We start from the raw sequence: 72,089 nt of genomic DNA, 5'->3' as shown, positions 1-72,089 counted from the left end.
ACTTCAAATTGATATTCAGATTGAATTTTAATTGTGAATTCAAATTATTAATACATTTCTAATAATAAATTGTTCTTTTAAATATTAAATCACCTAAAATCTCAGATCAGGGAGAACAGAAGCAACTTGTAGTGTCATTTTTTTAGACATAGCTATATGTAAATAACATTAAAGGACATAAATAATGGTGAGGCCTTTTATAATGCAGCAAAATCTAAAAATAGGGTTTTTACAGTTAACTCCATTGCCAAATAATTTGGTTTTGTCAATAATTATTGCCTTCTTAAACCCTAACACAGCAGGAACCATCACCATTCTCCATTTCCCCCAGTCCTGGAACCTCTAGGGGGGGCCTCACTTTCCTGCATGCTTCTCTCAATTCATACCAATTGATACTGCATCTGATGATCCCAATCTAATTAATAAAACCAGTACCACATAGGCATGTTTCACCTCAGACTGTGTCCAGGGACATCAGTTGTGAATTGTCAACCCTTCAGCCTCATTACTCTGGTGAGACCTTTCCTAGTTCATAGGACTTCTTAATTCCATTGTGGGAGGTGCACTTCCTAACAAAACCTCAAAACCTAGATATAGACCAGGGCCCATGATATAAGGCATATGTACACATGTATCTATAAGTTAGAGGAAAATGCCCACCTCCATTGAATCAGGGCTGCCCTGCCTCTGCTTTCTGCCTTTCTCTTCAGGTCGGTCACTGAAACTTAAATTGAAACTTAGATGCTCCCTAGATCTGAGCTGACAATCCACATTCCAGAGCACAGGAGGCCATCCATATATGAATCACTTTCAAGGCACACAAAGTCCTATAAGGGACAGAGTTCTCTAGAGAATGTGGGGCGTCACATGGTGCAGAGGGGTGATGGAGAAAGGCTGATGTTGCAACTGAGGAAGCGGGAATGAGAAGATTCTAATTCCTCCTAGCCTGGGGGTTGGGAATTGGACATTCAGCCCCATCCTCCAAATCTTAACACAGGAAGAAGTGAATTGCATAGGGACTTATAAGTGACTTACAGTGTACACATAGAAGAGCCTGGAAACCTTTTCAAAAGAGGTGAGTAGATAGAGGAGTAGTTCTATCTTCGGTGTGCAATGCCTGTTTTTTATCTTTGTTTTATTTTCTTAGCATGAATGAGGCTTTGGGATGTGACATTCTGTGGGTAAACAAAGCCACAAATGACAATATTTCTGACACTATTTCAGTGGTGCCCTGCAAGCTTGGATATAAAAACTTGGAAACAAGAAGGATGACAGAGGACCTAGTGGGGGTTGTATTGTTATATGGAAAACTGGGAAATGTTATGCATGTACAAACTATTGTTTTTACAGTTGAATGTAAAACATTAGTTCCTAAATAACAAAATTAAAAATAAATAAATAAATAAAAGTAAAAACTTGGAGACACCTACCATGGGGCAGGGGAAATTGTACCTATGAATCAACAGTAAAACATTAACTCCACAATAAAGTAAAGAGAAGAAAAAAAAAAACTCAAAATGTCAAAGATGGCAAAGAAGCAATGTTTATTTAGGTGGGTGAGTAAGCTGAAATAGAAATTGGTAGGGCAGCTAAAGAGAGAGAGAAGCCAGCTGCAAAAAGGCAGAGAAATTGGAGGTGTGGCTCCTCCCAGATTCTAGGTGGTTCTTGACTCAGGGTGGCTTCAGCTATAGCCTTCAGAGGACAGGTTGCCTCAAGTTACTACAGCTGGAGTCTTCAGCATCTTCTTCCACATCCTCCTCCTCTTTCTCCTTCTCTTCTACCTCCTCTACCTCTTCCTCCTCCTCCAGTGTTTCCACATCCTCCTGCACCTCCACTTCTCCTCATTAACCATTGCTTCCACAACTTTCTATAACTCAATATTCTCCTGCTCCTTCTCTTCTCCTCCTCTTCCTCTTTATCTTCTCCCACTGCACTGGTCAGGTGGAGGGCATAGTTGAGGGCATGATGGGAGGCATTGTAGAGGGTGTGGTGGGAGGGCATGAAAGGAGCTATAAAGTGCACTCTTCTAGAGGGGACTTGCAAGGAGGCTCTTTCTGGTCATAAGACATTTTCCTGGACTGGCTCTCAGGATCTGTGGGAAAGACAGACAGGAAGTGAGTCCCAGCTCCTAGAAGCCTCCTTCATCTTCCTATTTATCAAGATGATTTCTGGTCCCCCACTGAAGGTCTCAAGATCAGGCACAGAAAAATCAGTTCTGATCTTTCCATCCTTCTCATTTTTTTGCCAGGAAAATATCATGTCTAAGATCACAGAGCACTGCCAGTCAACATTATCTCTACTGTGTGCAGAAACCTGACTGTATTATAATCCGTATGTGTCAAAAAAGACCAGGAAGTGAAATGAAGTGGCCACAGACCAGCATTAAATCCACCACTTCAACAAGACTATGAAAAAGACTGGGTGGGGATCACTAAAGAGAAATGTGTCCCCAAGAGAAAAAGAGAAATAGCTGTCTCTTTGGGAGAATAAAATACATTTCTGTTTTGTGAGACATAATAAAATTCAACTAGGGAGTTAGGCAGTAGCATAGTGAGTTAAGCGCATGTGGCATGAATCACAAGGACCTGCATAAGGATCCTGGTTAGAGCCCTCGACTCCCCACCTACAGGGGAGTTGTTTCACAGGCAGTGAAGCAGGTCTGCAGGTATCTTTCTCTCTCCCCTCTCTGTCTTCCCCTCTTCTCTTCATCTCTCTCTGCCCTATCTGACAATGACGACATCAATAACAACAATAATAACTACAATAACAATAAAAAACAAGGGCACTCAGGCAAAAGTTGAAAAACAAGATCAGAAGTGAAAACACAAGTAGAACCTGAATTGGAATTGGCATATTTCACCAAAGTAAAAGACTCTGGGGTGGGTGGGGGCAGGTTGGGGGAGAATACAGATCCAAGAAGGATGACAGAGGACCTAGTGGGGGTTGTATTGTTATGTGGAAAATTGAGAAATGTTATGCATGTACAAACTATTATATTTACTGTTGAATGTGAAACATTAATTCCCCAATAAATAAATTAAAAAAAACAAAGGTAACAAAAGGAAAAAATAAATATAAAAATAAATTAAATTAAATGCAACTACAAAAACCTAGGAGTCTATTTGTACAAGTAAATAAATCTGGGAAGGAGCTGAAACCTGACATACTGTATTTGGTGGCACAGAAGGAGGTGAATTCAGGGCCTGGTGGTGGCTCACCTGGAAGAGCACACAGGGTTCCCCCTGGTCACCACTGCAGGGTGGAAATATCCTAAGAGGTGGAGCAGTGCTGCTGGAGCCTTCTCTCTCTCTCAACCCTTGTGATATGCTGGCACTCACATGATGAGAATTCCAACAATGAAGGTAAACGACCGGTTCTCTCTTGCTCATTCAAGAGATGATGTGAAATAGAGACAAGAGACACTGGGGAGTATTAAGGCACTCTCATTTAATGGCAGACAGACTTGAGTTTAGATAGGAATTCAGACAAAGAACATATTCATATTTCAAACATGTCAGAAATTACAGGTTTCTTAAAGGTCAGCTTGCCCCTAATGGTAGGAGGCTGGTATGACAAGAATTGATGCAGATACATAAAGGTCAATACAATTATTCTCCATGATGCAAGTAACTTAATTATCCAAAGGTATTTGAGAGAAACATAGGGGTTAAACCAGCAGGGTGAGATAGAGAGAAGATAAACAGAACATGGTAGTTATCAGAGCTATAAGGAAATAAAGTTTGGAGTTTCATTGACTGATGTCAGAGAGGTGTTTGATGGAGTATGCTTTCTCTAGTGATCAAAAGTGAGGTGACTGTGTGAACTCTGGGTGACTATGTGAAATATTAATGAACCTTAAGGCAGGCAGCCATGTGGCCTGCAGTTAATGGGGAGAGGTAGTGAGGTTTCTTTGGGCTTGAGAGTCTGAAAGGGAAGAACTAAGTCTGAGAGACTTTTTCCCCTTTGCTCATTTTGGTTGAGAGAGACTAACAAGGGAGTATCTTCTCAGACCTCCATCCAAGGATGGGGGGAGTTTTCCCTAACTCTATCAAGCTTACACATTGCCCCACAGTGATACACAGAGTGTCAAAAGATGAGTAAAAGCAAGGGCAGGGGGTGGGACAGGGAGATGGAGAGGGAGAGGAAGAAAAAGAGAGAAGAGCCCAGGGAAATAAAGACTGCATGACAACTGTAGTGAAAAACAAATCCACTGTGGTTTAAATTCCTGAGAGCTGGCATGCCATGGTGACTTTGCAACTCCTGACTCCCAGCCAGTGCTGTGTCACTTAGTTATCTGTCCCATCCTCTATGTGGTTCCATCTGCTCTACTATGAGCTTTTGCTCCACCCCTAACCCTGTGGGAGAGGGAGTGTATATGCATGTGTACTTTCTAGCCTTTCTGTAGTATTGTTGTATCTTTCTTCATGTCTCTACTAACATTTATGTTTTGGGCATGAGTTGTGGGTATGATAAAGAAAAGTTTGAATGATTTGTCTTGCCTAGTTTGATGTTATTGGAAATATTAAAGCTGATAAATTTGGTGTTTCTCATCTGGAGATTACCTAACCGCATATTCTATCTTGTTATCTCTCTCAGTTTTAATATTTTATGCTTATTTATTTATTGGATAGAGACTGCCAGAAATGAGGGGGAAGGGAGTGGTAGAGAGGGAGAGAGACAGAGACAACTGCAACACTGCTTTACCATTTGCAAAGCTTTCCCCCTGCAGTGGGGACTGGGGGCTTGAACCCAGGTTCTTGTACACTGTAACATGTGTGCTCAACCAGGTATACCATCACCCACCCCCCGTGTGTGTGTGCGCGTGTGTGTGCGTGTGCGTGTGTGTGTGCGTGTGTATGCGTGTGTATGCGTGTGTGTATGTGTGTGTGTGCGTGTGCGTGTGTGTGCGTGTGCGTGTGTGTGCGTGTGCGTGTGCGTGTGTGTGCGTGCGTGTGCATGTGCGTGTGCGTGTGCGTGCGCGTGTGTGCGTGTGCGTGTGCGTGCACGTGTGTGTGCGTGTGCGTGTGCGTGCGTGTGTGTCACTTTCCTTTCTCTTCTCTCCTCTCTCTGTCTTTAAATGGCCCCCATTGACCTAACTATAGAGACGCCTTATTGAGGATCATTGTCCCCACTCACTGTGGACACTACTCTGTCATTCTAGATCATGGGAAATACTAGCTCAATTCCTCAAGACTAATCCTTCGGTTGCATTATAACTCATCAGAAGGCCCTGCTCTCCAAATTTAAAAATAATAGTAATAATAACATTTCATTTTCCTTTGTAATAAAAAATCATTATCTCACTATATCTTAGGGCACAAAAAGTTGGCTCTAAAACACTTCTTTTTTAAAAAAAAATAAGTTTTTATTATCTTTATTTTTATTTACTGGATAGAAACAGCCAGAAATTGAGAGGGAAGGGGGTGATAGAGAGGGAAAAACAGAGAAACACCTTCAACACTGCTTCACCACTTGCAAAGCATTCCCTTTGCAGGTGGGAACTGGGGGCTAAAACCTGGGTCCTTGTGCACTGTAACATGTTCACTCAATCTGGTGTACCACCACCTGGCCCCCCTAAAACACTTCCATTTACCAAAGCATCATCTGTCAGTTTGCCCTCTTCTGAGCCACTGGGAAAAATGGTCCAATTTCTGTTTGTTAACATTACTGTGGGATGAATTAAGGATCAAAATCCCTACATGGGCTGTCATGCTCCTCCCACTCATGCTAGATACCCTCTGTTCATCTCCACTCTCCACTCTTGCTCATGCTGACAGCTGCTTCCTTCCCAGCCTTCTCAGCAGCAGCCTCTTCTTACAGTCTCTCAGACATCTCTCTACAATGTAGCTAATGGAGGCATGAGTACAGTCCATGTCACATCCAGGTCCTCACTAATTGTGACGTGGGCCCCAAGGGAGAAGTACCTGAAAGGAACTAATGGGGACAGAAGAAAGGAGCATTTAGCAATAGCTATCTTGGTAGCCACTGTGCCTCCATATAACTGGAGTCCCAAGGTTTACACCAAAGAGGAAAGATTCCCAGAAGCCCCCTCCCCAAGTCCTCATGTTCCTGTGGAACAAGGCTCATGTAGGTCTTTGCTAAAGGACCCACTGACTGTTTCACTGCCAACAGCCTGGATACTGTAGTTGTGACTGTCCATGGCCAATGACATCCCCTGACCCCCCTCTGTGTAAGCACCCAGGTGCTGGGAAATGATCTTCCCTTTTTTCAGAGAGAGGAGGCCTGTGCCTTCTATGAAAGGGGACACTTGAAATGCTACATATAGTCACCATCTCCAAGAGGGAATGAAAGGCTGTTATTGTTCAGGCTACTCTGTCTGATATTCCTTTTATGGGATCTAGGATTTTCTCCTCTACCATGACTCAATTTTTAGAACTAATTTCCCACTTTCCTCACAGGAGTTAATAACCAACCCACACAATCACTTGAGCACCCACTTCCATGTTCTCTCAATAAGCTAACTTCTTTTCTGGCAAGAAATCAAAAGTTCCTCCAGGTATGATTTTGAAAACTATAAAATTCTCTAACACTGTCCTTAGTTAAGCTTCCCGGTCTATTAAAACTTTAACTCCTAAATATTGGTCTTGGCACATGTGGGAAGTTTCACAAGTAGTGAAGCAGTTTCACAAGTAGTGAAGCAGTGTCTCTGCCTCATATTCTCTCTCTCTTTAATTATTATCTTTATTTACTGGATAGAGACAGCAAAAAAAAAAGAGAGAGAAATAAGGGGGGTGATAGAGATGGAGATAGACAGAGAGACACTTGCAGACCTGCTTTATCACTTGTGAGTCTTTCCCCTGGCAGGTGGGGACTGGGGGATTTAACCTGGGTCCTTGCACATAGTGACATATATGCTCAACCAGGTGCACCACTGACAATTCCTCTTTATTTTACCCTACCCTCTTAATTTCTGACTATCAAAAGTAAAATGAAGGAATAAGAGAAAACAATGAAAAAAAAAGAAATGAAAATAGGGGGGAAAGAGAGAGAGAGAGAGAGGATTGTTGGGGTGGGGAGGACAGATGGATTTATTATGCTAACACTGAGCTCCAAGGATAACCTGGGTGGCAATTAAAAAATATAAACAAAAACAAAATAAAAACCTAGCACCTCCTTCAGGGGGGTAAGAAAGGCAATAAATGCCCTGAACTCTGTTACAGGCAGTTACAATACTGTATCTGGAGTACCAAAAGTATTAAAAACAACAAGAGATTGTCTGGTATATGCAGAGATAGTAAAAAGGGGGGGGGAGTAACTTATAAGTTAGTGAGATGCAAACAGATAAAAAAAAAAAAGATAGGAAAAACCTGGCAGGTTTAGTGTTCAAAGTTACTAGGCCGCTGCCTTGACTGTTTGTTTATGGATAGAGAACATGAGAAATGAAGAGGTAAAGGGGAGATAGCAAGGACGAGAGATGGGGCATGTGCAGCAGTGTTTCACCACCACTAGAAGCTTTCCCTTGTAGGGGGGGACCAGGAGCTTAAACCAGAGTTCTTACTATTCATCATATGTGCACTGGACTGAGTACACTATAGCCCCGTCTAGCCTTGACTTTTTTTACACACTTTGTTTATATCCCTAATTTTACTTCACTTTAACCTGAGTAGATGATTAAAATGTCTTTCTGCTAACTCTGACAACATCTTCCTAGACAAAACTTTTAGCCCACCTGCATATTAGTTATTGGAATCAGGAAAAAATTATTAAATCCATGGGTCTCTTGGAAAATACCTAAAATAGTCTTCTTAGTTTCTTCTCACAGGAAGATCCTTAGTCTTATATGCTCTAATTTTACCTTTAGGTTCTTGACTATTAAATAATTTATCTTGTTTTATATCTTCCTGGTTTTCAGCCACCAAGTTGCAGATGCTATCATTATGCCATCTTGACTTCCCTGGGCAGATGACCTCACCAATATGTCCTAGAACCTCACCTCCCCAGAGCCCTACCCAACTAGGGAAAGATAGAAACAGGCTGGGCTGGGGTAAGGATCAACCTTCCAACATCTGTGTTCAGCAGAGAACCAATTATAGAAGACAGACCTTCCACCTTCTGCACCCCTAAAGAATTTCGGTCCATATACCCAGAGGGAAAAAGAATAGAGAAGAAGCTTCCAATGGAGGGGATGAAATAAGAAACTCTAGTAGTAGGAATTCTATAGAATTGTAACCCACATATCTTGTTGTCCTATTGTACCGTTCTTGTTAATCATTATTAAACACTAATTAAAAAAAAAGAAATAAAAGAAAAAAACACAAAACAACAACAATTTTTTCCCCTAAATGGATGTCAAGAACATTGAAATTCTTAAAACGGCAAAACTTGACAGGGAACAAAAGTTCTGTAAAGGAAAGGAAAAGAATCTCTGGTGGACTCAAGAGCAATGCGTCACATGTATTCTGTAAAGGTCCTCTAGAATGTATCTCCATATATTCCCTTTGAACAATGCAAACCACTCAAATTTGACTTTATTTGACACTTTCAAGTCTATGGGAAATATCAGCACTCAAAATATTTAAACACCCATATATAGAAACTTCTAATGAGTCTTTTAAGTCCATGCACTTCCTAAAAATTTAATATGATCAGTTCTAATCCTGGTTAATACTGGCCATCACAGCTTTACTTTGCAATTGTGTGACTTGCACTGTATATGTCCTTTTATTGTGTTATTTTCCTCTAAGACATCTAAGAAGAATTTTTAACCACCAAGGAGTCTTGTGGGACATGTTCTAACTGATGTTTTGCTCTATTGATGCAAGGGAATTGTTGATCCAAAGGTCTGGGAAACAGGAAGATATACAATCAAACAATAGAATGCATAATTGTTTCTTTGTCAGGGAGTGTCAGTAGTATTGAACTAAATTAGGCTTTGTTTTTGAGTGCTTAAAGGCAATGATTGTTTAAAAAAAAAAGAGGAGTGATGTAAGTTTTATGATCTTAATGAAGCATCTTAAATCATACAGAGCAAATCAGAACATTGGGAAGGAGTTATTTAGCTTTAGCACTAACTCAGATATCCCTAAATGACCAATTCACACTTATTCTGTCAGGCTAAATCCCTGCGATTCTCTCAGATGAAAGTGGGTGTCACTACTCAGGGTCAAGGGTGATCAGACTTCTATGCCTGATGTCCAGTAGAGTTGCCTCCCAAAGTGGCTTGACTTCCAGAAAGGAGGGGTGATAACTTCAAGTGAATGGAAGACACACTGAGACTGAGGTCATACTTATCACTGTGGGTCCTGTTTCTATCTCTCTGGAACTTTCCCTTCTCTCTACTCCTTTAAAAATGGCATTAGTGTTCTCAGCAAAGAACAAGGAGACTTCATTCAACATTCTCAGAGGAAAATTCCAGGGCAAGGGAGTAGCTATATTTCCTCTGCATAGGCACAGGCTGATGTGAAATGAGCTGGGGCAATTTAGAGAGAGTCCTAGGACCAAATACTTCTATTAATGTACATCTTCAGAAGATTAGGGAACTCCATGTAGAATAAAATCTGACCAATTGGAGATTACCACTATAATGAACACCCAGGTATGTGAACTGACTCTCCCAATGAAGAGCTGAATTTGTATAATATGACCACAGCATGACAAGATGTGAGCATGGTAAAGTGGAGGAACAAATGATCTGGTTGGTTTTGTGTGTTTTGTGTGGAGTTATGTATGGAATTAATTTTCTAGTTCTCAGTCTAGAAGCATTTTAATATTTTCTTTCTAGCTTCCCTACCATTCAAAATACCCAGAAGAGGCCTATGCCTGAGTGTGATGTAACATATACTACAGATATCTTCAGTGAAAGACAAAAGAGATAATTTATATAGACATTGAAAAACACTGAGAGGGAAAATTTGTGAGCTTGTAATGTGTCCTACAGAACAGAATAGTCTTAAATGGAGAGGCAGACAGGTCTGTCATGGATAGGAGAGCACTCTGGCTACTAGTAAAGAAATATTCAGTGTTGTTAAAATTCGGCGGCTCCAGCTGGCCGGGCTAGCTTCACGGACGGGTAACAGAGACGCGGAGACAACGGCTGGGCAGGGAAGCTGTATTTCTTTATTCAGGAACAAATATTCAGTGTTGTTAAAATTCGGCGGCTCCAGCTGGCCGGGCTAGCTTCACGGACGGGTAACAGAGACGCGGAGACAACGGCTGGGCAGGGAAGCTGTATTTCTTTATTCAGGAACAACGATTCATAAACTAAGACAAACTAATCACCAAACAGAACTCTGCTGTCTCTTTGCGGCGGCGCAAGCACTCTCTCTCACACTCTGCAACTCTGCAACTCTCCAACTCTGGAACTCTCGAACTCTGACCCTCCAACTGTGGAACTCTCTCTTACTCTGCAACTCTCTGGAACCCCGCGAGAGTTCCAGAGTTGGAGAGTGGCAGAGTAAGAGAGTTTCAGGGTTCCTGAGTTCCAGAGTGCCAGAGTTCCAGAGTTCCAGAGTTCGAGAGTTCGGGAGTTGGAGAGTTCCTGAGTTCGAGAGTTCCAGAGTTCCAGAGTTGGAAAGTGAGAGAGAGTGCTTGCGCCGCCGCAAAGAGACAGCAGAGTTCTGTTTGGTGATTAGTTTGTCTTAGTTTATGAATCGTTGTTCTTGAATAAAGAAATACAGCTTCCCTGCCCAGTCATTGTCTCCGCGTCTCTGTTACCTGCCGTGAAGCTAGCCCGCCCAGCTGGAGCCTCCGAATTTTAACAACAATTCAGGTAGATAGTAATCAGAAGACAGGATTGCACACTGGATATATTAACTGGAATATAGGAGTAGAGTCAGGCAGTGAAACATACTTGGTCCTTGGTTGTAGAGAACTCCTGACTGATGGTAGAGTTAGCACACCCAGAAGACGCACAAGTCAGTGTCCTGAGACTATGTAGAAAGACAGAGTAAAGAATGATGTTCCAAGAGGTTCCCTTTGATGAGGACCATCTAACCCATGCCTCCAAAGGCATGGGTTAGAAATTTCTTGGCCTAGAGACTGAAGTAGAAATATTTAGAATCATGTGAATCTCCCAAGCTAGACCAAACCTACCCACTATGATTCCTACTACAGGGTGTAAGAGAAGATGTTGAGCAACATCCTTCTTCTGCCCTCTAACTTATCTCTGTGAGGGAGAAAAGTGCATAAACAACTCATATAAAAGCAAAAATAAGCTTGAAAATATTTTTTTCTTGAGATGTATAATTTTCTAGGAACTGTGCTAGATGCCAGAGATACAGTGCAGGGCATGGCACATTTGTTTATCTAAAGTGAGAGAGATGACTATTAGAATTTTTGAGAATTACCAAAACAGTCTGTTTCTAGGCTAATCTTTTTCATGTAAAAAAAGAGTCAGAGAGCAAGAGAGAGGGAAAGTCACTATAGCATGAAGTTCCCTATAGAGTGTAGGGTTCCTGCTAAAACCTGGCATGACAATGACAATGTAAGTGCACGGTCCAGGCGAGCAAGTTGGTCAGTGCCAAAGTCTCCTTTTTTTTTTTTTACTTCTGGGTTATACAGGGGGGGGGGGAGAAGGAAAAGGAGAGGGAGAGGGAAAGGGAAGGGGAGAGAGAGAAAAGGGGGAGACTTAAGCACATACACACAAATACTCAAAGATGACATAGACAAATAAATTTTCACATCAAGTCATTACATCAAATTGTCCAGATGTACAATTAATATATACGGTGGAAAGAAGAAACAGTTGAGTGACAGGAGTTCACAAGTGTGATTAGGAAGCAGTAAAAAGATTCTTGTTCAAAAAAACATACGGTAACACAGATCTCCAGGAATGGAAATGTCTATGTCAACCCACTATACTTCTCCTTTTCTAGATTCATTTGTTACTTAGACATGGTGTGTGTGTGTGAGTGTGTGTGTGTGTGTGTGTGTGTGTGTGTGTGTGTGTGTGTGTGTGTGTGTAGGGGGTCAGAGCATCACTGTGGCATATGTGGTGGTGGAAATCAAACTTAAAACCTTGTATTTGAGACCCAACACTTCTTCCATTGAGCCAACCCTCATCACTCCCACCCTCCACTCTAACCACCACCTGCTCCCTGGGTTGCCATAGTCCATGTTTTAAGATAGCACTTCTCTAGGCAGATACAGGGGCCCTGGTCTGACACAGGAAATTGGGAGAAAATGCATACTATCACAGCTCAGAGAGAAGTGGAAACCTAGAGATAGGGCTTCACCTCCTGAATCTATCTCACACAGGAAGGCAAGTTCCAAGCAAATAATAAAAGGGTCTGAGTCCACAGTGTTACCATAAGCTCTTCTCATGAGATGTAAAAACCCATGCTGGGAAGTGTCCTGGGCTCAGAAGTAGGGTTTCCACAGATGGACCAAAAACTAAAGGAGGAGGGCAGCTGGAGAAGGACTTGAGGCTGGAGTTGTGACTAGAAAGAGAAGACCCAGGTTTTCCAAAGGAAGATGTTGGGGTGGGATAGGCATACAGATTAGGAGCTACTGGCACAATCTGGACATCTTTTTTTTCCCCCCTCAGTTTTTCATTCATTTTTACGGTTGGAGAGCTAGGTAGAAATATATTTACGGAGCTACTGTGACATCTCATTGCAGAAACATGTTACTGGTGTTGAGCCTTAAAGAAGAGAGGAACAGAGGGGCAGATGGTGGCACACCCAGTTAAGCTGTTAAGCACTCATAGTATGAAATGTAAGGACCTACTCAAGGATCTGCTTTCAAGCCTCCCCTCCCAGCTCCCCACCTGCAGGGAGAACACTTCAAGAGCAGTGAAGTAGGTCTGCAGTGTGAATTAGCTCCTTTCTCAACTGACCAATGTGCCTCGTTTAATGTAATTTAAATTAAATTATTGTCTATGTCCTAGAAGTGTTGTGTAAACATCATGGGATCTTAAAACAATCACTTCCTTAGTTGGGAATCAGTGGCTCAGATGAATTATGCTGTGAGTTTAGGAGGCTGTAGGAAGGGACTAGGAATCCACAGCTGATGTTTTAGGATCGATCTAGTAAGGAAATTGGGAGAATACTGAGTCACACACTAGGGCACCATGGCAGACACATAGAGCCAGATTGTTCTTTCATTCTTCATGCCCTTGAAATAGTTTCCACTATTAGCGATGTGCATGTGTGTCCATGCAACTCTTTTTCCCATAACAATAGAAATGGTTTCAAATCTATTTCAAGAATGAGTTTGAAACAGAGCACTAGACATATTGAGGGTAAGTTCTAAGTCACTTATCATTTTGATGAATAAGAACATAGTTAATTTTTTTGGAGTGTGAAGGTCAGGACTGAGTCACCAGTCCCCTTTGCCAGCTGGTTCCCCTAAGTCTGAATTATTACCACCTGTGTTGTTGAGCGCGGCCGCGGAGATGAGAGAGAGGAGGTCCGGAGCGAAGAGGAAACACAAATCTTTATTTGTGCTGGCACCTCAGAGTTGGGTGCTAGAGAAGCAGGTTGGGCCACGTGGAGGTAGCAAAAATGGCCGCCTCACGCAGTAACCTTTCCTGCGTTGGAGTGAAGCGCTGGCAAAAGAGAGAGCTGCAGAAGAAGAAAGGCTTTTATAGGAGTAGCTTTCTCAAGAATGGGAAGGGGGAGGAGTAACCATAGCACTCCAGGATAGGATAATAACTCTCGTGAGAATGGGAGGGGGGAGGAGTGACCAAAGCACTCCAGATATCACGGGGATATAGACAATGTCCTGAGGGCATAACATGGCTGAACAGGCACTCCGAGAATGTCCCAACTCTGCGGGAACTTTGGAGTGCCTCTTAGAGGGGACCCTGCATATCCCTCAGAAGCCTGGGTCCCAGTCACTGAATCCACTTCTGAGCTCAGGGGCCTAGTCAGAACCCAGAGAACTTTCTCAGAGGTTGAATGTCAGCCACAGGCCCCTCCTCCAAGCCTGTATGTGTCAGCATTGCCAGCATCTCTGCCTTTCCTCCACAGGTTCAGGGGAGCTGTGCTTGCAAATACTACAACCTTGACACCCACTGAATCCTTCTGCCTCCCCAGTTCCCAAGACCAAGTTCATACTTTTCTATAAAATCTCTGACTGATAAAGCACCTATCCTAATTTCTGTGCCAAGCCTTGACTGAAGAGGAAGCTATCTCTGAGGAGAAGCAGGAGTTGCATCAACAATGGCTGCAGGGCCTCAGGAGTCCTGTCACCTAAGAGTGCCTGCAGTGCCCAGGTGTCCTGAACTCAGCCTGGTTTTTCCCCCATCCTTGAGCAAAGGAAAGAGTCCAGACCATAGAGGGCACACACAGTTTTATTAATTCACTTCAGGGGTGGGGGTTGCATCCAGGGATGCCCAGCTCAGGCAGGAGACCAGGCCTGACATGGGAAAAGGATTCCAGGTGGCAGAGTCTCCAACATAGGATTTGTCTCCACTGAAGTATCTCAGAGGCAGAGGCAGGTGCAGAAAGATGTAGGTGCGCTTTGTGTGCCTCTAAGTCCTTCTTCTTGGCTGGGAGTGCCATTAGCAGCAGCCTCCAGAGGACTGGGTACTCCCCCCTCCACAGCAGCTGGAGCCCCCTGAGGAATGGCTGCAGCAGCCAGAGCTCTGCTTGTGGCGATGGGACCTGTAGAGCCTGTGGTGGCTCAGGCAGCAGCCCTCACCCCCAGAGCTGCAGCAGCCCCCACCCCCAGAGCTGCAGCAGCTCCCACCCCCAGAGCTACAGCAGCCCCCACCCCCAGAGCTGCAGCAGCCCCCACCCCCTGAGCTGCAGCAGCCCCCACCCCCAGAGCTACAGTAGCCCCCAACCCCAGAGCTACAGCAGCCCCACCCCCTGAGCTACAGCAGCCCCCACTCCCAGAGCTGCAGCAGGAGGATACAGGGGGACACTTGGGGGGACACTTTGGTGGACACTTGAGTTTCTGACACTTGGGAGGGCACTTGGGGGTGCACTTGGGAGGGGGCTGGCACTGCTGCTGGCTCTGCTGAGAGGACATGCTGGTGGGTGGCCTTCAGGATCTGAGGAGAAAAGACAGAAGTGAGACATCTAGTCTTCCCTGTACTTTTACATTTTTTCATTTTTATTTTACTTTTTTAAGATTAATATTTTTAAAATATGTATTTATTTATTCCTTTTTTGCCCTTGTTATTTTATTGTTGTAGTTATTACTGTTGTCTGTCTTCATTGTTGGATAGGACAGAGAGAAATGGAAGAGAGGAGGGGAAGACAGAGAGGGGGAGAGAAAGACAGACACCTGCAGACCTACTTCACCACTTGTGAAGCGACTCCCCTGCAGGTGGGGAGCCAGGGGCTTGAACCAGGATCCTTATGCCGTCCTTGCGCTTTGCGCCACATGTGGTTAACCTGCTGCGCTACCACCCGACTCCCCTATTTTTTCATTTTCAAATCTTTATTTATTGGATAGAGCTAGCCAGGGGTGGTAGGGAGAGAGCTAGAGAGACATCTGCAACACTGACTCACTACTTGCAAAGCTTTCCCCCAGTTGGTCATGACCAGAGGCTCAAACCTGGTCCTTGTGCTTTGTAACATGTGCTCTCAACCAGGTGCAACACCATCTGGCCCCGATTCCCTGTGCTTCACCATTTGTGAAGCTTCTTTGCTAAAGGTGGGAATCAGGGGCTTGAACCCAGGTCCTTAAGCATAGTACTATGTGCACTTCACCAGGAGCACCACCGCCAAGATTCCTCAGCATGTTTCTACAGATGGTATGAACTGTATTTCCCAAGCCATATGTCTAAGACACTCCTCACTCCAGCTCAGTCTGTGGCTCACTCTTCTACTGGTATAGTCAAAACAGCACAGCAATATTCCAGCCTTTAGGTTCATGACTAATCAACAATTTGTTTGTTAACAATCTGTATGTTAACTCTTGTTTCAGCCACCAGTTTCCAGATGCTAACATGATGCCAACTGAACTTCCCTGGACAGACAACCCCACCAATGTGTCCTGGAGCCCTGCTTCTCCAGAGCCCCGCTCCACTAGGAAAAGAGAGAGCGAGGCTGGGAGTATGGACCGACCTGTCAATGGCAATGTTCAGTGGGGAAGCTGTTACAAAAGCCAGACCTCCCACCTTCTGCACCCTATAATGACCTTAGGTCCATACCCCCAGAGGCATAAAGAATAGGAAAGCTATCAGGGGAGGCGAGGGGATACAGAGTTCTGGTGGTTGGAATTGTGTGGAGTTGTGCCCCTCTTATCTTATGGTTTTTGATGGTGTTTCCTTTTTTTTTTTTAAAGATTTTTAAAAATATTTATTTCCTTTTGTTGCTCTTGTTGTTTTATTGTAGTTAATGTTGTTTTTATTGATGCCGTTGTTGTTGGATAGGACAGAGAGAAATGGAGAGAGGAGGGGAAGACAGAGAGGAGGAGAGAAAGATAGACACCTGCAGACCTGCTTCACCGCCTGTGAAGCGACTCCCCTGCAGGTGGGGAGCCAGGGGCTCGAACTGGGATCCTTACGCCAGCCCCTGTGCTTTGCACCACTAGCGCTTAACCCACTGTGCTACCGCCCGACTCCCGGTGTTTCCTTTTTATAAATAAAAATTAAAAAACAAAATAAAACAAAAAACAGCACAGCAGCCAATGAAAAGAGTTTGGCTTCTATAACTCCTGGCCTAGAGCACTCAGACCTTCCTAGTTACTCCTGATCTTCTCTCCCATCCACCCTTGCCTTCCTTCTCCAGGTACCTTGCTCAATCCATGTCCTAGTCTGACTCTAGCCTTGAGTCCTGCCCCTCCTGCCCTCTTCTTTGGTATAGCCCCATCCCAGGGAGCTCTGCTCCTGAGCCCAGGATACTCACCAGGTACAGGGTTCCTCAGCAGCTCAGGAGAGTGGATGCGGATGTTCAGGCCATGGGCCCTTTTATACTATGCTAGGCTGTGTCCTCAGCCTGTGAGAGAGAGCCTGAGCATGAGAGCTCCTACCTCATCCTCTGCAACCCACATGGGTCCTATGACTGCTGATGACTGACAGCTCCTTGATGCTTCCCACTGAGCCATCAGGGCACCTGCTCCCAGGTGAGAACAGAATTCCTAAGAAACAAGCAGTGGGGACAGTTATTTTATGTCATCTGCTTAGTTTTCCTTAGTAAATACCAGTATGGAAGGTCTCTAGTGCCAGTGTTTGCTTTTTTGTTGTTTATCCCTCTTCTTGCTACCATAGACTCACTGGCTGTGGCAGCCTGTATTGGACTAGGATTTACAGAGTTAAAAGTGCTGTCAGACTTCTTCTCTGAGGCTGCTGTGCACCCATGGCTTCACTGTTGCTTGACATCAAAGATCAGCCCAGTATCTGTTGTATAGGGGCTGCATGTTAAGAGTGAATTTATGTGTTTCAATGTTGGGCAAGAGAAATTAAAAAGCAGGGGGTTGGCTGGTGGTGCAGCAGCTTAAGTGAACATATTATGGAGTATAAGGACCCACACTAGGATGGAGGTTTGAGCCCCAGTCTTCCCACCTTTAGGGTAGTCACTTAACAAGCTGTGAAGCAGGTCTGCAAGTGTCTGTCTTTCCCTCTCTCAGTCTTCCTCTGCCCTCTAAATTTCTCTCTGTCCTATCCAAAAAAATTTAAAAAAAAAACCTGTCAGGAGCAGTGGATTCATCAGTGATAATGCTGGGGGCAAAAAAAAAAAGAACAAGTAGAAAGAAAGAAATTCAAAAGCAGTGTGTTGTGTGACATCTTCAAATGATGTTACATTCATATTTCAGACTTTAGAAAGTTTAATTTGGATGCCAGGAATGTTCAAGCATTTGCTTTTATCTGATGTCTATGGTCAGCCCAGTTTTGGGGAGCTGGAACATTGTCCCTGGGCTAGGCAAAGGTCAATATGTTTACTCATTATCCCTTTATTAAATTATATACTGACTTTTGTTGTAGAAGCAGTATCAAACAAAATTAGAAAACAATTTTAGGAGGCCAGGTGGTGGTGCAGCTGGCTAAGTACAAATCATTATGCTGGAGGACCTAAGTTCAAGTCCTCAGACCCACTTGTAGGGAGAAAACTTCATGATCAGTAAAGAAGGGATGTATGTGTCTCTCTACTTCTCTGTCCCTCTTCTCTCTCAATTTCTCTCTGTCCTATCAAATAAAATAAATAAATAAATAAATGCAGATTAAAGAGAAAAAATTCTAGACCTGTCTTCTCATATATTTGTCATTTTGAAATTTGATTGTTAATAACTCATTTTACCATTTTCCTATTAATTTTAAAGTGTAAAGTGGTAAAAATTCAGGGCCTGGTGGTGGCACATCTGGTTGAGTGCACATACTACAGTGCACAAGGACTCAGTTTCAAGTCCCCAGTTCCCACCTACAGGAGGAAAGCTTAGTGAGTGGTGAAGCAACAAAACAAAACAAACAAACAGAGTGGAAGAATTATTGAAAAAGAAGTTTAGCTGGTGCAAAATTAAGGACTTTAGACAGTATCTTCAATAAGTGAAGTGTTTTAAGAGAACAACACTTTGGATAGGCAAAATGTCTCACCTGGATAGTGCACCTACTTTGCCTAGTTTCAGTGTTTCAAGTGCAATGGGAAAAAAAAGCTTCATTGCTGCAATTTTTCCTAGATCTCTGTCTTTTTCTCCTTCTTTCTAGCTAAAAGTTAGCATGGATCAGTGAAGCCCTAGTGACCACAAAATGAAAAGGGGGGGGATATTCCATGATAACATGGCTAATTAAGTTATCACCGATATAGAGCACATTTGATATTGAAGATGACTGGATAAAAAGTAAAAAGTTATGGGACATATACTCAGTGAAGTACTATTTAGCAATACAAAGATGATATTGTGTTTTTTGGGATAAAGTGCATGGAATTGGAGAAAATTATGCTTAGTGGAGCAAGTAAGGAGGTAAAGGACAACTAAAGAATACCTTCACTCTTATGCAGAATATAGAGAATGCGGGGTGGGGGGGTCAACCTATATCTAATACAGTAGGAGAACCATAGTGGTTATCTGTAGGGGTGGGGATGGGGATACTGACCTTTGGTGAGAGGAGAGGTGAAAAAGAAAAGACTATGCTGTAAACCATTGCTTAATAAAGGTCTAAATTAAAAGAAAAAATATGAATAAGACTACGGCCTAGTCTTGTATTAAGTAGTTTCACACACACACACACACACACACACACACACACACACACACACAAAGTTAAAATTCCCTATTTATATATTAGAACATCTTAATGAATTAATAAATTATAAGGGAAAGAGTGACGTAAGTTGATTTAGAATTGTAAGGCATAGGTAAGGGATTATGGCATGTGTATCTACATTTGCATGTGATAGAGGAAAGTAAGATGTGTATATTTATATAAACATCCACACACAGGTATTATGTAGTAATGTTGAATGTGCATTGTCTGTATGTATTTGTGTACTTGATTGATGCTTTTCTTCCTCTCACCTTTCTGGTTTCTCCTCTATCACTCCTTCATTAGAATCATCTCAAATTATTTATCTACTAGTGTTCATTATTGTGACCATTCACCCCATTTTACCAGTGACCAGCTTGGATTATTCCAATTGATTATAGCAGCACAAATAACACAAAAGTTTCTCTTCAATATCAAATGTGCTCTGTTTTGGTGATAGTTTAATCTGCCATGTTACCATGAAATATTGTCATTTTTTCTTTCATTTTTGTGGTAACTGGGGCTTTACTGCTCTATTCTGACTAATCTACAGATAGAATAAAGGAGAAAAGATAGAGAGACAGGAAAGACAGCACAGCACTGAAGCTTTCCTCCATTGCACTTGAAGCCACACTGAAACCAGGCAAAGCAGGTGCACTATCCAGGTGAGACATCTTGCCAACCCAAAGTGTTGTTCTCTTAAAGGTCTTCACTAATTGAAGATATTGTCTATAGTCCTTGATTTTGAATAAAATATGTTTTAAATTTTTTTATTTATAGAAAGGAAACATTGACTAAACCATAGGATAAGAGGGGTACAACTCCACACAATTCCCACCACCAGATCTCCACATTTCATCCTCTCCCCTGATAGCTTTCCTGTTCTTTAACCCTCTGGGAGCATGGACCCAAGGTCATTGTGGGTTGCAGAAGGTGGAAGGTCTGGCTTCTGTAATTGCTTGGCCGCTGAACATGGGCCTTGACAGGTTAATTCATACTCTCAGCCTTTCTCTCTCTTTCCATAGTGGAGAAGAGATCTGGGGAAGCAGAACTCCAGGACACACTGGTGAGGTTGTCTGTCCAGGGAAGTCCAGTTGACATTATGCTGGCATCCGGAACCTGGTGGTTGAAAAGATAATTAACATAAAAAGCCAAACAAATTGTTGACCAATCATGGACCTGAAGGCTGGAATAGTGCAGATGAAGAGTTAGGGGGTCCTCCATTTTATAGATAGCTAGTAGGCATATTTTAGTTATATTCCAAAAGGCCTGTGGCTATACTAGTTTTTCCTTTCCTTTTTCTTTTTTCTCCTGATCCTAAAATCTGATATACATGTGTATCCAAGTTATTGCCTGGGAGATGATGTCATGGAAGGACAGAAAGTTGGATCAGGGAAGAGAGTAGCTCCCTAATATAGGAAAGGGGTATAAATATTGTTGGCTGTAAACCCCATGGATATTTAGCTTAGGAGCCTATATGACCTCTGCATTCCTCTAGATCTGAGCTCACATTCTGTGGTCATGAGTAGGAACATTCAATGTTGCCCCAATATCAACCCATTTTCCTTAGGTGTAGCACAGAGTATGTTGTCCATCTTCTCTTTGGACGATGGGACATTCTCTACCATTACCTTTCATAGTATTCTCTAATTCCATTCCAGGAGGTTTACTTCCTAACATAATCCCAAAACCTAGATATAGGCCAGGTAAGATAGAGTGTATGTTCACATGTACCCATAAATTAGGGCAAAATATATACCTGAAAGCAAAAATACACGATAGTCTGTAGTTAGTCTGTATAAAGTTCATAATGAAATAGTGTCTACTTAGAATTCGATACACTCCTCACTTACTTCCTAGAACAGTTATCTCACTCACTCCAAAGCTCACCTTATCAAAACAAGGACTGCAAAAGCTGAATAAGGGCAATAGACTGGCATACTTTAATGATGATTCTTTAGTCACTATCAGGCCACTCCACCACCTGGGGCCCTAATCAGGGAGTCCTGAGATTCCCAAACAGATGTTATGGGCCTAGACCTTGAACAAATTCCTCCCTTTATTGTTGCCTCTCATTTCTATCAGGAACAACACAACAGACCCCTTTGTGGGTCCCCATAAGACCTTGCCCTCAACTTGGATCAACAAACATAGTGAATAAAATACTTTTACAGAATGATTGTCTCTGGTACTAATGCAGTCCTAGACAAGTGCCACAGTGACTCAGACACTATTACACCAATTTTAGTAAAAAATGATGATTTTTTTGCCACAATTGGAGGCAGAGCTGTTTCTCAAATGGAGCTTTTCTCTATAAAGAGAGAAAGAATCTGTCTGTAGGTACAAAGTGAGGATAACAGGAGTTAGCTCTATATTAAATTTCTTCCTGCCTGATCTTTATTTTCTTTTGTGTGACTTGTCACTAATAAGGAGGAGTAATTCTTATGAGGGGCTTCTGCCTCTGATGTCTCTGTCCCCATCAGTACCAGAGAATAGACAGCACAACAGCTGAATGTTGACAAAGAACTGATCCATGTGTCTCCAGGCCAGCACACCAGAGCCTGACACTAAGACTTGCCAATGGAAATGTGAAGTCATCTTATCCTAGAGGTCTGTCTCCACCTGACTCAAGAATGAGGTGTTCTCAGGTATCCCCCTAAGGGCTTAGATATGCAAGGAAGGTCTAGCTATTGATACCATGACTCACACAGATTAGAATATAGGGAAGCTCAGCTCACAAATTCCTACAGTCTTGGGGTTCACCTGTCCCTGGGTAGCCGTCAGCCTTCAGGTAGGGCAGAGACCACCTAGCAATGAATCTCACTTGGTCATATAGATGATTCAGCAGCATGTTTGCAATAACAGGGGAATTCATTCCTCCGTTTTGCTATTAGATGCCAATAGATTCCTGTGCTTGCAGTAGAAGTAAATGTGTAGCAAAAAAGTGCTGGTTCTCTGATGTGACCTCCTAGCAAATATATCCTTTTGCTCTGTTGTCCCACAAGCCTTATGGACTAAAGAAACTGCTAAGATCAAGGGAAGTTGTGAAATCTATGAAAGTTCCTGCTCTCTGCAGGGAGATCCCTGCTCCCAGTGTCTTATCCAGACATAGAACCTTGCATATTGTCAGTTCTTAGGTTTTTTTTTCTTTTTTAAATATATATATATATATATATATATATATATATATATATATATATACACATATATAGTGAGATAGGATAGCTGGTTTGTTTAAAAGAACACATGTAATGACATATTTATGTTAAAATTATGTTTTAAAGAAAGCTGGCAAATACACAGGAATATTTAACCTGAGTATGGGGTTGATTCTCATGGGCTGTGGGTTAATAAAAATAAAAGCCACCTTTCTGCAGCCCTTTCTACATCCTCTTGGGACTGTGGCCCTGGGAGGAAGGTCCAAGCTGAAGGGTGCTGAGATGGATCTGCTTTCTGCAGCTTCTACGAGCATTGCTTCCTTGGAGACCAGCTCCAGACTTGGGGCCTGGCGGTTTTAAACCAGGACGAGGGGCAACAACCACCCCAGGTGTATGAACACCAATGATGGTCCCAAGCAGGAATGAACCAGGTGCTCAAGAAAACAGTAGCCAACCATAAAGAGAGAACTTTATGCTCATCTTCTGGAAGGATCTCAGGTGACTGCACTCAGTTCCTTGTATATCCACCAATAGAGTTCTTTTAGGACCACAGCTCCAAGCAACTCAATAATTATACACAGGACGTTTGTGTCTTGAACTGGGCCACTGGGAACAGTGTGCGAAGCAGTGTTCGAATAGTTTAGCTCTTCTGTGTTTTACTGCTGGGCAGAAGTCCAAGGTCTCAGTAGGTGTGTATCCATTCAGACAGTCACATGGGGCTGTGGTGGGTGGTGGTGATATCTCAGGCATTGGTGGCCATGAACAGTTTGGGTATTCATGGCAAACCCTTTAGGCATTCACACTTCTTCTAACTTCACTTCTGAGAACTCATAACTGCAAGTGTCCAAAGTGGAGTAAGTAATGCTCTATATTGATCTTTCCCCAAGGATATGTCAGAATTCATAGTACCACACTGCAGATGCTGCTTTAAGGAGCACTGCTCAGGGAGTTCTGAGGGCCCAGAGCAGGTGTGGGCATTGTGACTGGCTTCCCATCCTAGCTCCCTGACCTTGCCAAAGCCATTCAACCAACAGACCCAAAGAAGGTGCCAAGCTAGGTCTCTCCTCACTGGGGAACTAGCTGTCCCTCCCTCTCATTCCTCCTGCTGGAGTCTCAGCTCACCTGGTAGAAATTCAAGATAATTCTGGATATGGTTTATCTATCACTCCCCCTGTGCTCAGAAAGCATTTGAGGTCTATATACAGAATGAACTTAAAATGTATATTTAATAAAGAATTTTCACTGTTATTTTTAAATGATTAGTTATTATGAGTGATGAGAGACAGAGATAGATGCTAGATATATGCTAGATAGATAGATGATAGATAGATAGATAGATAGATAGATAGATAGATAGATAGATAGATAGGGGTATAGACAGAGAACTGTTTTCCTGGCATAAAGTGGTGCCATATTGGGGCTATGTGTAAGCTTGATAGAGCTTAGGGAGAACTCCCCCGATCCTTGGATGGAGGTCTGAGAAGATACCCTCTTGTGAGTCTCTCTCAACTGAGGTGAGCAAAGAGGAGAAACCGTCTCCCAAACTAAGTTCTTTCCTTCTTGACTCTCAAGCCCACAGAAACCCCAATACTTCTCCCCATTAACTACAGGTCACATGAACTCAAAGTTCACCTTACCTTCTGATCACAGAGGAGAACACACCTTATCACACACTCCATCATACACCTCAGACCCCAGACAAGATAAATTCCAAACTGTATGGCCTTTTGATATCCATCTTCTCTCTGTCTCACCCTACTGGTTTAACCCCTATGCTTCTCTCAAATACCTTTGGATAATTAAGTTGCTTGTGTCAAGGAGAATAACTGTCTTGTATCTCATCAATTCCTGTCATACCAGCCGCCTACCATAGTGGCAAGCTGACCTTTAAGAAACCTGTAATTTCTGACATATTTCAATAATTCCCTTTGTTTGGTTTTCTATTTAACTCATGTCCACCTGCTAATAAAGGAGATCTGAGCACACGGCAGTCTCCCCGGTGTCTTTACTTTGTGTCATCCCTTGCGTGAGTGAGAAAGAACCAGTCCTTTACCTTTCTCCTGGAGATCACCCCGCCAGAGACCCCGACAGTGCCATGGATTAAACTTGTGACCTCTGGGGCCTCAGGCGTACAAACTTGTGTTCTAAAAGGATGAGATTTGTCTTGCCATGGAGCAGTATGCATTTTTAGAGTCAATATCCTGAGTCATTTGGTAAATTTGGTTGACAGGGAAGCATAATAAAGTCAATGGAAATAACCTAAATGCACATCAACCAATGACTAGGTCACAAAGTTTTGGGATATGTATTCAGTGGAGTAAATGTTATTCTACAATTTGAAAAGATGGTATATGCTTTGGGATAAACTGAATCGAAAAGGAAATGATTGTGCTTAGTGAAGTAAGGAAGTAAAAGGTGGTTTTGTTCAGGACTGAATCTAGGGAATTTGAAACACATGTTTTTGCAAAACAACAACAAACAAACAAACATGAAAAATAGAGTAGTCAAACTCTCTCAGAATTTGTAGAAACTATTGAACTCATTAGTGGTTGTGGGCATAGAACTTTGGTGCTGAGTGTGGATTAGAACAATAGTCAAGAATCTTTCTTTTTTCTTTTCTTTTTCCCTGCCAGCAGGGTTATTGCTGGGGAATCAGTGCCAGTACTATGAATCCACTTATCAGGCTCTCATTTTTTACCTTTCTAGTTTTTATTACATAGGACAGAGATAAATTGATACAAGAGGGGAAGATAGAGAGCGGGAGAGAAAGATAGACACCTACAGATATGCTTCACTGCTTGTAAAGTGTTCTCCCTGCATCAGAGAGGGGAGCCTTGAACCTAGATCTTGGCACTTGATAATATGTGAATTTAACTGGGTGCACCACTTCCTGGACCTCTATACTTAGTAATATTATATCAATATAAATCATCATTAAACCATTTATAAAATTATATGTAAGAATTATTGGAGAGAAGAAGAGACCACTAGGGGATTAGAAGCAGAACTGTGGTAGTAAACTGTCTGTTCCATGTGCTTCTCCTCACAGGCCACTCATCCACATAGGACCTTGTGGTGTGGAGGTTGGGATTCTGCTCCCACAGTCTCCTTTGTCATCTGCCTCTTCTAAGCTTCTGTCTACAAGGGAGTGCCAGCAAGAATCTGGAGCCTGGCAGAGGGAGGTTATACACACCCTCCTAGGCTTACTGTGGGCTTATTTCCTCCTCAGAAGTCTGGGTGCCAGTATCATGGGGTCCATTTCTGAGCTCAGGGGCCTGGGAAACACCCAGAGAACTTCCTCAGAAGTTGAATGTCAGCCACAGGCCCCTCCTCCAAGCCTGTATTTGTCAGCACTGCCAGCATCTCTGCCTTTCCTCCTCAGGTTCAGAGGAGCTGCTCTTGACACCTTGACTACAACCTTGACACCCACTGAATCCTTCTGCCTTTCCAGTTGCCAAAGCCAAGTTCACACTTCTCTATAAAATCCCTGTCTGATAAAGCAAGTATCCTAATTTCTGTCCCCAGCCTTGACTGAAAAGGGAACCATCTCTGAGGAGAAGCAGTAGCTGCATCAACAGTGGCTGCAGGGACACAGTTCTCTCACCTAAGGGTGCCTGCAGTTCCCAGGTGTCCTGAGCACAAGGAGCTGACCCAGCCCTGTTTATCCCCATCCTTGAACAAAAGAAAGAGTCCAGACTGAGGGTACACACAGTTTTATTGATTCACTTCAGGAGGACTTTGCCTCTAGGGCTGCCCATCTCAGGCAGGAGATCAGACCAGACATGGGAAGAGGATTCCAGGTGGCAGAGTCTCCAGCACAGGATGGGTCTCCATTGAAGTGTCTCAGAATAGGACTATGTGTGAGGAAATCTGGAGAAGGTGTTTCATATGTTTCAGGTACATTCCATGAAAGCAGACAAACCAATTTAGTAAGTTTCTCGTTTTGTAGGCATTGATAAAGAAACATTAAGTGGGAAAGCACTCTACCTTGTAGTCTCTTCTACAGAGCAAAATAATTTTAAGTGGAGAGGCAAAGAGATCTGTCATGAATCGGTGTACTATCTAGCTATTGATAGCAATCAGGAGACAGAATTGCTCCCTGGACATATTACAGAAAGAGAGTCAGCTAGTGAACAAGACATGATCCTGACCATAGAAAACTCCTGACTGATGTTATGTTATGGTTGGATACCCCAGAAGATGCAGATAGATGTCAGTGTCCTGAGATCATCTAAGAAAATAGGGTGATGCATGATGATCCAAGAGTTTCCCTTTGGTGAGGACCATACAACTTATGCCTTCAAATAATGAGACTTCTTGACCCGGAAGACTGAAGTAGAAATCTTAAGAGCCTAAGAATTACCCATGACCAAACCTACACATGGTATAAGAGGAGCCCTGAGCTGCATCTTTTCTCTGTCCTCTGATCTCTTTCAGGGAGAAAATTATGTCAACAACTTGCATCAAAACAAACATAATTTTGAAAACAGCTATTGAGACACATCAATTTTCTAGGAACTGTGCTGGATCTCAGAGATATAGTGCTAGGCATGGCACACTTGCTTATCTAAAGTGAGAGAGAAGACTGCTAGAATTTTTCAGAATTTCAACTATGTTGTCACAGAGTCCTATGCACTCTTCAGTAGAAGAAATTATTCAGGTTAGCTCAAAGAAAGCAACTTCATAAGCAGTGGACTAGGGCTATTCGAGCCTCTCTCTGTCTTGCCCTCCTTCTCTATGTCTTTCGAATTCTTAGCAAGTATCCAAAAAGGAAGAAAAAAAGTACCTGGGAAAACTGGACCCCCAGTGATAATTCTAAAAGGAAACAAATTCACTTGTGATTCCATTTTTTGAGTGCTAGAATACCACAGTGCCTTCCCAGATCCTGACTCCCAACCAGAGTTGTGCCACTTTGTTCTCTGGCTCCACTGTTCTGACACCTGCTGGGTCTCAGGTGTTCTCCACCCCTGTGGGGTCTGGCTTCCCATTAGGGCTCTCTAATTGAGTCTATGCAGATATGCCTATAGCTCTGCTTCTCATTGCTTTCAAGAAACACCATCACTGGTCCATGGTAGCGCAGCAGGTTAAGCACACACAGTGCAAAAAGCAATGAACCGGCGTACGGATCCCGGTTCAAGCCCCTGGCTCCCCACCTGCAGGGGATTCACCTCACAAGTGGTGAAGCAGGTTTACCTTTCTCTCCCCCCTGTGTCTCCCCGCCTCTCTAGATTTCTCTCTGTCCCATCCAGCAGCAATAACATCAATGTTAACTAACAATAATGACTACAACAAGAGCGACAAAATGGGTAAATATGGCTTCCAGGAGCGGTCGAATTGTGGTACAGGCACTGAGCCCCGGCAATAACCATGGAGCCAAAAAAGAAATATCTTCAACATATTTCTACAACTAGATGAGGTCATATTCTTAAAGTATACTATATTCATATACATATTATTTATTTTGTTCTTTCTTCAAAGCATGACTCATCTCTCGCTTATGATGCTGCCAGAGATTAAACATGAGATCTCAGAGTCTCTTGCATGAAACTCTTTTGCACAACCACTGTGATATTTCACGACTCCATTCTAGCACAATCTATGGGTCAAATTTTTAAAACTGCAATACCATATAAATAGCACAATAACTGAAAACAATTTAGTTTCTCTAAAGTTCTGGCAAAAAACAAACAAATGAACCACACACATCTTCCTGGTTGCCAGGAGTGGTGAAGATTCAGGGGCAACCGAAAGAAAAGAGGAAAAATGATTTGTCTTGGAAACCACATAAAAGCATGTGATTTTTTATATATATTGATATATTTTGATCTTTTAAATATTTTGATCTTTTAAATGTAATATATTTGATGTTTTAATATCAAAATATTTTGATCTTTTTAATGGAAATTATGATTTAATATTTTGATATTTTAAATGGAAATTATAATTTAATATCTTCTCTGTAAGATATATAATTTAATAAAGATGGCAAAAAGAAAGAAGCCTTGATAGCATGTGGCACTTGGTGGCATTCAATTAACTGGAGAGCTGTGTAGGTAAACATAGTAAACACGATAGAAGAAAGATAGAAAAAACATGGAAACAGGGTGATGGAAACAGCCTGGGTGGTGGCACACCTGGTTGAGAGTACGTTACAATGCACAAGGACCCAGGTTCGAGTCCCGGTCTCCACCTGCAGGGGGAAAGCTTCATGAGTGGTGAAGCAGTGCTACAGGTGTCTCCGCGTCTCTCTCCCTCTCTATCACCCACTTCCCTCTTGATTTCTGACTATCTCTATCCAATAAATAAATAAAGATAATAAAAAATAAAAGAAATAAAAAAGATGGAAGCTAGATAGCTAGATAGATGATAGATAAGCTTTTAAAGTGGACTGGAAAATCGTTTAAGCCACAGATGCCTTTTAAAGTAGAAGGTTCTGATTCAAACTAAATGCTGTGTTTTCCATATGTATATCTTAAAGGGTTTGACTTTTTAAAAAATATTTATTTACTTATTGGATAGACACAGCCAGAAATTGAGAGGGAAGGGGGTGATAGGCAGGGAGAGAGACAGAGAGACACCTGCAGCCCTGCTTCACCACTTGTAAAGCTTTCCCCCTGCAAGTGGGGATTGGGGACTTGAACCTGGGTACTTGTGCACTGTAACATGTGTGCTCAACCAGGTGCGCCACCACCCAGCCCCCAAAGCTTTGACTTTCTAAGGTAGATCTAGAAATAACATAGAAAGGAAACACTAACCTGTGCCACTTACAGTCTGAGAAGAATGTGCAGTCCCCTTGGTTAAATCTAAAGGAAGAAATAAAACAAAAATGGGGAAGGTGAAAAGAAAAGAGTAATCAAAGAGATGGCAAGCAACTATGACCTATAGTGGGGTAGCTAGTGTGCCTCAGAATAAATACTTTCAATATTCAGTTTGAAAACTGTCACATTGTCTCTTCTGTTTAAAAATGACCTGGCTGAAATATTGAAGACAAGTACATGGCAGCTGAGAAAAGAAATAGGTTCAGAATTAGGATAAGAGAAAAAAAATTCAGCAGATATTTATTTATATATTTTACTTCATAGCAACACAAATTTATTGTTTATCTCAAGCTACTTCTCACTTTCTCTCCCCACCCCCTTCTCTTTTCACCTCCAAATTTATGGTTGGGACTGGGTGCCTGTACAACTTCCCCATTCTTGTAAGTCTTTCTTTCTCTCTCCTTCCTTCTACTTTCCCTCCCTCTCTTTTTTGTTTCCTCTTTTTCTCTCCTTCCCTCTTTCTCTATTCTTTCTTTCTAATTAATTAATTAGAGAGAGAAAAGAGGAAGAAGTGGAGTTAGAACCAGATCATCACCCTGGGATATGTAGTATCAAGGATAGAATTTAAGACTCCATGCTTTAAAGTCTAGGTCTTATCCAATGTTGTACATCCCAGGCCACATAAAAAATGCATTTTTAAACAACGGTGAATTTCATGAAAACCATTAATCCATTGGGACAATGATCATCCCCATTGTCTGCCATGTACAAATCCCAACTCTCCTTCTAGACAGTCAGTTCACATAACTATATATATAATTTATTTATTTTTATGACAGAAATACAAAAAGAGGCTTGAGAACTGCTCATTTTGGCTGTGGTAGTGTTGGAGATTGAAACTGGGCCTCAGGCACAGGAGTCTTTTGTATAATCATTATGCTCTCTCCCCAGTACCTGGGTGTTCTTTATGGCTATGGTCTTCAGAATAATTCTATATGAAGTTCTCCAATCCTCTCTGAACAACAGCCTTTTCATCTCATTATGTGATTCTAAAGTGTTTTTATACCACTGAAGATTATTAGTAAATTCTATTGGAATATCTCTTTTAAAAAAAGAAAGAAAGAAAAATATGTTTTAACAGCTGTCGGATGGTCCTAGTACTCTATCTCTAACCAGTCGCCAGGTCATTTCACACTAGTCTGTGCCTGTGTGTAGGAATTGTATCTCCCCCATCTGGCCTGAAGGACCCTTGAGAATATCTAATGTAACCTTTTCCTTATTTGCTAAGATACTAATGCCAGGCTGAGAGATGTAGGGAGAATAAATTGCACATTAATCTGTCTTGCTAAAACTTTTGGTCTCTGGGAAGTTTTATCATTTTTTATTATTTTATTTTATTTATTTATTTAATTTTATTAATTTTCCTCACTTGTTGCCCTTGTTGTTGTTATTATTGCTGTCGTTGTTGTAGGACAGAGAGAAATCAAGAGAAGAGAGGAAGAGAGAGGGGGAGAGAAAGATAGAAACCTTGCAGACCTGCTTCACCACTTGTGAAGTGACTCCCCTGCAGGCGGGAAGCCTGGGACTCAAATCAGGATCCTGATGCTGGTCCCTGTGCTTTCCACCATGTGTACTTAACCCACTGTGCCACCCCCTGGCTCCCAGTTTTATCATTTTTAAGAGTTTCACAGTGGTTGATTTCTGTTTATCCAAAAGCTCTTTTATTTCTAGGAAAAATTTTTGTTCTTTGCTTTGTTTTGCTCATCTCCAGGGCTTCACTATTCTGGGTTGCCTTTTTTCAGATAGAAAGAATGAGGTAGAGAAGGAAAGACAACATAGTACCAAAAGTTATCCTACCGCAGTAGAAGTCAGACTTGAACCTACCTTGTACACATGGGGAAACAGAATATTATCCCAGTGAGCTGTTTTGTTGGTCTCATTTGTCCTCTTTGTACTTAGCTAAAAGAATGGTCAGATCGATGGAAATAAGCAAAGCATTTATTAAAAGAAGAAGGAGAAGGAGGAGGAGGAGGAGGAGGAGGAGGAGGAGGAGGAGGAGGAAGAGGAGAAGAAGAAGAAGAAGAAGAAGAAGAAGAAGAAGAAGAAGAAGAAGAAGAAGAAGAAGAAGAAGAAGAAGAAGAAGAAGAAGAAGAAGAAGAAGAAGAAGAAGTAGTAGTAGAAGAAGAAGAAGGAGTCAATGCAGTGGAATTTCTAAGACTGATCAGAATTTCAAAACTACTTGGTTTTTCCTCTGTATTAGCATTTCATTCACTGATAAGAGGTAGAGTTTTTAGTAGCCTTTATGGCCTCTATCTTCCAGGAAGTATTTGTGGTTTTGTAGTTTTCAATACTCTGTTTACAGGTGCTACAGGTATAGCAGAGCTCAGAGTATTCATTTCTTGTCTCCCACATTTGAGTGGGTATAGTTTTAACAGACAGTGCTGCTTAATTGTAGAGAGTGTTGGGGAATGATAGGGTTTTCAAAGTCCTACTTCGAGGAACTTCTCAATTAGAAGCTTTACCAGAAAAGAGTGAAAACTAGACCTTCCAGGGAGCATGGGAATAGGTGGGTCTAGTGACCCTGGCCTCTCAGTAGCTGTGGTTTACTGGGACTATAACGAACATTTCAAGTGTCTTCTTTGGGTAGGAGCAAATACTAGCCTTCTATCCCTGGATAGAGTGACAACCCTTTCCCTGTGCTCTGAGAGTGGACCCAGGGTTCTGTCCTTGGCCATGCACATTCACAACTGAAGTGTCCAGGCTGTCAGCAGTGAAAGCAAACAGGAGGCACTTTGTTAAAGGCTCCTGGGATTCTTTCCCCATTGACATAAGTCTTGGGGCCCAAATTATAAATCAAGAGTGGCTGTTATTATCGGGACTGTCTCTCGGTCCATTTCTCCCCCATTCAGGTCCTTCACCCTTGGGTGGCCTCCTCAAAGTTGTTGAAAAGCTGAACGTGACATGAATTGTACTGTGTTTTCATTAGAAACTTTTTGTTAAGATATCTGAGAAATTGTGGGAGGAGGTCACAGCTGAGAAGGCTGATAAGGAAGCAGCTGTCAGCATGAGCAGGAGGGGCAGAGACTTATGCACAGGGAGGTTCCAGATTGATCTAGAGGCACATGCAGCCCATGTGAGGATTTAGATCTTTCCTAATGGCCACAGAATGGTGAACATAAGGGACATCAGACCATCTTCCCAATGGCAACAAAAGAGATCCAGTTCAGAAATAGTGAACAGAGCTATTTGGGGACCCATTTCTAATTTTTCTTTTTCTTTTCTTTTCTTTTCTTTTCTTTTCTTTTCTTTTCTTTTCTTTTCTTTTCTCTTCTCTTCTCTTCTTTCCTTTCCTTTTCTTTTCTCTTCTTTTCTTTGCTTCTCTTCACTCTTCTTTTTTTATTAGTGGTTTAATAATAATCAACAAGATTTTAAGATAAAAGTGGTACAATTCCATACAGTTCCCACCACAAGAGTTCCACACCCCATCTTTTCTATTGGAAGCTTCCCTATTCCTTATCCTTCTGGGATTATGGACCAAAATTCTTTTTTGGGGGAGCAGAAGGAGGAAGAACTGGCTTCTATAATTACTTCTTTTGCTAGACGTGGATGTTGGCAGTTGGATCCATACCCCCACCATGTTTCTATCTTTTCCTAGTGGGCTAGAGATCTGAAAAGGTGAGGTTCTGGGACACATTGGTAAAGTCATATGCTCAGAGAAGGGTGTTGTTTAAATCCGGAGCTCCAGCAGGCCGGGCTAGCGTCGCGGCGGTAGACAGAGACTGGAGGACACACGGCTGGGCAGGGAAGCTGTATTTCTTTATTCAGGAACAACGATTCATAAACTAACCCAAACTAATCACCAAACAGAACTTTCCTGCCTCCTTCCCCCACGGCGGGGCCAACAACTCTCGAACTCTGGAACTCTCTCGGGGTTCCTTGGGGCAGGGACAAGCGGGCCTGCGAAAACTAGCAGGACTAAACCAATTTTCCTGGCAGGGGGAGAGCTAGAACAAACCAATGTAAAGCATACAACAGAAGGGGACCAACTTTTCTGTAGCTCCAAGACATACTAAGATCACTTTTCATTACACTTTTTTTTTCTTTTTTAAGATCCAAGTCCCTCCAGTAAGTCTTAATGTAACCCAACCTTAAAGACTGTAGCTAGTATTTCTCGTGATCTAGAATAACAAAGGGGTTCCTACAATGAGTGGGCACAATGATTTCCCATAGGGTTCTAATTATTATGAGAGAGAGAGTCACATTGCATGGAAGCATATGTCCATACCTAGAAAATGCATCTCAACACTAGGTCTTCACAGCTCTGTATCTGGACCATCACAGAACTAGGGTGTGGTCTTGCTTCTAGCATCTGGAATGAGGACTGGCCACTCCCATAGCAACTTGGGATCAGATCCTGGGTCACTCATCATCTGTGGACTTTCAGAGAGGGTCTCACAGGGTGAGTAAGGATGCCTAGAGCATCTCTTTCTGAGATTAGATAGGCAAAAAAAAAAAAGATGAAATCAGAGACCCCTGGGCAGACCCCTCTGCAGGCCATGCCAGTGAAAATCAGAGAAAATTCTCCTGTTCCAAATTCTCCTGTTTCAAAATGATTAGTGAAAGACAGATAATTCCATTTTGGTTTTGAGAAAAGAAGTTACAAAGTCAGATAGAGAGGTTCATTTTTGGCATCTGTACAAACAGGGAGTGGTGCTTACACAGTCATGCTGATATTCTATCATCTTAGCAGCATATCTGTGCAAGCCCATGTTTATGCTTACACAGAGGCCAGGCATGCTGGAATTTTGCATTCTGCCTTAATTTATTCACCCAATGTCAAAGGAGTGATCTAATACATTTTGTTAATAGCCTATAGGAGTATCACTAGTACGTGGTGCCTGCACAATGAATCCACTGCTTCTGATAGCCATTTTGGTTATTTATTTTACTCTATTTTATTATTTAATAGAACATAGAGAATTTAAGAGGAGAGAGGCTGAAAGAAGGAGGAAAGAGAGAGAGACGGGGGGGGGCTGATATACTTGCTTTACTGCAGGTAGAGAGTGAAGGCTCTAACCCAGGTCCTTGCACATGATAATGTACCACAACCTGACCCCCTCTAATACAATTTTAAGTTAACTCTCAGCAGTTCTCCTCCTGAGAGACCACCTGGTAAATGATCATTGAATATTGGGGACCCTTAAACATAGGGAGTCATAACTTCAACATCAATGTCCTAGATCCCCTATCTGTTTGGTCTCTCCATAAGTATGTTATCTGCCACCAGGACAGGTAACCTTAGCTAGACTTCCACTATCCCCATAAGACAAGAGCCCATCTGGATTGGGGAGCTCTAAGCTGACAAGTTCCCCATCTGAATCCTCAATGACCTGACCCTAGTATCTTTCTTTTCTCACTTCTCCCACTGGACATGTCTACAACAAAAACAGAATCTGAGTTTTTATTTAAGTGCTTTCTCCTACTGTCTTGTCTTGTCTTGTCTTGTCTTGTCTTGTCTTATCTTGTCTTGTCTTATCTTGTCTTGTCTTTCCTTGTTTTGTCTTGCTTTGTCTTGTCCTGTCCTGTCCTGCCCTGTCCTGTCTTGTCTTGAGAGTGAGAGAACACAGCCCCAATGTGGTGGGGTTCAGGCTTGAAGCTGGGTTGTGCACATGGCAAGGTAATGCATTATCCAAATGAGCCATCCCCAACACACACACACACACACACACACACACACACACACACACGCACCTTGCAATATCCTTGCAATACGCTTTATCTTACGGGAACTGGTCTATATCTAGGTTTTGGGTCTTTGTTAGTAAGTGAACCTCCTGGAATGGAATTAGAGAACACTATGAAAGGAAAAGTCTCATCTGAGTAATGAGGGTGAAGGGTTGGCATTCCATGCCTGCCGTCTCTGGACAGTCTGAAGTGAAGTATGCTGAGGTGGTACTCATTGCATCGATTAGGTTGGGATCGGTGGATGGAATATCATTTGGTATGACTTGAGAGAAGCATGCAGGAAAGTGAGCCCCACCCCAGAGGTTCCAGGATTGGGGTAAATATAAGCTCTATAGAGGAAGCAGGAGGTTCCTGCTGTCTTAGGGTTCAAGAAGATAATAGATAGTTATTGCTATATTCACATTGTTTGGCAATTGGGTTAACTTTGAAAAATCCCTTTGTTAGGATTTGCTGTATCATACACACCATCCCCATATTTTATGTCCTTTGACATTATTTGTATATAGCTATGTCACCAGTTGCTTCTTTTCTCCCTGGACTAAGCTTTTAAGAGGATCAACATGTCAAAGACTTAGCCTATGTATTAAAAAGACTCAGTCTGTGCTTTAAAAAGTTTGAGACATTCAGTTTTTTCCCTCTCATATTACTTAAACAGTGATTTATATCACTACAAATTAATAAGAGTGTACATAAACACCATTCCCACCACCAAAAGACTGTGTCCCATCCCATATCCCCTTCCCTCCTCTCCTCTGTGCCCCACTTTCCTTACCTTCTAAGTACACCTCTGCTTCAAACTGGATAGAAGAAAGACCCCAATGCCTCCTGCACTTGCCCTTTCTCCAGGCTGAAATGTAACATCAACACTGAAATTAAAGTTTTTCTCCCAATTTCTCATTCAATCAAATCATAGTAATTTCATTTGTGTTAATCATTATGGTGACTTATTGAAGGGACCCAGAGCAATAGCGATCTCAGCTAGCTGACTGGAGTCACAAAGGATTGGAGCCAGGTGCCAACAATCTTCCACTGTGAGCTAACCTAGTTTCTTTGAGGCTTCAGGAGGAAGGTTACACAGCTCCTGAGCTGAATTTCTTAGATTTTTTTAATTGAAGTTTTCACAATTCTAATTTCAGAATCAGTCATTCTTTCTACTTTTTTTTTGTCCTTTTTGCTATAACAAAAGGGGAAATAACTGCTTGCCAACTCACTCGGTTTTCTCTTAGGTTTACACGGGAAATAGTGATCCACTTTCCAGTTAACAAAAAGAAGAACTTGAAGTTCTTTCCCCATCTCCCTTACTATAAAGCAGGAGCTATTAGAAATCTTCTGCCAATCAACTAGTAGAAAAGTACATGGCTCTTTTTAAATCTTTATTTATTGGATAAAGACAGCACAGAATCAAGAGGGAAGGGGGCGATAGAGTGGGAGAGAGAAAAAGAGACACATGCAGCAGTGCTTCACCACTAGCAAAGTTTTCCCCCTGCAGGTGAGGACTGGGGAGTCAAACCCAGTTCTTTGTGCATTATAACATGTATGCTCAGCCAGGTGTGTTACCATCCTGCCAAGTACATGACTTTGTCCTTCCCTTCTTAACTAAGCACTGCAGATAAAAGGAAGGGACAAAATTTTGATAAGATCCCTCTGGTTAATAACTGGAAAGGAGTTGTGCTATAAAAGAGCTAAAATGATGCAGGTATTTTCCTAGTTTATATATACAGGGGAGAGTTCATCATGATTTAAAGATAACTAGAAGAGTTGGCCTCTGTTAATAAAAATGGGCAGTGGAAGCGTCCAGTAGAGTTCATATATTACCATCCATAAGGAACATGATTTGAGTCCCCAGTTCCTAATAAAAGTAAAGAAGCTTCATTGGGAATAGAGCGATACTACAGACATTTCTGCTAATCTTTACTGGTCTCACCTCCTTTTATTTTTCAACCTCTATCAGAAGAAATAAAACTTGATATTGAGGTAGCTGTGGAGTTCATATGTAGGTACTGAGTCCCAGTGATAATACTGATGTCAAAAGCAAACAAACACACAAAAATCTCTCATGTGCATAGTCCAGTGTTGCTCCAAGGGGACTTAGAAATGCAAAACCAGGGGCACCCTAAGTTCCCAGTCTCCTTCACCTGTATGTGGGAAGCTTCATGAGAGGTGAAGCTATGCTGTAGGTGTACGTCTTTGTTTGTTCTTCCCTCTTGATTCGTCTTTGTCTCTTGGTAAAGGACCAAACCCAGTGTAAGTTCTACTTTGTGTTTCCCCTATTTGTTCTTACTTCTCTGCTGTGCAGATGTCCCCTCAGGCTAGTGCTAGTTCCTGTGAGAGTTGAGACATTCTCAGAGCGCCTCTTCCACCATATTGTCCCCTCAGGCTAATGCCAGTTCCCACGAGAGTTAATACAATATTCTCGAAGTGCCCTTCCCAACCAATCCTGTCCTGGATCATCACTCCCAGTTTTTGCCCTATAAATCCCTTCTTCTTCTGCCCCTCTCTCTCTTGCCTACTTTTCACTTCGGTGATTAGATGCAGGGAAGGTTGCTGCATGAGGCAGCCATTTTTGCTACCTCCATGTGGCCCGAACCACTGTGCTCTCACCCAACTCTGAGATGCCCGCGCGAATAAAGAATTGTTTTCTCTTTCTGCTCCGGATCTCCTCTCTCTCTCTCTCTCTCTCCATGTCGCAACATGACACTTCTCAACTTCTGTCAATGCGTGATATCATCTGACATTCACCCCTCTCTTTCTGACTTACCTAATTTAACATGATTTCTTCAAGCTCTATCCAAGTTTCATGTTTTAAAGTCCCACCACTGTGAATGTTTCCATGTTCATTTACTCTATGAACGCACACTCCTCCATTCATTAATTATAATTAAAATTAAATTAGTAAATGTCCCTGAAAATAACCCTGTGGGGATATAGAAAAGGAATGTAAGCTTAGGGCTGTACCCATGGGAGGGACTTAGGATGTCAGAACATTAACGCCTTTATATGAAAAGCTGAGCTCTCCTGTTCTAGGATTCCCTCTTTTGTGGGTTCTGGGTACTTCCAATAGCCACCTACTCACCTGAAATAGCAGAGCTATATTGTCTCAGAGTCTGTTCTCCCTCCTTTCATTTCTTCTGTGAGCAGCACCCCCTTGTGATATGACCTAGAGACACAGTCCTCAAGCTCACAAGCAGCAGAGCTGGAGCATTTCCTCATTCTCTTCCATTTCTAACATCTTTACATCTTAGTGCTGAGGAATAAGGTCGTCCAGAGTAAAGGGTCTGTTTAGTCACAGACATATAGACATGCCACCCTTTTCTGAAAAAAAAAAAAAGAAAGAAAGAAAAGGGAAAAGAAAAAGAAAAATAAATGGTACATTTAAGGTTCAAGTCCCCAGTCCCTACCTGCAGGGGGAAAACTTTGTGAGTGGTGAAGCATTGCTTGCAGGTGTCTCTCTGTCTCTCTCCCTCTCTATTACCCCCTTCTCTCTCTATTTCTGGCTTTCTCTATCCAATAAATAAATAAAGACAATAAAAATTAAATTAAAAAAAGAAACGGTACACTTAAAACATCAGCACACTCATTATTTGTCAGGTTTTGAGAGATTTGTTTTACAAGTCCAGTGTATCATAATCATTGCACATTTTATATATCTTGTTTTGTGCTACCTTAAGGCTTTATTATGCATCTGTAAACAATTCTCATTATTCTCTCAATTTCAAGTTTGTGTTGGGGGGTCAGGAAGATGACACAGTCTGGAGAGTGATCAGATGTCCCACAAATAGAAGCTGACTCAGGTCAGCTCTCCCCCTCCAAGTCTCCCACACAGTCCTTCCCTTTGCAGGAGTCACAGAACAAAGGGAGACATGTATGGAATATTCAGGCTTGAATCATTTATCCCAGACTCATGGAGCAAAAGGTAGCATGAGGAAATGACACAAATAAGATAGGAGTAAACAAACTGAGAATTGAAAAACTCGAAGGTGGCACTTCCACATAGATGAAACAGAAAAAGTCAGCATAACTATTCCCTAAATCCCATTCAGAGACCACATTGCTATCTGGAAGGTAGAAATGGAAACTTTAGTTATCATTGTAGGGGGAAGAGAAAAACAAACCCTGAGTGTATGCCAAGGTGTGAAGACAAGGTAATCCTCCCCAGAGCTGCAGGAGGCCATGGCAAGAGGAGTTCTTGTCTATTCCACCACCTTGACTAAACACCCTACTTCCTAGTAGAAGCAGTTGCCCTGAGACCCATACAGGGAGGAGGCAAAGTACATCAGTCACCCCTGTCATAGGAGTAGGGGTGGCAGGGTAGAGACTGGTCACTCCTGACCAGGTCCTGGCTCACATAGGGCAGAGCCCATGGCAGCACAAAAGGGCCCATGGCTAGTGCTCTGCACCCACTCCTGCCTGAGGTGCTGAGCCCTGAGCAGCCTGTGCCCAGGTGAACATCCAGGGAGAGAGTTCAAACCAGAGGAGGAAGGCAGGCTTGGAATATCTTGGGGTGAGAGGTCAGTGGGTTTGGAGGATGGAGGGAAGGGTCTGAAGCAGAGGGGGCATGGGGAGAGAAGGCAGGTGACAGAAACACTGAGGTTAGATATTTGATGAACAGGAGAGTAGTCTCTCAGGAAAAGGGCAATGAGTCAGAGCACCCCACAGGGTAGTTTTCAAGAATGCTGGCCTGTGAAAGCACAGCCTATATCTCAATACAGAGGGGGTAGGTGCTGACAAGGGACTCCAGGCTGAGCACATTAACCTGCATTACGAATGTAGAAACTTGGGGTGGGGCATTCAGGAACATGATGACAGAGGAGGACCTAGTGGGGGATGTATGATAATGTAGAAAACTGGGAAATACAAACTATTGTATTTTACTGTCAACTGTATACTATTAATCCCCAAATAAAGAAATTGAAAAAGAAAAAAAAAGTAAGTAGAAAACCCCATATGAGTGACAATCAGTGAGCATGGGAGTCACCTGTACTCCATGGGCTGAGGAGATAAGAAAGAGTGGAAACCTGAGCTCAGGACTGAGACCAGGGACCAGAGTTCAAGTCCAAGGTCTGTAGGAAGTGAGATAGCTGCACCCTCTTGTCTAGGCAAGTGAGATCACCAGGATAGTCATTGCCTATCCTGGTGACCTCATTTGGGAGGTAGCACAGTGGGTTAAGCCCACGTGGTACAAAGCGTTAGGACCTGCATAAGGATCCCAGTTCGAGTCCCCGGCTTCCCACCTGCAGGGGAGTCACTTCACAGGTAGTGAAGCAGGTCTGCAGGTGTCTATCTTTCTCTCCCCTCTCTGTCTTCCCTTCCTCTCTCCATTTCTCTCTGTCCTATCCAACAATGATGGCATCAAGAACAACAACAATAAAACAAGGGCAACAAAAGGAAATAAATAAATAAGTAAATATTTTTTTAAAAAGAAGAAAACAAACTCTGACCCGGAGACTCCTGTGTCCCAAACAACTTCCCCAAACCCTTTGCTGACCTCCTTCTACAGATGTTCATATGCATGGCTGCCCTGAAAATCCCAAACAGACCATGTGTTGCTCATTTTCTTGCACATCCTGATTGAAGATAATAAAACTGGAAACTGCACTTTCTTTTACCTCATTTGATTCTTGTTCCCACTACACTTTTCTCCTAGACTTTCCACAAGTCCTGGCTCTCCTGAGGTCCTGGTATCTACAGACCATATTCAGATTTACCATTAGTCTTCAATAATATCCTTAAAACCTTTTTTTTTTTTTTTTTTTTTTTTGCCACCAGGGTTATCAGTGAGGCTTGGTGCTAGCACTATGAATCAGCTGCTCCTGGTGGCTGATTTTTTTTTTTTTCTAGTTTTCTTTTTGATAGGGCAGAGAGAAATTGAAAGGCGAGGGGGAGATAAAGAGCAAAAGAGAAAGATACCTGCAGACTTGCTTCACCACTAGAAAAGGATACCCTCCTACAGGTGTAGAGTGGGGACATGAAAATATGTGTGCAAAACTTCGTCTACCACCACCCGGCCTTCTCAAACAATTCTTTCTCTCCATTGGTTAATGCTGATGAAAATATTTCATTGATCATGATCCAACCCAAGGCCCAAGGGTGTGTTCACCTGCCTTGACTCTTTTGTCTCTTTCTACTGGTGACAGTCCTTCAATGTTTTTGTCTTTAATTACCTTAACACATTTTGCATTACCATTAAGCATTATATATTTACATCTTTTCTTTTAAAAATGTGTTATGTATTTACTTTATTGAAAGAGATCCACCACAGCATTGCTCAGCTCTTGCTTACAGAGTATTGAATTTGGGACCTCAGAGCCTCAGGAGTGAGAGTCTTTTGCAGAACCATTCTTCTATCTCTCCAGTGTTATATATTATTTTTAACTGCTCAGCTCTGGCTTATGGTGATTGAACCTAGGACCTCTGAGCCTTAGGTATAAACCTTTTGTGTAACCATGGTGATATCTCTCTGACCTGACCTTAATATTTTTAAGTGTTTTTGTACACTGTACCTAAGTACGGATTTATTTGATTTTTCTTCCTGACTAGATTCAGTAATACACTTTTATGTAGATATCTCAGAGTGATACCATGTCTCTCTTAGAAACTTATGTCCTAGTTTCTGATGATGTGTCCAGTTCCATTCATAGAACTTTGACTCTGGGTAGATGGTATTTTCTGGATGTCTTCTTTACATAGTTACCATATTTATTTTTTTGAATCAATAACTTCCAAGAGAAAATTTGAGAATATTTCAATATTTACAGTTTACAAAATACACACATTTTTTGTCATCAGCAGATTATTATAGAATTCAATTATCACTATGTCATTACTGACATATTGATTATAATTTGTACCCTAAATATAAACTTACATCCAGAGACTTTGATAAATTTTTTATCTAATTTCTATGGTAATATTATTTTTTATTTTTATTATTGTTATTTTCTTATTGTTTCTGTTCCCCCTGTCTAAGCTTTTAGGAGATTTAATATTTTATATTTCAAATAACCAGTCACTATTAGAAAAGCATTAACAATTTGATACTGCTGTTAAAATTCATCTGATTGCCAATTTGAAGTCTTAAGTGCTTAGATTGAAGGAACATATACTTAGAGCTATGGCATATGCATCAAAAAGTTTGAGACATTCAGTCCATTTTCCCCCTCTCATATAAATTGAATAGTGGTTTGTGAGACTATAAGTTAATAAGAATGTATATTAACACCATTCCCACCACCAAATGCCTGCCCCCCCCCCATGAAGCTGAACATCCACCCTCAACCTCCACGCAGAGATTTTTACTTTTTTTTACTACTCCAAACTCAGTCAGACTCTGCTTTGAACTTCTCTTTCTCTTCTTCTTTCTCAGCTTCTGTTTATGAGTGGGATCATCCCATACTCGTCTGTCTTTCTGACTTAGCTCATTTTAGCTCATTTAACATAATTTCTACTAGCTCTATCCAAGAAGGGTCAGAGAACTTGGGTTCATTGCTCTTAGTAGCTGCATAATATTTCATTGTGTAAATATACCACAGCTTTATCAGCCACTCATCTGTTGTTGGGCACCTAGGTTGCTTCCAGATTTTATTTATTACAAATTGTGCTGCTATGAACATGGGTGTACACATATCTTTTGGGTTGGGTGTTATGGAGTCCTTGGGGTATATCCCTAGGAGAAGAATTACTGGGTCACATGGAAGGCAGGAGGTGAGGCCTCCCATGCCCAGGCTGTGTCTCATTTAAGGGACAGAAGCCCAGGACAAAAGGGCCTCTTTATTCTGCTCCTTTATGAAACATATGTAAAATCTTCCCATGCCTATAAGTAGTTAATTCCAAACTATTGACAATCCAATTCATGGCCACATTCTGTAAGAGGAGCTTCAAAAATCCTTTTTTAAAAAAATTTTTTAAATTTAATTTATTTATTCCCTTTTTGTTGCCCTTGTTGCTTTATTGTTGTTGTTATTATTATTATTGTTGTTGTCGTTGTTGTTGGATAGGACAGAGAGAAACAGAGAGAGGAGGGGAAGACAGAGAGGGGGAGAGAAAGATAGACACCTGCAGACCTGCTTCACCGCCTGTAAAGCGACTCCCCTGCAGGTGGGGAGCCGGGGTTCGAACCGGGATCCCCATGCCAGTCCTTGTGCTTTGCGCCACCTGCGCTTAACCCACTGCGCTACAGCCCGACTCCCCAAGAGGAGCTTCAAAAATCCTACTGGAAAATATAAGCTCATGTTCTTTCTCTTTTATATTCCCATCGTCAGAAACAATCTGAAACTGATCTAGAATGTGTCTGTGCTTTGTGCCTCTGTCTGTATATGGTGAGTCCTGCTAAGACAGTGCTCTAAACACATCTTTATTTTGCTGCCAGGGGTATTTCTGGGGCTCAGTGCGCACATGAACACTCCATTGCTCCTGAAGACCATTTCCCCCTTTTCTTTTGTTTGATAGGACCACAAGAAATTGAGAGAAGAAAGGAAGATAGAAAGGGAGAATGAAAGAGACACCTGCATCACTGTTTCACCACTCATGAAACTTCACCCCTGCAAGTGGGGACTGGGGGCTTGAACTTGAACCTGGGTTTTTGCATATTATAGCATGTGTGCTGAATCGGTACACCATTGCCAAGTCCCCACCCATTTTCTCTTGTATCTTTCAAATGACATATCACACAAATTATATTATGTTTCCTTGACACTTGGACTCAGAAATTTTATTTATGTGCCTTCAGTAAATTTAGCCCCTGCAGCTATACATAGAGTGAGTAGTTAACAGTTAACGCTTTGAAAAATGTTATTACTACTATTACCATTGATGGTACAGTTTATATAAAGCTACTCATCGTGACTTAGTCATTCTTCCAGGAGGCCATACTCAGGTTCTCTGAGGTATGTGGCCACATGGTTCTGAGAGATCCACTGTTGCATCACATGGCACGACTTTTGATATCACATTCAGGCTACTAGGAAATGTAGTGTTCAGGCTCTGGATTCCTGGGCTTGCTCTGCTGGGTGGGGCTCAACTTCTGGTGCCCAGGATGACGGAACTGAGATACTATCTGGTCCCTGCATCTGCCTCCACACAGGGTGACACCCAAACTGTCATTGCCCTGACTTGTATGAATTGCTGTGTTCTGAAGACTAGTATTTAATTGCATGACTTTGCATCTATTTCAAGAAGAACTAATTTACACATTGTATTTATATAAGGTCAATATAAACATATTGATTAGAAAAAAGTCTGAGTGTTTCTTTTCATCACTGTTCTTGTTTTCTTCTTCATTTTGTCAAGCAATATGCCAGTCCCATGGAGAGCAATAATCATTTATGTCCACTGCATTCCAGTATCTGAGCTACCAAGAATATAACACATATAAGTCTCGTACGGGATAACATTATATTCACATATAGAAGAGACAGAATTTTGACAATGTACACCAGGTCTCTCCCAGTATTCAGAAGGGAGTAACTGGTTACACATACCCTTCTTACATGGCAATTAAGTACCCCTGGTCACCTCCCCCTAATAGAGCTAGCACAGTTCCCTAGGTGCCATATATTGTGTGTGCTTTAATAGAGATGAGAAAAGTCTGAAACAAGGACATTTGTTTCTACACAAGGTGGCAAAATCAGGAAGACTAGGATTCTACTCTCTCAATAAGGGTTTGTCTTCGCTCCAAGGCCCACTTTATGAAACTTGTTGGGGACTGTAAAAGACTGTATCCACAAGTCTCTGTTTCCCAACACTTTCACACTGCCAGGATTTCACCATTTCTCTAAACAGGGCATACTGCCAAGGGAATTACTAGACTGAACAACTTTTTGTTGCTTTTCAAATTCAGCATACTGAAAGGAGCATACACTATAGTCAAATGTGATTTATCCTAGGGGTGCAAGGATGGCTCAATATAGATAAATCAATTAATGTAATACATCATATCAATAGAAGTGAGGACTAATATCATAATACTGTCAACTGATGCACAGAAAGTGTTTGATAAAACACAGTGCCTGAGCCAGGTAGATAACTCACCTGGATAATAAGCCTGCACACGTATGTAACCCAGGTGATAGCCTGACCCTCATGGCACCGTAGGAGCCTTTCCTTTTCTCTCTCTCTTTTTTATTTCTTTCTGAAAAAAAAAAACAATCAAAAAGCGACTTGCAAGTGATGGGTGGTTGCACAGCCGGTTAAGCACGCATAGCATGAAGTGCAAGGAGCAGCATAAGGATCCCAGTTGGAGCCCCCGACTCCCCACCTGCAGGGTATTTGCTTCACAGGTGGTAAAGCAGGTCTGCAGCTGTTTATCTTTCTCTCCCCCTCTGTCTTCTCCACCTCTCTCAATTTCTTTCTGTCCTATCCAGTAACAACGACAGTAACAACAAGGGCAACAAAAGGGGAAAAAGTAAATAAATAAATAAAATTTTTAAAAGTGACTTGTATTGGTGAAATGCTGGTGATAATGACAAACAGAAACACACAGATAGACAAATCCAGGACCCACTTGTGATAAAACAACTTTAAAAAACTGAGACTAGAAGGATCATACCCACAGATTAAGCTGTACACTGTAAACCTACAAGTAAGTCATACACAGTGGTCAAAAATGATAACTTTCCTGAAGATTAGCAGCAAGGCAAGATTGTTCACTCACTAGTTTGTGTTAGCTCAGAATCAGAAAATTTATGAAAACGAATTAGACAACAAGAAACAAACAAATTAAATAAAGATTTGACAAGAAGTGGAATTATCATTATATACAGAAGAGATAATAATATACGAAGAAAACCCTAGACTACATTAAGAAACTATTAGTAACCACAAGTACATCAAGAATTCAATTGCTTTTATAAAAAAAAAAAAGGAATTTTACCATTTGCAACAAAATGAAAGGAACTTGAGGGTATTATGTGAAATGAAATAAGATAGAAAGAGAATGCGGGGCAGCTCACTCTGGGTTCCCCACCTTACTGGCCTTTGGGTGATGGAAGGTCAGAGAGCCCCCCCCACCCCAACTGTGGTAGGGGATAGTTCAGGCTTCAGAGGGAGAAGTAAGTATGAAGGGAGACAAACACTCAGTCAGCCCTCAGAAAAGCCTTGGAGGGCTGTTCATTTATTGAAAGGAAAAGTATATATATATATATATATATGACATATATATATGTCATAACTCGGGAGGAAGGTTTGGGGTATCCATTAACCCAAGCACAGAGCAAGATAATCCATAGTTACATTTTTACTGACAGACTATTTGATCATAAGCTTCACAATGTACATTTTTCCAGAGGTCAATTGCAGGCACTTTAGAGCAGTAAGAGGGGAAAAGCTGAGCAATGTTTGTTGGAATTTTAAAGTTAACACAGTAATCCATGACTTTTAATTAAAGAAGGAAAGGGGGGGAGGTGGCATGTGTAGAAAGGCGCCCATGTCCAAGGGTCTAATTGAATGAGTCACCAGAAATATTACCTCAGTTTATGAACCAATAACAAAATATGACCAATTTCACATTCTTAAATATTTCTCTGAATAATAACTCACTGCTAATTGCATTTCCATCATTATGATTTATTTCTTTTCTCCCTCATTTTTCATGAGAAATTTGATAGTGGTCTACAAAGTTATAAGATTTCAGGGGTACAGTTTCACAGCATACCCAAAGTTCTGTGACACCCACCCACACACACACCCCTGCTACTGTATTTTGAAAGTTCTTTTGGCATTTGCAGTTCAATGACTCAGTATATTTAAGAATCACTGAATTGGATTTTAAAACTTAGTAGACTTTATTGTTTATATATTATGCAGCAATAGGACTCATTTAAAATAAGGTTCTTTCCTATGTATGCATGTGTACAAGTCAAGTTAAACTGAAGCAAGAGTCAGATAAAGTCTGACTAGGAGGAGACTAGGGAAGGTAGAACAAGGAATGAGGAGGAGCCTTGGCAAGAAAGTGATTCTTGTTTATTTCCTGACTCTGCCTGAAGATTTGTTTTAGTACAGGAGATTAGACATGAAGGAGTAATGTGCAAAATCAATACTGACTGAAGATTTTGTTTAAAAAGGACAACAAAAAAATAAAGGAATAAGAATATATATACAAACACAAACTTTTGACTCTCAAGCCTGTTGCCACTATATTATAATTCAGTAGTCATCAACAGAGCACAGAAATAATTAGGGAGAAAAAAGCTCCAAAAATAGAAGAGTAAATCACTCTACATCAAGTTCACAAACATATCAAATATCAATATCACAAAAGAGACATAGAGGTCTGAGTTACAGGGCATACAAACCAGACACAGAAACAAGGAGGAACAATAGCTACAGTTAGAAAGAGAAGGTGAGTCTGGGCGCCAGAGCACAGTGTGCCTCTTAACACAGAAATATTAGGATCTCAAGATCCTGCCTAGACCTGATAAGCATTAGGGAGTTCAGTAAATGAGAGGCATGACTTCAGCAGCAGCCTCCAGAGAACTAAGTGCTCCCTCCTCCACAGGAGCAGGAGCCCTGAGGAATAGCTACAGCAGCCAGAGCTCTGCAGGGCCTGTGGTGGCTCAGGCAGCAGCCTCACCCCCAGAGCTGCAGCAAGACACTTGGGGGACTCTTGGGGGCCTGATGTTTGGGAGGGCACTTGGGGTGCACTTGGGAGGGGGCTGGCACTGCTGCTGGCTCTGCTGGCAGGACATGCTAGTGGGTGGTGCTCAGGAGCTGAGGAGAGAAGACAAGCATGAGAAGTTACACATGAGACCCCTGCTCTTTCATGTTCTTCAGTTAAATCTTAGAAACAGTCTCCCCTTCTTTCTCTGCTCTGACTATATTCTATCCTCTAGCAGCATCTCCCTGGAACCCGAACCTGTCCTTGTGAATCAGCAGGACTTCATTACCAAAAGTGCTAAACTAAGGCCAGACTTTTACTAAACATGTGCAAAGTCTATGGCCTTACAGGTGGAAGTGGAACTGATCTAACCAGCTCTTCACTTACAAGTGCTCCATTTACAGTTAACCTGGTGGGATATTATGTCCTGAAGTAAAGGTACACTAGTCACTCCTTCTGGCCACCAGTACCAGTCAGACTGTATTCTGTAAAGTCAGTATTGCAAAAGCTCAGGGCAATGACTGTCCAGTGAGCTCATCTGCTTAGAGAAGAAGGTGCAAGCTTTTTATTTACTGCAGACCATAGGCCACTAGAAACAAACCTAAAATAGAATTCCTAGATTATTTCCACCCTAAGATCTCTATTCTCGTGTGTTCTACTCCTATGTTTTGGTTGCTATTCACTAATCAATTTGTCCTGCTTTCTATGTTACCACCTTTCAGACACCAAGTTGCAGATGCTACTATTTTGCCATCCTGACTTACCTGGACTGACAACCTCACCAAGGTGTTCCAAAACCTCACCTTTCCAGAGCTTTACCCTACTAGGGAAACATAGAAACAGGATGGGGATATGGATCAACCTACCAATGCTCAGCCCATGTCCAGTGGAGAGCAATGACAGAATCCAGAACTCCCACCTTTTGCACTCCAAAACACACTGTGGTTCATATTCCCACTGGGGGAGAAATGATAGGGAAAGATGACCAGAGATCTCTGATCTCTAACTCCATCAGGACCCAGAGAGAGAAGAGGAATAAAGGAAGGACACAAAATGGTCAAACGTATATGAATATAGACAAATAGAGAAATAGTCAACCCGTATCTGCAACCTTGCAAGAACTACAGTAGCTTCCAAGGGAGATAGGAAATAGGGGATACAGAACTCTGGTGGTAGGACCAGTGCAGAATTATTATCTTATAATTTTGTACATCAATAGTAAGTCACTAATAAAATTAAAATAAAAAGGAAGGGAGGTGTTTAGTCATGAGGGTGAGACAAGGATTTCACTCACTATTCCCTCCTGTAGCTAGGGGTGGGGTGGAGGTGGCCTTGTCCCCACATCTCACATTCATAAAATGTCAGCTCCCAGAACTTGTTTTCCTCCTCCCCCTACAATGAAACTAAAGTCCCCATTTCTACCTCCCAGATAGTAATGTGGTCTCTGAATGGGATTATGGAAAAATTCACACAGCTTTTTCTTGTCTGTCTGTGACTAAGCAGTCCATTTACTTCTGAAGGATGACATGAAACTGTTAGAATTGGGAAGATAGAGTGAAACAGAGTCCAAAAGTGATATGCAACTTTTGTAAGGAAAAGAAAAAATAAAACTTTATTGAAAAGAAAAGGAAGAAATCATTAGCCAAAGATGGGAAAGGAGATATAATTCTCAATTCTTTTCCCTTAGTCTTTCTCCATACTTTGGGCCTGGGAAGTGTGGGGTCCCAACACACAGACTTCATGGGGCCTAGGGAGCAGAGGTGTTGCCCCAACCCCAACCCCCCAGAAAGGAATTCCCCATTCTTAGGGCCTGGAAAGCCTGAGTGCCTAGGAAGCATTTGGTCACACCTCCCTCAGAGGCATGGAGCCCCCCCCACCCCATCCCACCCCTTATGCATGTGTGGGAAGTGTGGGGTTGCCCCCTCTTCTTGGGAGCACAGGGGTCCCCTCACCCCACCCCCTTGGGCTTGGAGAGTCCATGGTACCCCATAGACCACACTACCTCCCTGCCTTGAGCTGGGAAGGGGCAAGATAGCCCAAGGACACCCCAACCAACACCCCTATTGCAGCACCTAACTATATTCTGGGTCTAGGCCAGAAGCCTACATCTAGATGTGGTGAAATATGACTTGGAGCTTTGCCTCAGCACATCCTTGGGAAAGCTTGGGGAAGAACGAGATTGTGCACTAGGATGCCCTGCCGGCACCTGTCCATGACCTTGGTTCCTGAGGGATGCGCCATCAAATTCCATCTGTACTTCCATCCTTCAAGTGGCTTCTTCTGCAAATAAGATTAAAAGAAGTCCCTGATAGGGATTCAGGTGGTAGCGGCGCAACGGGTTAAGTGCACATGGCGCAAAGCAAGGACCGGCATAAGAATCCTGGTTCTATCCCCAGGCCCCCCACCTGCAGGGGAGTCACTTCGCAAGCAGTGAAGCAGATCTGAAGGTGTCTAGCTTTCTCTCCCCCCCCTCTGTCTTCCCCTCCTCTCTCCATTTCTCTCTGTCCTATTCAACAACAATGACATAAAGAACTATAACAATAAAACAACAAGGGCAACAGAAGGGAATAAACAAACAAATAAATAAATGTTGCAAAAAAACATTAAAAAAAGAAGTTCCTGACAGACCAGGGTTGATCTTATTTGTCTAAAGCTTCATAACTTAGTGCTAGCTGTGCGTAAGGTATATATGTCAACAGTGTTAGCACTGGGGCTTGGTACCTTTTTTTCCTTTCGTTTATTTGGTAGGGAAGAGAGAAATTGAGAGAAAAGGGGAATATATACAGGGAGAGAGGAAGAGACAGACCTGCAGCACTACTTTACCACTCCTGAACCTTCACTTCTGCAGATGGGGGTCAGGGGCCTGAATCCAGGTCTTTGGTCTTCGTACTTGGTAATGTGTATATTCAACTGAGTGCTTTACCACCTGGCCCCTCCAAGGTGGACATTTAATGATTTTCCTTTTTTAAATCATTAAAATATTTAATTAATTTATTTATTAATGAGATGACAGGAGGAGAGAGAGAAAGAACATGTGCTGCCAGGGATTAAACTTTAGAACCTTATGCTTGAGAGTCCAGTGTCCTTCCACTGCACCATCTCTTGGACCATAGTAACTTTTTTCCTTCACCCTTCTCACACACTTATAAATTCTGACATAATATAAATATTTCTAGACTGGGAAGAATACTTAGCAGTATAAGTACAGGCCTTATATTTGTGAGACCCTAGGTTCCATCCAGAAAATGGTTTAAAAATAAATAAAACTAAATTGAGCATCATAAATTCCTGAAGACTTAGTTATCCTTCCAGTAGCCCATTCTCAGAGACCCAGTCCTGAGGTCTCTCTGCTCCGGTGTAACCTGGTATGACCACTGAATCTAGGCTCAAGAAGTGAGTAATGGTTATCCAGACCTGGGTTCCTGGGCTCAGTGTCAGGTCTACTTATCACTCCAGGTCCTCAGTCCCGGATGATGGAGCTGAGATGCCATATGGTTCCTGCCTCTGCCTCAGTCCACACAGACAACACCCAAACTGCCAAAATCCTGAGTTGTGTGGAGATGCTGGGTCAGCAGTGCTGCTGGTCCTGAAGACTTGGGCTTAACTAAGACTGTGAGGCCTCTGCTGATATTGTGTCTGTTTGTTTCGTTTATTTACCTGATAAGACAGAAATTGAGGGGGGAGGAGTAAAGAGAGAGAAAGATAGGCACTTGTAGCCCTGCTTCACCATTCACATGGACAGATGGTTAGTATTTCTAGAACAACCAGCAACTGGACTTAAGAAACTATAAAATTCTGGACAGCAGGAAGAGGTATTTTCTAAGACAGAGCTCAGTTCTTGCTGGAATCTCTCCATCATCAGACAGGGCCATGAAGAAGATGAAGTGCTGGACCTTTTATCTCACAAGATAGCACTCCTTTTCAGGAGTGTCCTTCAGCAGCAGCCTCCAGAGGACTGAGTGCTCCCCCCTCCACAGCTGCTAGAGCCCCCTGAGGAATGGCTGCAGCAGCCAGAGCTCTGCCTGTGGCGGTGGGACCTGCGGGGCCTGTGGTGGCTCAGGATGCAGCCTCCACCCCCAGAGCTGCAGCAGGAGAACACTGGGGGACACTTGGGGGGACACTTAGGGGAACACTTGGGTGTCTGACACTTGGCAGGGCACTTGGGGATAGACTTGGGAGGGGGCTGGCACTGTTGCTGGCTCTTCTGGCAGGATATGCTGGTGGGTGGCCTTCAGGATCTGAGGAGAGAAGACAGACTGAGACCAAGCACACGAGACCCTGCCCTTTCCTGACCTTTAGCAGCATTTTTACCCCTGAATCTTGAATGTTTTCAGATCATACAAGGAAATCATTTCTGATCTTTCAGTACTTCTCATTGGTTTTCCAGATGCAGTCCCATTCTTAACTTCATTTAAAGTTGTCAAGCAACATTATCTACCGTATGTAAAGAAAGGGTTATCATTTACATTCCCTAAATGTCAGACAGAAATTAACTCTGTGCCAAAATTCACAAGTCGAACCTGAAATGGAATTGGAGTATTACACCAAAGTAAAAGACTCTGGGGTGGGTGGGTTGGTGGGGAGAATACAGGTCCATGAAAGATGATGAATGACATAGTAGGGGGTTGTATTGTTAAATGGGAATCTGGGGAATGTTATGCATGTACAAACTATTGTATTTACTGTTGAATGTAAAGCATTAATTCCCCAATAAAGAAATAAGTTATTTTTAAAAAAGCCAAAATTCATTCTACTGTTCCATTAAGAATCTTCAGGGGCCAGGCTGTGGAGCACCTGGTTAAGCACACACATTACAGAGTATAAGGACCCAGGTTTAAGCCCCTGGTTCCCACCTGCAGGGGGAAAGCTTCACAAGTGGTGGAGCAGAGCTGCAGGTGTCACTGTCTCTCTCCCTGTCTCCCTCCCCTCTCATTTTTTCTCTGTCCCTATTCAGAAATAAATATTTCTTTTTAAAAAATAATCTTCAAAATGTCCCAGATAAGAACCACCTAAGAGATGAAAATATCTCAAAGGATAAAGCAGAATTGTTTTCTTACATGATTCTAAAACTTTTTTTCATTTTACTGGATAGGACAAAGACAAATTGAGAGAGGAGGGGGAGACAGAGAGGGAGAGAAGTAAAGAGAGACACCTGCAGACCTGCTTCACAGCTTGTGAGGCTCCTCAGCCCCCTGCAGAGAGGGAGCCTGGGGCTAGAACTAGGATCCTTCTGGGGATGCCTGTGCTTTTTTACTATGTGCACCTAACCCGGTGCACCAATGCCTGACCCCCTCTAAAACATTTTGGTGTTCAAAATATAAATACCAACTTCAATAGACCTTGGAGTCAATGTGTCCCTTCATCGCAGTATAAACCCTGCAGGGATGAATTCCTTGCATACTGGGCTTGATGACCATATCCCAGTGCACTTCCCAGCTTCCTGATAACAGCCAAAACTCTGTCCTTGTGCTCCTCTGCCTCCCGGGACTCACCCTTCAGGCTCCCAAATCTCAGGTTTTAATTTCTCCAGTGTAGCCCCAGAATGTTCACTGTAAGTCTCTTGTTGGAGTATAAGTATATCTAAGATGGCTCTGATAACCTCTTCTTTTAAGTATCAACACTCTTAGTATGTTCTTTCTACACTTGGTAAGAACTTTATTTCCCAAGTCACATCCCCATGACATTCCTCACTTCAGATCAATCTGTGGCTCACTCTATTGTTACAGGCAAAACAGCACACCAGCAACTGAAAAGACCATCTTGAACCCCTGGCATAGAGCACTCAGACCTTCCCAGTTGATCCAGGTCTCCTCCTCCCCTCCCACCCTCTTTCTCCAGGTACTTTGCTCCATCCATGTCCTAGTCTGACTCCGGCTCTGAGTCCTGCCCCTCCTGCCCTCCTGTCTGGTGTAGCCCCATCCCAGGAAGCCATGATCCTGAGCCCAGGATACTCACCAGGTACAGGTGGCACAGGGTTCCTCAGCTGCTCAGGAGAGTGGATGTGGACACTCAGGCCACAGGCCCTTTTATACAATGCTGGGCTGTAGCCTCCCCATGCCCCATGCTAAAACAACACTATGAAGACCCTATACTAATATCAAAGACGCTAAACTGGGCTGGTGACACAGGATAAACTCTCCTTTGGCCTAACAAGGTATATAAAAGGGAAAGCAAACACCTGATCAAGGACTTACAAAGTCTTTGCCTCTAGGGTTTGTGATGATAAGTCTGATGAAAGCCTGGCAGTTCTTCTTTTGTATGTGACTCTCTTCCTTCTCCTCGAAGCCTGAAATAGTTTTTCATTGTCTCTGGTCTTAGGCAAACAAAATGTGTCTTGTTGTGTGTGTAACGTTGGATTCAAATATTTAAGTATGTGTTCACCATCTTAAATTCCCACATTTTGAAAATTGTTCAGTATGGAAAATTCTGTTGTAATTTCTTTGAATATCTTCTGTAGTCCTCTCTCCTTCTCTTCGTCCTCAGGTATGCTAATAACTTTGATGTTCATCTTTCTGACTGCATCTGCTATTTCATAGTGAAGTGCTTCATTTTCTCTAAACCTTTCCTCTCCAAAAGTTTTACAGAGTGTGGTGGCTGTGTCTTCCAGTGTTATTATTTTTCCCCCTCTATTTGACTAAGCTATTGTCCAGGCCTTTTATCTCAACCTAAACTGCACCCAGAGTGTCCTTTAGGCCCTGCAGTCCTGTTTGGATTTCTTTTCCCCTGAGTTACCAGGCCACTTTAGTGTTTCTGATGTCAACATAAGGGTCTCCATGGTGCTGTTCCAAACTCTACAGGGTAACAACTTTGGAACCTTAATAGGTCACAGATGTTAATTGGTGAGTTTTAGGTGTTTTTTGTTTGTTTGTTTTTTGTTTTTTAACAGTTTCTGTTACTTTAACTTGGACCTGGAAGTAGTGCACCTCAGCTGTTAATCTCCCAATTTGGCACCAGCCATCCCTTAGTGCTGGGAATCTCCCCCTCACACTTTTTTTTCCACCTAAGAGGCACAGGTGTCAGTACTTCTCTATGGCTTAGGTGATTTTCTCTCTCTTTTCTCCTTTCTTTTCTTCCTTCCTGTCTTTCTTTCTCTCTCTCTTTCTTTCTTTTCATTATTTTTTCCTCCCTTTATTTCTTTCAATAGTTGTTGATGCTTTAACTTGAACCAGGAAGTGGTGTACCTCAGCTGCTAATCCCCCAATTTGGCTCCAGCCATACCTGAGTACAGATTTTTGTTCTGTGAATCTCTCCATCACCCCCTTTATATCCATGAGACATAATTGTCTATACTCAACTGTGGTGTGGTGAGTTTCCAAAGGAATCCTGGTTGTATTTTGTTGAGTTTCCAGGAGATTATCATTGTTTTTTCTAAGTTGATTTGGAAAAGCAAAGTGAATCTACTTAGTCCATAGCCACACCTCCAGAAGCCCAAATGCACATTTTCAGCTCTTTTTATTTGAGTCTACTCCCCCACCACCTTTATTTTAGTGAGTCAGGCCAATGGTTTGACAATTTTGTTTAGCTTTAGAAAAATCACCATTTAACTTCATTTATCTTTTGTATGGTTCTGTTATCTTTGATGTTATTTATTTCTGCTCTAAGTTTAGTTAAAGTCCTTCTGGTTGCATAGGATTCTTTTTTTCTTCTTTCTCTAAATCCTTTCTTGTTTCATAATATCTGTCTATATTGCTGTGAATTCCCCTCTTAGTACTGCCTTAGCTGTGTCCCAGATACCTTGATAGCTCATGTCTTCACCCTCATTTGACTCTAGAAACATTTTAATTTCTGCCTTACTTATCTCTGACCCAGTAGTTTATTATTATTTTTTAAATTTCTATATTGGGGAATTACTGGTTTACAGACCCAGTAGTTTTTAAGTAGTGTACTTTTGAGTTTCCATATTTTGAGACCTTTGCTAATTTTCTGTTTGTTGTTAAATGCAGGTCTGAGAAGATGCTTGTGATGATTTTAATGTTCTTAAATTTTCTAATACTCTCTATCTTTGAGAATGCCCCATGCGGACTCTAGAAGAATGGGTGTATGTTTAGGGTGGGAAATGTGATGGAGAGAGAGAGAGAATGTGTGTGTGTGTGTGTGTGCATGTACGTGTGCATGTGCATGTGTGTTTTGCAGGTTTGCAAATGTGCATTTACTATCAGGAACTATAGGTACTAACCGTAACAATCATCTCCCTTGCAAACTTTCCTTATCTTTTCTTGGGCAGGGGCCCTGGGAGGGAGAATTGAGTGGGTGGTCTACTTTCAGCAGCTTCTAAAACACATCTTCCAAGGGCCAGACAGTGACACACCTGATAGAACACACATTATCACGTGCAAAGACCAGGGCTCAAACCTCTGAACCCCATCTGCAGGAGGAAGTTTCACAGGTAGTGAAGCATTGCTGTAAGTGCCTCTCCTCTCTGTTCCTCACCCTCTATCAAAGAAAAAGAAAAATCAGATACCAGGAGCAGTGCAGTCATCTTGCAGGCACTGAGTCCCCATGATAACTCTAATGCATAAACAAACATTTTTTCCCCTGGAAACACAAGTTCCAATCACAGAAGCCGAGGTGGTAAGGGGTGACTATAAACCTGTACTGTTGGCAACAAACAGAAATTTCAGCAATGTTCATAAGTAGAGGAGGCTTGGACAAAGTGATTAGCAGATCACAGAAGTTAACTGTTCTTTACATTCTGAAAGGAGCCTCACTCAAGTGAACTGAACTCACCTCCAGGAAAACTGAACCAACAGATTCTTCTCTATAGTCCCCAGCCTCATGGGCTGAACAGTTGCACTCCTGGTAGATGGAATATGTTATCATACTCAGGGACCTGGGTTCAAGCCTGGGGATCCCACCTGCCAAGTGCTCATAGGTTCAAACTGCAGATTGCTCCCCTGAATGAACACTGCTCATAGTGTCTTGAGAAGTCATCTCTCATCATAGGGGTTATGATGCTCAGCCCTCTCACCTGTATGCATGGCTGTTTTCTATCTGGTTGACATCTACTAGATTCTTATTAATAATATTGACTGTTTTATACAGTTTGTCTTTACATTTTGTTTTAGATGTAATGAAAATTCTATTTTGAAGGCATCACTTTTTATCAAGCTTTATTCTTATTCTTTGGTTTTTACTTTCCTACTATGAGTCACACTATGTGATTCGATTTAATATTTATTTAAATTTAGCTCATTAATCAACTTGAGTATTATTTTATTATTAAATGTGATGTATTTTCTTTCAATCCTATTTCTTTAGTTGAATATTTTTCTATAGTAACCTGTGTGCTTATTTAACAATATAAATACTAAACTTTTCTTCACTAACGCCTTCATTGTGCAAACATACTGCAGTCTTTAAACACCCACTTCATCAGTCAGAAGACCATGGAGATGAATAACTTTCTAGGCTTTGGGACAGGAGGGAGACTACTCAGGGGTAGTGTCAGGGTCTAGTCATGGTCTTGCTCTGGCAGAAGCACAGAGCCAGCTTTTATTTTCCCGGTGTCAATACCACTGGCCTTGTCTGTGAGTGTGTGTGTGAGGTATAATTTCTTTATAAATATGTAGAAATGCCTTGAGGCTCATTTGCAGAATGAACTTGAAATTTTATTGATATACATCATTATGTATTTTATTGGGGGTTAGTGGCTTATTGTACACTCTATAACACATAGGTATAACCCCTCATCTTCCCGTGATAGATCTAGGTGTCTAGGAGACACTTGCTCCACCAACATAGAATAATCTCCCCCATTGCACACCAGGGCCCCAACGTCCCTTCCTCCCATCCCTTTTCCTCCTTCCCCAGAGTCCTTTGCTTTGGTTCAGTACACCACACACAGTCCAAGTTACACCATGTTTTCCCTCACTGTCCTTTTTTCTTAAGTTCCACCTATGGGCCATTTTATAATTCTGATGAGGAGGGCAGCATGTGAACAAGAAGAGAGCAAGGGTCTCAGGCAGACAGCAGTGGCAGCAGAGGCTGGTTTGGTCAGTGTCTTCTTCACGTGTTGTCACTCATCATTTGCCACACTAGCTCTGAACTCAACACCCTGTAGTGTGGAGGTTGGGGTTCTGCTACCATAGTCCCCTTGGCCAAGTGGCTCCTCAAAGCTTCTGTCAACAGGGGGCGCCACACAGAGCCTGAAGCCTGGCAGAGGAAGGGCCCACACTCCCTCCTGTGCTTTCTGTGGGCTCCTCCACCCCTTGACCTGCTCACCCAGCGGCAGTTTATTCCTCTGAGAGTTGAGCCAGCCAGGGTGCACTGTCTCTAGTAGAACTGCCTTGGAGTGCCCCCTAGAGGAAAATTTCTGCCTTGTCCTCCCTCAGAGGACTGGATGCCCACCTCATGGACCCCTTTTCTGAGCTCAGGGATCAGGGAAGGGTCAGGAAAAATTAACTCAGAGGTCGTTCAGAATGTCAATTTGCACGGCCCTCCTCCAAACCCATGTGTGTTAGTAAATCTAATATCTCTCTTTTGCTTAGACAATTTTAGGAGTGTTATTAGTTGAAGCAATTAGTTCCATGAAGCTGTGTTTAACCCACTATCCCCAAAAAGGACTGGGAAAGGCCATCACCTTAAGAAAAGCTTTGATGCAGCCATTTTTCATTTTTGCTTCCCCTCCTCTGAATTCTATATTACTCTTTCTCTATCTTGGAAAAGAATCTGTTTGTGAACTTGCAAGGTTGTACCTGAATGGAACACAGGTCTTATAAGCTTAAAGTCCTGAGTTCCACCCCTGGTATCATATTCGCCAGAGAGGTATCCATCATTCCTTCCTTCTCTATATCTCTCACTATAAAATAAATATATTTTTAAAATTGTTTATATTTATTTATTTTCCCTTTTTGTTGTTCTTGTTGTTGTAGTTATTATTGTTGGTATTGATGTCGTGGTTGTTAGGACAGAGAGAAATGGAGAGTGGAGGAGGAGAAAGAGAGGGGGAGAGAAAGACAGACACCTGCAGACCTGCTTCACCACCTGTGAAGCAACCTCTCTGCAGGGGGGGAGCTGGGGGGTTGAACCAGGATCCTTACGCTGGTCCTTGCGCGTTGCACCATGTGAGCTTAACCCACTGCACTACCACCCAACTCCCAAAACAAATCTATTTTTTAAATATTGTTTTCTGCTACAGTAAATACTACAGGTTTTGTTGCCTGGTGTTAACCTAATGAATGCAAAGTAGCTCTGAGGAAAACCGAAGTGCAATGAGTTTTGATCTTAAGTTCTCCGAATCCTGCATATAGATAGTGTCCCTTACGTGTACAAGTGTCCTGAGAGACAGAGCTAGGACAAAATCTGCCTGACCATCATGACATACCTATAAGAAATGAAAAGAATCCAAAAAGTGATGGGAATTAATTGTTTATTGATTTACTTCAGACAAGGATTTCCAGGAAATTATTTGGGAAATGGCATAACTAGCATCCCCAGGGCTGGCAGGGAGATAGAGTTAGATATCAGAAGAAAAAAATTAGTAGTGACTAGTGATTTCTGAATTACAGGTCAGAAGGAAGAAACTGAAGTCTGCATTGAAATATCCAAACAACCTATGCAGTCCCATCAAAAGAAAAAATGACGTTGTTCCTTTTGAGCTTCTAACTTTTTCTTCTTCCTTCAGGATGTCCTTCCCAGAAGCCTCCAGAAGACAGACTGCTCCCCATCTACTGTGACTGAAGTCTTCCTCCTGCTTTTCTTCCTTGTTCCTCTCTTCTTCTTCTTCCCCTTCTTCTTCTTCTTCTTCTTCTTCTTCTTCTTCTTCTTCTTCTTCTTCTTCTTCTTCTTCTTCTTCTTCTTCTTCTGGCTCCACCTTCTTTCCCACATCCTCTTTTTCCTCTACAACCTTCTCCTCCCCCTCCTCCTCCACCTCCTCCCCCTCCTCCTCCACCTCCTCCCCCTCCTCCACCTCCTCCACAGTTATTACCAGATGATGGAGGTCTGGGAGGTGAAGGAGGCCTAGGGGGTGAAGGAGGTTTAGGAGGTGAAGGCGGTTTAGGTGGTGACGGAGGTCTAGGAGGTGAAGTAGGTCGAGGAGATGGAGGATGAATTAGGGGACACACTGAGATGAAGCACCAGGACGTAGGATTGTTCTCCTTCTTGTTCTGATGGGAGGACATGTCAGTGGACAGAAGCTGAAAAGAAAACAACTGGGAGTGATACCACCACATAGAGATCTCTTGTCCTTTAGTACCATTTCTACCCCATTTGTTTTGAAAGTCTTAAGACTGAGCATAAGGGAACCATCTCTGACAGTTTCATCATAACCCTTTGAGTCCAGAGTTTACTCTCATCTCTAACCAACTGGAAGATCATCAAGTAACATTACCTCCAGTGTATGAAGAGATTTGACTGTGATTTACATTCCCTGTCAGTGAAAAACCAGGATAGAAACTGACTTCAGACATGAATTCACTTTACCACTTCAACAAGAATATTGTAAACTTAAAATATAGGGATCATCTATGAGATGAAATCCTCTCATATGTAAGAATCCATATTCATCCACACCTATGGACATCTAATCTTTGATAAGGGGGCCCAAAGGATTAAATGGAAAAAGGAGGCTCTCTTCAATAAATGGTGCTGGGAAAACTGGGTTATAACATGCAGAAGAATGAAATTGAACCACTTTATCTCACCAGAAACAAAAATCAACTCCAAATGGATCAAAGGCCTAGATGTCAGACCAGAAACAATCAAATACTTAGAGGAAAACATTGGTAAAACACTTTCCCACCTACACCTCAAGGACATCTTTGATGAATCAAACCCAATTGCAAGGAAGACTAAAGCAGAAACAAACCAATGGGACTACATCAAATTGAAAAGCTTCTGCACAGCCAAAGAAACTATTAAACAAACAGAGAGACCCCTCACAGAATGGGAGAAGATCTTCACATGCCAGACATCAGACAAGAAACTAATCACCAAAATATATAAAGAGCTCAGCAAACTTATCACCAAAAAAGCAAATGACCCCATCCAAAAATGTGCAGAGGATATGAACAAAACATTCACTACAGAGGAGATCCAAAAGGCTAACAAACATATGAAAAACTGCTCTAGGTCACTGATGGTCAGATAAATGCAAATTAAGACAACACTAAGATACCACCTCACTCCTGTAAGAATGGCATACATCAAAAAGGACAGCAGTAACAAATGCTGGAGAGGATGTGGGGACAGAGGAACCCTTTTACATTGCTTTTGGGAATGTAAATTGGTACAGCCTCTATGGAGAGCAGTCTGAAAAACTCTCAGAAGGCTAGACATGGACCTTCCATATGATCCAGTAATTCCTCTCCTGGGGTTATACCCCAAGGACTCTGTAACATCCAACCAAAAAGAGGTGTGTACTCCTATGTTCATAGCAGCACAATTCATAATAGCTAAAACCTGGAAGCAACCCAGGTGCCCAACAACAGATGAGTAACTGAGAAAGCTGTGGTATATATACACAATGGAATACTATGCAGTTATCAAGAACAATGAACCCTCCTTCTCTGACCCATCTTGGACAGAGCTAGAAGGAATTCTGTTAAGTGAGCTAAGTCAGAAAGATAAAGATGAGTATGGGATGATCCCACTCATCAACAGAAGTTGACTAAGAAGATCTGAAAGGGAAACTAAAAGCAGGACCTGACCAAATTGTAAGTAGGGCACCAAAGTAAAAGCCCTGTGGTGAGGGGTAGACATGCAGCTTCCTGGGACAGTGGGGGGTGGGAGTGGGTGGAAGGGATGGGTCACAGTCTTTCGGTGGTGGGAATGGTGTTTATGTACACTCCTAGCAAAATGTAGACATATAAATCACTGGTTAATTAATATGAGAGGGGGAAAATCAATTGTATGTCTCAAAGTTTTTCAAAACACAAACTGAATCTTTTTAATATATAGGCTGTGTATTTGATATGCGGACTCTCTCAAAAGCCTAGACCAAGTAGATTAGAAGCATCCAATAGCACAGCTATATACAAGATACTGGGTACTGTACAGCAAACCATAACAAAAGGACTTTTCAAAGTTAACCCAATTACCAAATAATGTGATGATAACATTAACTATTGATTGTCTTTTTGAACCCTAAGACAGCAGGAACCTCACATCTCCACTATAGAGCCCCTACTTCCCCCAGTCCTGGAACCCTTGGATAGGGCCCACTTTCCTGTATGCCTCTCCCAATCCATATCAAATAATATTGCATACGCCGACCACAACCTACCCAATGCAATGATTGCCACCTCAACATGCTTCACCTCAGACTGTGTCCAGAGACTTCACGTGTGGAATGACAACCCTTCAGCCTCATTACTCTGGTGAGACCTTTCCTTTTATAGTACACTCTAATTTCATCTCAGGTGGTTCACTTTCTAACAAAGTCCCCAAACCTAGATATACACCAGTTTCTGTGAGAGAGAGCTTATGTTCACACGTATCCATAAACTACTGAAAAATATATACCTGAAAGCATAAGTACACTAGAGTTTGCAGTGAGTATCCCCCTAACACTTCCTCTCCACTATTCCAAGCTTTGGGTCCATGATTGCTCAACAATTTGTTTGGCTTTGTATGTTAACTCTCTTTTCAGTCACCAGGTTCCAGATGCCATCAGGATGCTAGCCAGACTTCCCTGGATTGAAGACCCCACCAAAGTGTCCTGGAGCTCAGCTTCCCCAGAGACACACCCTACTAGGGAAAGAGAGAGGCAGACTGGGAGTATGGACCGACCAGTCAACACCCATGTTCAGTGGGGAAGCAATTACAGAAGCCAGACCTTCTACCTTCTGCAACCCTCAATGACCCTGGGTCCATGCTCCCAGAGGGATAGAGAATGGGAAAGCTATCATGGGAGGGGGTGGGTTATGGAGATTGGGTGGTGGGAATTGTGTGGAGTTGTACCCCTCCTACCCTATGGTTTTGTCAATTAATCCTTTGTTAAATAAAAAAAAATTTAAAAAAAGAAAGAAAAATATTTGTGACCATGATTAATCCCCTCCCCCAAATAAGTACTAATAAACTTTCAGAGTTATGGAAAAAAAAAAGAGTCCATATTCATGTCCTTCTGTCTCACCTGCAGAAGAAAAGCTTCCCAAGCAGAGAAACAGTGCTGCAGCTATCTGTCCGTCTCTCTCCAACTATAACTCCTCCTTCCTTCTCATTTTCTCTTTGTCTCTATGCAATAAAAAATTATTGAAATATTATTAAAATGCATTATAAGAAAGATCAAAAAGAAAAAACAGCATTCTTTTGGAGAAAATATAATACATTTTGGTTTTATGGGGCATAAAAATTGCATAATGGTCACGTAAAAGATATTCATGCCTGAAGCTCTGATGTCCCATGTTCAGTCCCCAGCATGACTTATAAACCAGGGCTAAGCAGTGCTCTAGTCTCTCTATCTCTTTCTCTGTATCTCTCACTTAAATAAATAAACAAGATATTTTAAGGTTCAATTGCTAACGATCTTTTAAAATCTTAAAATGGGTTTCTTCCAGTAACTCAATAAATAAATTGAAACCTAATAAGTATTTTTTCAGTAAAATAGAGGCAAATTCACTGTAATTCAAACTCTCAGATGCTACTGACTAGAGTATCAAAGTTATCTTTCTACTTCTTTTTTTAATGTTTATTTTCCCTTTTGATGCTCTTGTTTTTTATTATTATTGTTATTGATGTCATTGTTGTTAGATAGGACAGAGAGAAATGGAGAGAGGAGGGGAAGACAGAGAGGGAGAGAGAAAGATAGACACCTGCAGACCTGCTTCACTGCCTGTGAAGCGACTCCCCTGCAGGTGGGGAGCTGGGAGCTTGAACCAGGATCCTTATGCTGGTCCTTTTGCTCTGTGCCACGTGCACTTATCCCGCTGTGCTGTACCCAACTCCCCTCTTTCTACTTCTTAACTCTCAGTCAATGCTTTGTCACTTTAATCCTCTACATACCAGCCCCCACTCCCTACCCATCCTTATTTCCCTGCCCACTCATGCACTCCAAAATTCTCACTACAGATTTCTCACTAGGTCTAAACAGGTCTAGTGCAGTTTTTTTTAAATACCAACATGCTAAAGATGTTTGTAAAACTGTGGGTGAACTGCATTAAATTTCATAAAACCATAGTAATACAACAGCAAGGAAAAAAAATGGTTTCCCTAAATTTCTGTCCTACAACCACCCAAATGTTTCTAGTTGGTTGTTCCTAGTCTACACATTCTCAGTCTCCTCTTTCAGATACCTTGGGCCCCTGTCCCTTCAGCTAAGACTCATGTCTGAAAGCCTGGCCTGGGTACCCTCCTGCACTGATCTAAACTCAATCCAGGGAAGTACTGCTCCAGTTCCTAAGACACTCACCAGCTATGAGCAGCACAGGTCTCAGCACTTCAGGAGAAGAGTAGATGGAGAGGCTGTTGACTGAGATCCTTTTATTATGTCCTCCTGTCCTTCCCCAGGGTGTGAGACAATGCCTGAGAATAAGAGACCTCACCTTCTGCCACCCACATAGATCTGAGATGATAAGTAGTCTCTCAGTGTCCCTCCAAGGGATTCAGGCCAGCTGTCCCTGACTAGAAAATGATTACAGTAAATAGACAATCTTGTGGGTGCAATTGATATCACACTTCCAGGACTCCTTTGCTACCTTAGTTTCCCTTGAACAAGGCTTTCATCATAATGTCCTACTTACAATTAGAGACCATGTCACTCAACTCCTTGCTTCCACCCTAGATATTATTTTTCCTTCCTTAATTTTATGGTTTTTTTTTGTTATAGCCTTTTAAAGTTAGTTTGGAAGTAAAAGGTGTGTGCCTGTCTCTCTCCCCCTCACCCCCACCCCATATCATAGTGATTAAGAGGCCTTGGGAACCTTAGAAAAGTATTACATTTCTTTGATTCTCAACATTTTTTATTTCTTTATTGGGGGATTAATGTTTTACAGTCAACAGTAAATACTATAGTTTTTACATATATAACATTTCTCAGTTTTCCACACAGCAATATAACCCCCACTAGGTTCTCTGGATTTTCAACATTTTGATCACTTAAATGAAAGCAATAATACAATCTCTACTTTTCAGGGGCTGTAAATGAATTAAGATACTAAAAGTGAAGGAGCAGTAATAGTGTATGTCACATTGCAACTTTCACAAAGTGGGAAAGTTGGTAGGTATGCAGATAGAGATAGAGATAAATGTAAATAAGATGTAAATTTGGATTTTAATGAACATAGGAAATTTTAAAACCATAAATGCCTTTTAAGGTAGGTGAATCTTATTCAAACTAAGTAGCATATTTTCCTTCTGTAGGGTTCAATTTGGGTTTTATTTATTTAAAGTAGGAGGGATTGTCCCCCAGGCATTTCTTACTGTCAAATGGGCATTTATTTCAACAACAACAACAAACTTTATTGAAAGAATATTTATTTACAAGTTTGTTTTTGTCACAGGGACACAGTTTCCCTTCTATTCAAGGTGCTATCATACTGTAACCACTACTGAATTGTCATCTCTCGCTGCAGTGTTGGAGTTTGGCTTTATGATTTTAGATTTAGAGTAAATAAAGGAATAGGAGATTGAATGTTGACATACTGCCCTCAACTGCAGCCTGAAAAGAGCACACACATCCCCCTGGATCAAAGTAAAAACATTGAGATAAAATAAATGGGAATGCTGATTAAAAAAATATCAGCCAAAGAGGTGGTCTGCAGAATATGGTTTATCACTGTAACTTGAAGTGGGGTAGCTGGAATGATTCAGATGATAAAGGCTTTTTATTGCCATTGGGATTATCACTGGGGCTCTGTGCCAGCACTAAGAATCTACCACTCCAAGTGGCCATTTTTATGAGAGAGGAGGAGAAGACAGAAAGGAGGAAAGATAGACACCTACAGACCTGCTTCAGGGCTTGTGAAACAACCCCCCCCCCACACACACACACACACAGGTGGGGAGCCAGGAGCTCAAACCAGGATCCTTGCACTGGTCCTTGTACTTCACACTATGTGCACATAACACGGGCCGTTTTTTTCCTTTCCATTTCCTTTCTTCCTTCCATCTTACTTTCATTCTCCCTTCCTTCCTTCCTTCCTTCCTTCCTTCCTTCCTTCCTTCCTTCCTTTTTTTCTTCCTCTCTTTCATTTTATTGCATAAGACAGAGATAAATTGAGAGAGAAGGGGGAGTTAGAGATGGAGAAAAAAAAAAGACACTTACAGATCTTCTTTACCTCTCATGAAACATGTCCACTGTAGGTGAGGGAATGCAGATTTGAACCCTCGTCCTTGGGCATGATAATATATGCACTTCAGTGTGTGTTCCACTACTCAGCCCCCAGAACATACATTTTTACTATTTATGTTGAAGTTGTTTCTTGTGGTAAAAAGTGATAAGACATAATATCTAAGATAATGAATCAAACATATATTGTGAAAAGTGTATTGAGCAGTCTGAGCAGATAAGCTAAAGAAGAAAGTTTTGGTGAATTTGAAGAAATTATCCAAACTCAACTGAACCGAAAGAAAAATGTTTTTTTTCAAGTGAAGTGATAATAAAAATAATGTTGTCCAGCATCAAATAGTCTAAAAATTCCTGTATCCAGAGTCTCAGATAAAGTAGATTAGGAGATAAAATACATTTTAAGATAATAGTCTTTTTTTCAGATTTCATGAAAACCATTAATCCAAAGGACCAAGAGACTCAAAAGCCCAAGCAAGTTATACATATAATTTTTATTTATAAAAAGGAAACACTCAGGGAGACAGGTGGTGGTACACCTGATTAAGTGCTCATGTCACAGTGCACAAGGACCCAGGCTCAAGCCCCTGGACTCCATCTGCAGGGGGAAAGCTTCATGAGTGGTTAAGCAGGGCTGCAGGTGTCTCTCTGTCTCTCTCCCTCTCTACCTCCCCCTGTCCTCTGAATTTCTCTCTGACTCTATCCAGTAATAAATAAATTTTAAAAATTTAAAAAGAGGAAACACTGAAAAAACCCATAGGATAAGAGGGTACAACTCCACACAATTCCCACCACCAGAACTCCACATCTCATCCCCAACCATAATAGTTTTGCTATTCTTTAACCCTCTGGGAGCATGGACCAAGGGACATTGTGGGGTGCAGAAGGTGGAAGGTCTGGCTTCTGTAATTGCTTCCCTACTGAACATGAGTGTTGACAGGTCAATCCATACTCCCAGCCTGCCTCTCTCTTTCCCTGGTGGGGTGGGGCTCTGGGGAAGCAGGGCTTCAGGACACATTAGTGGGGTCATCTGTCAAGGGATGTCAGGTTAGCATCATGTTAGTATCTGGAACCTGATGGCTGAAAGAAGAGTTAACATATAAAACCAAACAAATTGTTGACTAATCATGAATATAAAGGCTAGAATAATGCAAATGAAGATTTAAGGGGGGAGTCTCTGTTTTTTAGATAGTTAATAGGCCTATTTTAGTTATATTCCAAAGGGCCCATAATTATTAGTGTGTGTTTTTTTAAATTATTTACTTAAGAAAGGAGACAATAACAAAACCGTAGGATAGGAGGCGTACAACTCCACACAATTCCCACCACCCAGTTTCCATATCCCATCCCTTACCCTGATAGCTTTCCCATTCTCTATCCCTCTGGGAGTATGGACCCAAGGTCACTGTGGTATGCAGAAGGTAGAAGGTCTGGCTTCTGTAATTACTTCCCCTCTGAACATAGGTGTTGACTAGTCGATCCATATTCCAGCCTGCCTCTATCTTTCCCTAGTAAGGTGGGTCTCCAGGGAAGCGGAGCTCCAGGACACATTGCTGGGGTAGTCAGTCCAGGAAAGTCTGGTCAGCATCCTGCTGGCCTCTGGAACCTTGTGGCTGAAAAGAGAGTTAGCATACAAAGCCAAGCAAATTGTTGAACAATTATGGACCTAAAGGCTGAAATAGTGGAGATGAAGTGTTGGGGGATACTCACTGAAGTCTATTGTTTACTTCTGCTTTCAGGTATATAGTTTGCCCTAGTTTATGGATATGTGTAAACATATGCTCTATCTCAGGGGACCTGGTCTATATCTAGGTTTTGGGACTTCGTTAGAAAGTGAAACACCTGGAATGGAATTAGAGAATACTATGAAAGGAGAGGTCTCACCTGAGTGATGAAGCTGAAAGGTTGTCATTCCACACCTAAAGTCTCTATATACAGTCTGAAGTGAAGCATGCTGGGGTGGCACTCATTGTGTTGATTAGGTTGTGATTGGCGGGTGCAATATTATTTGATATGCATTGAGAGAAGCATACAGGAAAGTGGGCCCCACCCTAAGGTTCCAGGACTGGGGGATATATAGGCTCTATAGTGGAAATGTGAGGTTCCTGCTGTCTTAGGGTTCAAGAAGATAATGGATAGTTATTGTTTTCATCACATTATTTGGTGATTGAGTTAACTTTGAAAAGTCCCTTTCTTAGGGTTTGCTGTGTAATACCCAGCATCTTGTATATAGCTGTGCCACTGGTTGCTTCTGTTCTACCTGGTCTAGGCTTTTGAGAGAGTCCACATATCAAAGATTCAGCCTATGTATTCAAAAGACTCAGTCTGTGTTTCAAAAAGTTTGAGACATACAATTTTTCTCTCTCATATTAATTAAATAGTGATTTATATGACTACACTTTAATAGGAGCGTACATAAACACCATTCCCACCACCAAAAGACTGTCTCATAACACACACCCCCACCCCCGCCGACCCAGGAAGCTGAATGTCCGCCCTCCCCATCACCACAGGGTTTTTACTTTGGTGTCTTACTCTCAATTTAGTCAGATCCTGCTTTTAGTTTCCCTTTCTGTTCTTCTTTCTCAACTTCTGTTGATGAGTGGGATCATCCCATACTCATCTTTATCTTTCTGACTTAGCTCACTTAACACAAATGCTTCCAGCTCCATCCAAGATGGGTCAGAGAAGGTGGGTTCATTGTTCTTAATAGCTGCATAGTATTCCATTGTGTATATACACCACAGCTTTCTCAGCAACTCATCTGTTGTTGGGCGCCTGGGTTGCTTCCAGGTTTTAGCTATTATGAATTGTGCTGATATGAACATAGGAGTACACATATCTTTTTGATTGGGCATTAAGGAATCCTTCAGGGTATATCCCCAGGAGAGGAATTGCTGGGTCATATGGAAGGTCCATGTCTAGCCTTGTGAGAGTTCTCCGGACTGCTTTCCACAGAGGCTGTACCAATTTACATTCCCACCAGCAGAGCAGAAGAGTTCCTCTGTCCCCACAGCCTCTCCAACATTTATTGCTGCTGTCCTTTTTGATGTATACCATTCACAGGAATGAGTTGGTATCTCAGTGTTGTTTTAATTTGCATTTCTCTGACCATCAGTGACCTGGAGCAGTTTTTCATATGCTTGTTAGCCTTTTGGATATCCTCTGCCCATTTTTGGATGGAGTCATTTGCTTTTTTTTTGGTGCTAAGTTTGCTGAGCTCTTTGTATATTTTGGTGATTTGTGTCTTGTTTGATGTATGGCATGTGAAGATCTTCTCCCATTCTGTGAGGAGCCTCTTTGTTTGTGTGATAGTTTCTTTGGCTGTGCAGAAGCTTTTCAATTTTTTGTAGTCCCATTGGTTTGTTTCTGCTTTAATATTCATTGCAATTGGTTTTCTTTCATCAAAGATGTCCTTGAGGTTTAGGTGGGAAAGTGTTCCATCTATGTTTTCCTCTAAGTGTTTTATAGTTTCAGGTCTAACATCCAGGTACTTAATCCACTTGTAGTTGATTTGGGTTTCTGGTGAGATAAGGTGGTTCAGTTTTATTCTTCCAGATGTTTCAAACCAGTTTTCCCAGAATCATTTATTGAAGAGAGCCTCCTTCTTCTGTTTAATACTTTGGGTCCCCTTATCAAAGATTAGATGTCCATAGGTGTGCAGGTTTAGTTCTGGGCTTTCAATTCTGTTCTACTGGTCTGTGTGCCTATTTTGTCTCAGTACCAGGCTGTTTTGATGATGATGGCCTTATAATATAGTTTGAGATCTGGGAGTGTGATGCCTCCATTTCTGTTTCTTTTCCTCAAGATGGTTTTGGCAATTCTAGGTGTTTTCTGGTTCCAGATAAATGATTGTAGTTTTTGTTCTATTTTCTTAAAAAAGTTTGGCGGAACATTGATGGGTATTGCATTAAATTTGTATATGGCTCTGGGGAGAATATTCATTTTGATGACATTTGTTCTTCCAATCCATGAGCATGGGATGTCTTTCCATTTCTAGGTATTAGTTTCTATTTCCTTTAGTAGTGACCCATAGTTTTCAGTATACAATCTTTCACTTCTTTGGTCAGCTTTACTCCTAGGTATTTTATTGATTTTGCTGCAACAGTGAATGGGAGTGATTTCTGGATGTCTTCTTCTTCAGATTTAGTGTTTGCATAAAGAAATGCCACTGATTTTTGTACATTGATTTTGTAGCCCTATACCTTGCTATATTGCCTAATAACTTCCAGTAGTTTTCTGCTGGATTCTTTATGTTTTTCTATGTATACTATCATATCATCTGCAAATAGTGAGAGCTTGACTTCTTCCCTTCCAATCTGTATTCCTTTGTTTTCTTTCTTTTGCCTGATTTCTATGGCAAGAACTTCCAATATTATGTTGAAAAGTAATGGTGATAGTGGACAGCCCTGTCTAGTCCCCAATCTGAGGGGGAAAGCTTTCAGCTTCTGTCCATTAAGTATGATGTTGGCTGTAGGTTTGCTATATATGGATTCCACTATCTTGAGGAATTTCCCATCTATTCCTATTTTTTGTAGAGTTTTGTGTATGAATGGGTGTTGGACATTGTCAACATTGCATTGAATCGACCTTCTCGTGGTGCATCCCATGAGTACCCATTTATTGGGGAAATTGACGATCCTTCCTAGCCGACTGAATCCACATGGACCCCAGTCACTTTCAAAGCCAGCAACAAGCAGACATCAGGCTCAACCTGACGCTGTTGACTGGCTACGGAAGAAGGGCAAACTCTAGAAGAAGAAGAAGGACATTGTCAAAGGCTTTTTCTGCATGTATTGAAATAAACATGTGGTTTTTGGCTTTGCTTTTATTGATGTGGTGAATGACATTGATTGACTTACATATGTTGAACCAGCCTTGCATTCCTGGGATAAATCCCACTTGGCTGTGATGAACAATCTTTTTGATATACTGATGTATCCAGTTGGCCAATATCTTGTTTAATATTTTGGCATCTATGTTCATCAGAGATATTGGTCTGTAGTTTTCCTTTTTTGTTGTGTACCTATCAGCTTTTGGTATCAGGGGGATGTTGGCCTCATAGAAGGTGGAAGGGAGTGTTCCTGTTTCTTGATCTTATGGAAGAGCTTTAGAAGTATGGGTATTAACTGTTTCCTGAAGGTTTTGTAGAATTCGTTTTTGAAGCTGTCTGGTACAGGACTTTTGTTGTTTGGGAGAATCTTAATAACTGTTTCGATTTATTTGTCTGTGATTAGTGTTTTGTAGCTCTTCTTGGTTCAGTTTTGGAAGGGCATATGTTTCTTGGAATTCTTCCATTTCTTCCAGATTTTCAAGCTTGGTGGCATATAGTTCTTCATAGAAGTTTCGCATGATTTTCTGGATCTCTGTGGTGTCGGTTGTGATATCTCCTTTATCGTTTACAATTCTATTAATTTGAGTCTTGTCCCTGTTTTTTTTTTTTCTTTTTTTTTTCTTTTTTTTTTTTAGTGAGTGTGACTAGGGGTTTTTCAATCTTGTTTAATTTTTCAGAGAACCAACATTTGGCCTCATTGATCTTTTGTATGATTCTCTTATTTTCAATGTTGTTTATTTCTGCTTAATTTTAGTGATTTCTGTCCTTCTTTTTGCTTTAGGCTTCCTTTGTTCCTCTTCCTCTAAGTCCTTAAGGTGTTTAGTAAGGTTGTTTATTTGAGCTTTTACTTGTTGTTTAATATGTGATTGTATGGCTCTGAGTTTCCCTCTCAATACTGCTTTAGCTGTGTCGCAAATATTTTGAAAGCTTGTGTCTTCATTTTCATTTGTTTCCAGGAACATGTGAATTTCTTGCTTGAGTGTCTCTCTGACCCAGTGGTTCTTGGGCAGTATGTTGCTTAGTTTCCAAATTTTGTGTTTGTTAGTAATTTTCTGTTTGTTGTTAAATGTTAGCTTTACTCTACTGTGGTATGAGAAGATACTTGGGATGATTTCAATGTTCTTGAATTTGTTGATGCTGTCTTTGTGGCTTAACATGTGGTCTATTCTTGAGTATGTATTGTGTGGATTTGAAAAGAATGTGTATTCCAGTTTTGGGGGCTGAAGAACTCTGAAAATGTCCAGGAGGTTTAGTCTTCCCATCTCTTCATTTAATTCTCTTGTTTCTTTGTTGACTATCTGCTTTGTTGATCCATCTAAGTGTGAGAGTGGGGTGTTAAAAACTCCCACTATTATTGTATTACTATTGTTGTATTTTTGTAGTTCTTTCAGTAGGTGTTTAACTTATTTAGATGGTCCCTCATTGGGTGCATAGATGTTAACAATGTTAAGTCTTGGCTGATTGATCCTCTATCATTATGTAATGGCCTTGCCTATCTTTTAATACTTTATTTAATTTAAAATCTGTTGTGTCAGAGATGAGAATGACTGTTCTTGTCTTTTTGTGGTCCATTAGCCTGTATGATAGTTTTACATCCTTTCACTTTAAGTCTATGTTTATCTTGTTGGGTCAAGTGGGATTCTTGCAAGCAGCATATGGTTGGGTTATGTTTTCTGATCCATCCTCCCA

General features: G+C 41.8%; 3 long non-coding RNA genes across 3 annotated transcripts; all 3 read right to left on the bottom strand.

Moving 5' to 3' along the window:
* Positions 1 to 25,993: 25,993 nt before the first annotated feature.
* Positions 25,994 to 31,033, bottom strand: LOC132536676 (uncharacterized). The gene is made up of 3 exons (XR_009548162.1): positions 30,897 to 31,033; positions 29,010 to 29,057; positions 25,994 to 26,124 (listed from the first exon to the last, which is right to left on the bottom strand). It is a non-coding gene; the product is annotated as an uncharacterized LOC132536676 (long non-coding RNA).
* Positions 31,034 to 47,294: 16,261 nt separating this feature from the next.
* LOC132536678 (uncharacterized) lies at positions 47,295 to 53,402 on the bottom strand. Its single transcript, XR_009548164.1, has 3 exons — positions 53,302 to 53,402; positions 48,213 to 48,303; positions 47,295 to 47,459 (listed from the first exon to the last, which is right to left on the bottom strand). It is a non-coding gene; the product is annotated as an uncharacterized LOC132536678 (long non-coding RNA).
* Positions 53,403 to 59,053: 5,651 nt separating this feature from the next.
* Positions 59,054 to 63,770, bottom strand: LOC132536677 (uncharacterized). The gene is made up of 3 exons (XR_009548163.1): positions 63,692 to 63,770; positions 59,255 to 59,450; positions 59,054 to 59,215 (listed from the first exon to the last, which is right to left on the bottom strand). It is a non-coding gene; the product is annotated as an uncharacterized LOC132536677 (long non-coding RNA).
* Positions 63,771 to 72,089: the final 8,319 nt, after the last annotated feature.

This window comes from Erinaceus europaeus, unplaced genomic scaffold (genome assembly GCF_950295315.1).
Source record: "Erinaceus europaeus unplaced genomic scaffold, mEriEur2.1 scaffold_502, whole genome shotgun sequence".
Lineage (NCBI taxonomy): Eukaryota > Metazoa > Chordata > Mammalia > Eulipotyphla > Erinaceidae > Erinaceus > Erinaceus europaeus.
Note: the sequence above shows the minus strand (reverse complement) of the source record. Positions and strands in the feature narration are given on the sequence as shown.